Here is a 72,089-nt window from a genome sequence, read left to right on the forward strand (position 1 = left end):
TAGGGAAAGTTGTGAACATGACCAGGAAGGAAGGGTAGTAACCACGGTTTAGGAGTACAGTCAAGAAAGTGCAAGAAGAACCCACTCTTTTCAGCTCAAAAGGTTTCTGTGGAATTTTCAACTCATGACTTCGATGTGTAGCTCATCATCGGTCGGTATGCACGAGGTGTATCCTTTTTGGAATGTATCATGACCCCTCCGAGAGGTAAATCGGAGGTTGCGTTTGGAAATTGGTCTACTTAAGGCTTGTATCCCCTTGTTCGGCATTTTGTGTCAAATATGCGTTGTCACGCACATCTATCTAGCATTGTTATGCTCATTCCTTGCATTGTTATGCACATCTATCTAGTATTGTTATGCTCATTCATTGCATTGTTATGCACATCTATCTAGCATTGTTATGCTCATTCCTTGCATTGTTATGCACATTTATCTAGCATTGTATTCGGGATTATTATGCTCATTACTTGCATTGTTATGTACACTTCACCTGCGTCGTTATGCACCTTTTCACTTACAATTGTCGTCTTTTCTCCTCTCGCATACGATGCGTTAGGGCATCTTTGGTTTCGAACATTCGGATGAGTTCCGGTGTTCATTCATCCCTTTTCTCTCTTCCATGTGATATGCTGAGAGGTTTTCTCTTGCGTGTGATACGCTGAGAAATTTATCTTTCCTCCCTTGCATGTGATATGCTGAGAGGTTTTCTCTTGCGTGTGATACGCTGAGAAATTTATCTTTCCTCCCTTGCATGTGATATGCTGAGAGGTTTTCTCTTGCGTGTGATACGCTGAGAAATTTGTCTTTTCTCTCTTGCATGTGATATGTTGAGAGGTTTTCTCTTGCGTGTGATACGCTGAGAAATTTATCTTTCCTCCCTTGCATGTGATATGCTGAGAGGTTTTCTCTTGCGTGTGATACGCTGAGAAATTTGTCTTTTCTCCCTTGCATGTGATATGCTGAGAGGTTTTCTCTTGCGTGTGATACGCTGAGAAATTTATCTTTCCTCCCTTGCATGTGATATGCTGAGAGGTTTTCTCTTGCGTGTGATACGCTGAGAAATTTATCTTTCCTCCCTTGCATGTGATATGCTGAGAGGTTTTCTCTTGTGTGTGATACGCTGAGAAATTTATCTTTCCTCCCTTGCATGTGATATGCTGAGAGGTTTTCTTTTGCGTGTGATACGCTAAGAAATTTGTCTTTCCTCCCTTGCATGTGATATGCTGAGAGGTTTTCTCTTGCGTGTGATACGTTGAGAAATTTACCTTTTCTCTCTTGCATGTGATATGCTGAGAGGTTTTCTCTTGCATGTGATATGCTGAGAGGTTTTCTCTTGCGTGTGATACGCTGAGAAATTTATCTTTCCTCCCTTGCATGTGATATGCTGAGAGGTTTTCTTTTGCGTGTGATACGCTGAGAAATTTGTCTTTCCTCTCTTGCGTGTGATATGCTGAGAGGTTTTCTCTTGCGTGTGATACGCTGAGAAATTTACCTTTTCTCTCTTGCATGTGATATGCTGAGAGGTTTTCTCTTGCATGTGATATGCTGAGAGGTTTTCTCTTGCGTGTGATACGCTGAGAAATTTACCTTTTCTCTCTTGCATGTGATATGCTGAGAGGTTTTCTCTTGCATGTGATATGCTGAGAGGTTTTCTCTTGCGTGTGATACGCTGAGAAGTTTGCCTTTCCTCTTTTGCGTATGATACGCTGAGAGGTTTACCTTCTTCCTCTCCTATGTGTGATATGCAGAGAGATGTTGTGTGTAAGACTCCGGGTTTTCTCAGTAGTCGCTTTTAGCCTTCTCCGCGTAAGACGCAGTGAAAATTGCATAATTTTCTTATATCCTTTCTGCATGAAATGTAGTTAGATTTATATTCACTTGCTTAAAATTGTCGCATATTTGCTTCATTACAGCTCTCTTTGCATGATCATGAGTTCAAAACCGGCTTCGCGTAGCGTATAAGTCCAACTTTCAAAACCGGCTTCGCGTAGCGTATAAGTCCAATCTTCAAAATCTTCTTGCATATCATTTCGCATTTTGCCCCCCCTTTGCCTGCGGGCATGCTTGCGGGCACATCTCTGTTTATCCTGTATGTTTGTCTAAGTCTTCGGCCTTGTCAAAAATGGGTCGTCTCTGGGCTTTAACATTCACTCCCGTCACTTGTGACTTTCGAGTTCTGTCAAAGAGGGGCAACTGTAGACACCCCATTTTTGACCAACCTTAAGACTTAGACGTCACCAGTTGAGTGCTTGGTGATATTGCATAACGTGCTCGTTCAGAAGTCTCAGAGTCGCGGCCGTGAGCCCTGCCTCCGGATTTCCGAACCCTCTTCTGTGCGTTGTCTCGGTTTGCAAACCAGACTCGGTTTTCTCTGTTTCTTTTCCTGAGGGGAGGGAGAGGTCCCGTAGACCATCTCTCAGTGGCCGTGGGCTACATTCGGTGGCCGTAGGCCATTTTGCCCATTTCGGAGCCCGATTTCCGGTTTTTCAGGACCATTGGTCGTATGCCTCGGTTTGGGACCGCTTAACCATCTCCGTTTGTTCTGATTTTTGGCATGCATCTCATTTACTCCCTTTTGAGGGACACTGGGGTCTGAGAAACCCACTTCGTGGCCTAACGCCACTTTCGGTGCTTAACAGGCAATTTTCGGGACCCCGAACTGCGTGTTTCGGCCCCTGAGCATTCGTTTTGCATCGGTTTTCGTTCATTTTTGGCAGGTGCCTCTGTTTCATCACCAGGAAGGTCACTGGAGGGTGGGAGGCCAGCAATTATCTTGGCAACCAGTTATATTCTATTTTCGCCCTCCGACACCCGTTTTTCTCACTTCCGAGCCAATGTTGACCACCTTGGAGCCATTTTCTTCAACCCCAAACCTCATATTTGTGATGTACACACATGGGAGGACCCTAAAAGTTTATGGCCGGCCATTAATTCTATTTGAACCTTTTGAACCCCTCCTCAAAATGGCTTGTTCTCTCTCCTGTTTTAGAGTTTCCAAATTCAAACCACAGGGTTGTGAAGAGGAGACCTAGGAGGCCACCTTTTTGTGGTGGCCGGCCACTAAAGCAGGTTGACCCTTTTGACCCCTAGCCGGCCGGCTAGGGGAGGTGGCCGGCCGGCCACCTGGAAGTCCAAAAGGTGGCCGGCCATGTTCCTTGCATTGCACACTTTACAGCTGTATAGTTGTATCCCCCAGAAAATATCTCAATCCAGGGGATATTTCTTGGGGGAAAAACTTGTCTCCTTTTCCCCACCTTTGCCCCTCCTTTTCTCCCTCTTTTTTGTCCATATAACCAGCTGCAAGCATTGGTTTAGGGGGTTAGAAAAAAAAACCTTTAAGCTTCTTGCATTATATCCCCTCTCATTCTCTCATTTCTACCCTAAAACACCCAAGTTTCATCCCCTTTTCTTCACTACCACCTAACACCATCACCACCACTCCATTTCCAACAGCAAGGAGGACTTTTCAGAGGCTAAAGGTGCTGCAACTTGGTCCAAGAAGCAACCAAAGATTGGTCTACAAGGGTGAGTTGCCATTTCCCCCTTTTTGAGCTTATTTTTGCAACATTTCTTAACCATATATGCTTTTTGCTTTGAGCTCCGGCCATAACTGAAAGTGGCCTTCTTTTGAGCTCTTTTTCACTTTTTCTTAAGGGCTCAACCCTGTTTGAGCCCCCCATCTTGCACTTGCTTCAATATCTTCCTTAAATGCTATTTTCTTGCATGCTTTGGCAGCCTATCATGCTTCGGTTTTTGGCCTTTTTACAGTACTAAAAATAGTCTTATTTTGGTCCATTTTTCATGTTTTATTAAGGGCCTTTCATGGTTTGGGACCTCCATATGCTACTTCATGTTATATCCCTCCTTGGTCCCCTTTTCTTGCATGCTTTGGCAGCCCATTATGCTTCCATTTTTGGGCATTTTACAAAACTAAAAACAGGCTTATTTTGAGCCCCTCTTCAACATTGAAGAAGGGCTCAACACTGTTTGGGACCTCCATGCTATACTTGCCTTTATATTCTCTTTTGGTCCCCATTTTTGCATGTCTTGGAAGCCTAGTATGCTTTGGTTTTTAGTCATTTTACAGAACTAAAAATAGTCTTATTTTGGCTCATTCTTCATGTTTTATTAAGGGTCTTTGGCTGTTTGATGAATATTTTGTATACTTTGTGTTATAGCCACTTTTGAGCCTCATTTTGCATTGCATTTCTAGCATGTTTGTATACTGTTTCGGGGTTTTTACAGTTCTGTAAATATGCATATTTTTGTTCCCTCTTAAATGTTGTAGAAGGGAATTTTTCAGTTTGGGCTGTGCATATACCACTTGCCTTTGGCCCCTTTTCTTGCATAAGAGCTTAGCCATATCTATGTTTGTTTTTAGGGTTTTTACAGTTCTGTAAATGTGCTTATTTTGGGCCCCTCTTCAGTGTTGTTGAAGGGCCCTAACCTATTTGGAGTTAGCAGCTGTGAGTTGCTTCATAATCTCATGTTTAGGGCCATTTTTGCATGCCATTGTTACCCTATCTTTGCTTGCTGTTTGGCCATGATTTGTACTGTAAAAATGCTTATTTTGAGGATGCTTCGCTTCTGTCTTTTCATCTCGTGTACCAATTATGCATGCTTTGTATAGCTGTAGTTCATTCTATGCGCCTAATTTGCATTTCGGGAGAGATTCCATGCATCGGGTGTCATTTCGCCTCGTTTCGGGGCTGTTTTCCCCCACATTTCAGTTCTGAAATTCCATTAGCATGTTTGCATATTGTTTTCCATACTATTGCATTGCGTATGCCATTGCCTCGGTTTGCGTGCCCGTGTGCACGCATTTCGAGGCACTTCATTTTCATCCACCGGCTTCTTATGTGAGTGTGGCTGAGGCTCTCTCATGTTAGTATAAGTCCATGTTGCATTTTCCATGCCATTTTAGCCATATTGCATTGCGTATGCCATTGCCTCGGTTTGCGTGCCCGCGTGCACGCATTTTGAGGCACTCCATTTTCATCCACCGGCTTCTTATGTGAGTGTGGCTGAGGCTCTCTCATGTTAGTATAAGTCCATGTTGTAATTTCCATGCCATTGCATTGCATATACCATTGCCTCGGTTTGCGTGCCCGTATGCACGCATTTCGAGGCACTTCATTTTCATCTATCAGCCTCTTATGTGAGTGTGGCTAAGGCTCTCTCATGTTAGTGTAAGCCCATATCATATTTCCATGTCATTTGCATTACGTATGTCATTTTCTCGGTTTGCGTGCCCGTGTGCACGCATCTCGAGGCATCTCATTTTCACAGCATAGTGCATACTAGGTTGTATCTTAGATCGCATTCATGCATTTTCTCAGTTTGCGTGCCCGTGTGCACACACTTCGAGACATCTCATTTTCACAACATAGTGCATACTAGGTTGTATCTTAGATCGCATTCATGCATTTTCTCAGTTTGCGTGCCCATGTGCACGCACTTCGAGACATCTCATTTTCATAGCATTGTGCATGCTAGGCTGTATCTTAGTTGCATTCATGCATATCATGCATATTGCATCGTGTTCGGGATAGGAGTTAGCCCGGGCACGGGAAACGAGGTGCGTTTCGTACTCCGAGTGACGGAACGCGTCTCAATTCCCCAGTCACCGACACTCCGGATTATCCATGATGGAGTTAGGTTTTAGCTGTATTTTCATGTGTATTCATCCTATATTGAATTGTGCATTTTGACTCCTCGGCCATCATGCCTCGGTATGCGTGATTGGTGGCACGAGGATCGAGACATGCATATATCTGTGAAAATACATTGCTATGCCCCTTTCCTGCTCTCTGTTGCAGCAAAATGAAGAATCAATAACTTTTCGGAGCTCGGCACGCTTTCCAAGAAAAATCACAAAACAGAGGCTAATTGGGGCATCCCAGTGGATTTCCGCGCAAGACAACCCGGACATGCATCATCCATCAGAAGCAAGGCAGTCCCAGGCTTGCATGCCAGTTTTATTTATCTTCTTAGTTGATTTGTTAATTAATCAGGAATTTGTACATTATTCGGACTGTAATATTTGGACTGTACTATTCTTTTGTTTGGGACTGTATATTTATTCGGACCCTCTGCGCGAGGGCATAATTGTAATAAGTGTGGGTGAGTGTGATGTATCTCTTCCAACCCCACGTCTTTCTTCCCTTTTATTTACCAGCTTATGATGGTTAGATTAGGGCATATTTAAATTAGCATACAGTATGACAGCATGTTTGCATCATTCATCTGTTTTGCATGCACCGGGCTCGGCGCATCATGCTAACTGCATTTGTATTTCAATTCCAAGTTAAATACATGATTAGCTGTAGCATTTCATATACCATGTTTAGAATAGCCGAGCCTGCTATAGTTTGCATTCTTGCATGTGTTGCATTAGGCATTTCTGTATACTTAGGATCATGCATGATTTCTAATGTAGTCTCTTTTTTTGGCTTGGAGTACTTGGTGAGTTTTATGCTTTAGCATCCTTGCATGCGTGTGAGTGCTGCCATGAATAGCATGCTTACCATGAGGCTATATGCTTACGTGATATAACTGCCTGAATGCTTGTGGGTGAAGGTTGGGTTACTTAAATTGGAATAAATCATCAAATGTTTTAAGCCTACTTGCGAGTAGCAAACCACCTTTCAAAAATAAACATGAAATGTTTTGTTCCAATTCAGGCGATCCAGTCTATACTTGTATGCTGTGCGCATCACATAGTAACCTAGGCTAATAACCGGAATAAGAACACACAAAGTTTTCAAAAATAGATATCATGGTTAGTAGAGGCCGATCTTTGATCGGGCGAGCGGGGGTGCTCACGAAGTGACCTTCCCTAATCGTACCCAAGTTCCCGAGCCGAGGAAACTTTGGTGATGACGGACACGTGGCCTTTGGCACCGAGTCAGGGTTTCCTAAATTTCCCAAAATAAAATATTTAGGTGGCGACTCTGTATCTGGCAAAGCAATCCATGTTTGGCACTTCTTTCAAAAATCTGTTTTCTCAAAACGATTTGCCGGATTTGGACTCTTTGGTTCAGACTTAGAACCGTGACACTAATCGAGTCCGAGCTATAGCGAGGTCCCCCGCGGGCGTGTTACACTTACCCATCCAATGGAATGCTTTTATTATTTAAGGGGGATAGATTAGTTTCCATGATTCAACACAGCAACTTGACAAACGCAATGGCATCAGCAAATTACCAAGGGATCAATCCTTAACAAGAGTATAGATCACCAAATCGAGAATTTGGCAATATAAGCCCTCACACTAAAGCCACAACGAACAGTTCAGAATTTTCAAGATAACATGGAAGACTAACGCATCTCATTGGGGAGGAATTTGATTCACAACACTTTTATTAGAATGAGACCAATGGTGGCTTGGACAAAGGATGAAGAACTTGAGAGAAGAAGATGATCTGGCTAATTAATATACATTGGCAACACTATGATGCAATTGCCCACAACATTTGAGACATGAAGAATGTTTGAAATTTCGAGGACAAAATTTATTTTAAGGGGGATAGGTTGTGAGGCCCCTGAAAATTTTAATTTCTTAAAAGTCCCTTATTTTTAAATTATTTCCTTGAAGTCCCTCAGTTATTGCAACCCTAGGATCAAAATACATGCGCCAACAAAAAATGGCAAACCCTAATCGATTTCGAAAACTTAGAAATAATTTCTAATACTCTAATTCACTCCCTAAATATGAAATTACCACTTGGAAACCCTAGGCTTTCCGGTCTTTATCACGTTCCTCGGTTGATCACGTTTTTGTTTGAAACAAGAAATCCAAACCGAATTAGACTCTCTAACCCCAATTTAATTCTACACTAAAATAAATGTTCCAATTCATAAATTAAACCCATATTTTTCTTAAATCACATTTTGACCCCAAACTAGTACCATTACACACATATATACATATATATACTTGTACCTTTCTTAAATAAATAATTTTATACATAAATATCTTCATATCTATATATAAAATCAACAAAAATCTCCCTAAATCTAGTACATGGCCAGCTATCACCCTCTCTAGGCTACAATAATAGGTACTTTGGAGACAAATCCCTTAAATCATGGAAAAAGTATCATTGGTACCCCCTAATCAAGGAAAGTTGTCTTGTACTTGTAACTATCTTGGTTCTACTTAAGCCTAACCCTAACTAGATCATGCCTTAATACATGATTAGGCTCCCTAATGATCCTTCATTCCATTACATTCCAACTAAATATATCTCAATTCCATTCCATTCCAACCAATGGGCATTTTAGACATTTTACACCAATTTTATTATAAAAACACCACCACCCTCCACATGTTACACATCTCATACACTCACACACCTACACATTCAGTTGAGAGAAAGAAAGAAGAGGAAGAGAGTGAACTTTGGTAGTAGAGAAGAGGAAAAGAGGAGACAATTGTACAAACACTTCACTAGGCAATCAAGTAAGCCACAACACAACTCTCTCTTTCATTTTCCTTTTTCAAATACATGTTATTAGAAGTTTAAAATGGTATTTTCGGATGTGTTCTAATGGTATTCTTGTGTTAAAAATGAAAGGAGTTGAGCCATGATTCTACCCTTCTTATATTTCACTTAATCGGTATAAGGCTACCTTTTTTCCATATCAGTCTCCCAAAGGCACACCTTCACCTTAAATTTTTGAGTTTAATACATTTTATTTAGCAAGTTTTCATCACAAGATAAGTGGAAAATTTCCCCTAGTTGACCTCTTTTCTCACGAAATTTCTATTTTCAAGAACTGTGCCAGAAAAATCTGTTTTTCATCCAACTTTTGAAATTTCTAGAAAAATGTATAAAAATATTTTGGGCCTCCATTCCATTTCAAAATCTTCCTTAAGGAGTTAGCTTTCAAATAAAATTGGTTTCATTGAAAACGAGTGAGTGATTTGTGAGAAACTTCAATTTTCATAACGGTCGACAAATCTGGACAGCGCTGGAACATTTCTTAAATAACTAAAAATCTAGAAAATCTATTCCATTTCCAAAACATGTTCTGAAAACTAGATTAAATTCTCTACGAACCATAGGAACGCTAGGTTCGGGAAATATCTGAAATAGCCTTTTTGATTTTAAGCTTTAAATGGTATTGAATCTGGAAATTTAGTTCTGTGTAGGTGTTTTATGCTCTTGTGTACATGAATATGTTTATTAGTTTATGATCATGTCTTGGTATGGTATTTCATGTGTTATGGTTATGTTCCTTATCTTCTTCATTTTAATGATGCTCATGCTTATGTGGATATTACTATCTTGTTGAGTTTGTTCTAACTTGACTTAAAACATTAATCCAAACGGAAAACTTAATTGGGATGGTATTGGGTTTTCGATCACTTGAATAATGAAGAGATGATAATGTCTTATGTATGGATTGATGGGATGTGCTCCCTAATTGAAGGTTAAGTCTTGCGCAAGTGGTTGTCGAGTAAACCCTGGAATGGAATGGACGTATTCGAACTCTTTGCGATGGTTTGATTGGTGAGATAAGATTGTGTTCGGGTGGGACATTTAGGAGGATAAAACTTTTTTGGAAGGATAAGGTCGGATTCTGGGTGATAAAACTTTTTTCTTTTTGCTGTCCCTTTTGAGGGCCTGCAGTTGGAGCTACGCGGTATATAACCGTTGGTAGGCATCCAAGATTAGTTCTGCAACAAAACAACAAAAGGAGGAGTTCTGAATAGTCCGGTGTCCAATTCTTGTAGTTGGGAGGATGAAATCTCTTTGGGAGATTTCTAGAATACTAACCACTAACATTATAACATTTGTTATCTATTTGAATGACATGTTCATTTCCTCTATTATTGAAATTGTTGTTATTGACTTGAATATCATGCTTCACTACTTGCTCGCTATAAATGTGATGGTGTATTGGACTGGGAAAAAGGGACAGGGTGTGTGTGCATTTACTGGGCATACAAAGCTCATGGCGTTTTATGCCAGGTATTGTAGACTGCTAGACCGGTCGAAGGCAAAGCTGATGCATTTAAGGACGTACGGCTACCCTAGGAGGATTAGAAACTAGTTTGTAAACTTGTTTTGAGATTGTAAGTAATAGATCCCGTGTTGTATTTAAGACATGATTTGTAATTTGTATATATATAACATTTGTAAGCTATCCTTATACCCCGTCAACTCCTTGTCAAGATCTGTCAAAAAGGTAGTTTTGTAATCTAAGGTGGTTGGACTTTGAAAAGAGGCTATTTTGACTCCTCTGACCTTCCGGGGATCTTACTTGGTTATTATCCAAATGACTAATTAGTGGCGTTTCCTACTCTTATAACCTTAGATAAACCCTTTATTTAATGGTTAATATATTATCTGATGTTCCCGACTTTTGAGGCATCACAATTCAGGTTAAAAATTGTTTTAAGAAATGCACAACGTGGTCAAAGAAAACAAAACATTCAAGAACATATTGAGTTTTCCTTAAGTTTTTTATTTTTATTTTTATTTTTTGTAATGAGATTTTTATTGTGTAATGATAGTGAAAAAACCTTTTATCCCTTAACTTTCTTTGTAAATATTTTTTCAACATTCGACTAACATTCGACTTTCATTTATGAAATATTTGAGGTTATTAGCTATTCATATGTGGTCAATGTTGTGATTCAAAGGATAGTTAATAATCGGTGTATTATACGTTATTCAAATGTGTACAAATATTATTGATTATATTTTAGATATTACTTGTATTTAGATTTTAATCACGGTTTATGTACTGTGATTGATAGTCACATTTTTGTGGTCTGAGACTTTTTTTACCATACGCATTAACCGTGACGAAAAATGGTTATAACTGTGATCTTATCTCATTACTAATCACGAATTACTTAAATTCAATCTCAGGTGTATTGGTATTAATCACGGTTAAAATCTATGATCTAAATATTCATTATCATAGTCAAAACATGTGATGGAATTATCTCTTAATCATGGTCAAAAAGTATAATTGAAAATGATTCTTAACAATCACACTTGAAAAGATCACGCTTTAATATATATATATATAAAATACTATAATTAACATTCATCATGGTTAATAACCATGATATTTTTATGATTTTGTAGTAATGAATGGAAAAAGGAATATTAAAGGTGCGTGGAAGTGGTGGATTTTTACTTATTTTTATTTATGTATCTATTTATCTTTTAATTGATTTCTTGATTTTTTCGATTATGTGGATTTGTGATGGTGTTGGATGCTAATGGGGTGTGGGGTTGGCTATGGAGGTAAGACAAGGTTGATAACTTGAAAAGTGGTGGTAAGGTGGCTGAGGGCAACTGTGAAGAGACATGGAAGTAGGGGTGGACATAAATAGGAAGGCGAGATTGATGGGGAAAAAATATTTGTCATTTTACCAATTCCGTTAACAAAATTAACTTTTGAGGTGATGGTCAGGGTCATTTCCCAAATTAATGGGATGAACTATAATTTATGCAATTATTAGAAGAGGTCATTATAATTTGCTCAAAACAAAACATGATAATTAATGCCGCCAGATTACATACTACCCTAACATGTAACATCTACAAACGTAAGCATTTTAGCTCTTCACGGGAGCCTCAAAATGCACCCATAATGTTCGATATTGATTTTCTAAATCAGGTGTGATGATTTCAAATGAAGAGGAATCGAACATAAGCATGGTGAGAGAGGGCTCTAGGATAGTTGTGTGGGTTGTGGCAAGGGCAAACGGTTGAGATTAGTGAAATAAGATATTTGGATGAAAGAAATGAGGTAGGGAGGGTCGCCGGTGGGAAGAGGGAAAGAAAGAAGGAGCTAGGGCGGTGGGTCATTGGAAGAGGAAAGTCGCTAATGAGGGAAGGTCACCAGTGGATGAGGGGGCTGGGAGAGGGTTTCCGGTGAGGAAGGGGTTGCCGGAGCAAAAGTGAGGGTTCAAAAAGTATATTTGGAATTATGGTGGTAGTTTAAAAAAAAATGAAGAAGGGAGCAATTTTGATGGTGGAGTTCAAAAAAATATAAGCTCTAGAGTAATTAATGGAGTGCTATTAGTAACAATCTTAATTAATCCGTTTGTCCTTCTCACATAATGAAGGCAATTAAATTACAACTAATAATTGCGTAACAACAAGAACTGAACAATCAGAGCAAGAAAAAAAAAAACTACTTATAATTTTAAAGAAGCAAAAAGTGTACTAATAATCAATCATAGTGGTAACGAAAATCCAACAATTTAAGGGCAGACAAATCTCAAGCACCATAATCAAACATAAAATTTTGTTATTAATTAATTAATTAATCACGCAGAAGAAAGCACAACACATATTGTAATTATATAGTGAATAACAATATGGAAGAAGAAGAAGAAGAAGACAAATTTAACAGGGTATCTGAGAGGTGAACCACTCCATGACATGAATGGGAGCTTTGATGAGATCCAAGGCAAGTTCCACTATGATCGTCACGCAAAAACAACACGGACATATGCATGTCAACACCGACCTGTATTAGACACTCACAATCACATCATCAGCACACAACTAACTATCTATCTATCTATCTAGATATATTTTTACACCAAAATTTATATTTTTCAGAATTAACAACACATTCATGGGTAAGCAGACACTAATAGTCTCTCTACCTGTATATATATAATATCGATTGACATACGTGATACATGTATAATTTAAATAAATAAATAAAAATAAAATAAGATATTTATAATATATTGTATATCATTTAAGTGGTAAAATTCTCATTTGATAAACTCAAGTTCTAAGTTTCAAGTCTCTCAAACCATCTATCTAATTTTATTTATTTTTATTTATTTTAAATTAAAAAAAATGTGGCATAAAGAGAAAATTTAAATAACAAGTGAGTTGTCCATTTTATATAATAATAATTAGATTGTGAGCCCACCCGCTGGGTGTACTTAAAATATAAATTTTAATTTTGAATCGAAAGCATATCTTGTTTGAATGGTGAAAATATTCTTTATTAAGTCAATCAATGATCATAGGTTTAAGTCTTATGTCCCTATTATGTCTCTATTTGGGAAATTGGTTTTGAGGCTTTTTTGATTAAAATAGCCAGAAAAAACAAAATAAGTTTTTTAATTTAATAAGACAAAATATCACATCTAACTCATAATCATTATATTCTTTCTCTCACAAAAAAAATCAAAAGTCCTTCTCAAATCAGGCTTTTTAATCCCAGACTAAAATAGTCAAAAAAATCAAAAAGTCAACCAACTTCCCAAACGAGCCCATAACTATTACCTTGACGGAAAGAGAGAAGGTCACTTGGCAAAAGGAGAAAAACAAGGAATCCGGATCCTCAGTCGCCCTTCTGGGCGGCCCTTTCCTGTAACCCCCAAAACGACGTCGTTTTGGGGGCAAATTTTCAAAAAAAAAAAAACGCAGAGGAAAAGGGAGGAAGGAGCAAAGGAAGAGGGAGGAAGGAGGAGGAGGAGGAGGAGGAGGAGGAGGAGGCGGGGAAGGGCCGGACTGGAGGGGGCCATAATCACTGGAGGAGGAGGAGGCGGAGGTGGGGCCGGACGGTGGTGGGAGCTGCTGCGACAAGCGATGGCCGGCGACGATCGGGAGGCTGCGACGGCGGGCGGCGAGGCGACGAGCTGCGACGGCGAGCTCGCAGCCTCCTTCCTCCTCCTCCTCCTCCTCCTCCTCCTCCTCCTCTTCCTCTTCCTCTCCTTCCTCCCTCTTCCTCTGCGTTTTTTTTTTGTTGGAAAATTTGCCCCCAAAACGACGTCGTTTTGGGGGCTACAAGAAAGGGCCGCCCAGAAGGGCGACCGAAGATCCAAATTCAAAAACAAGTTGATAGAATTGTTCACTTTTAATAATAGTATATATATATATAGATTTAATGTGTGCACATTAAATTATTTTGTTAAAAAAATAAAATTTTAAATTATATGATTAAATTCAAAATCTAAAATAAAAAGTTGATATATTTGAAAAAAAAAATTGAATTTACTGCGTTGCTCACCTAATTGTTGTGGGATATTTTGAAAAAATGAAAAATAAAATAGACATAAACATACGTTAAACCTTGAGTAATTATCTTATCTTTTAGAGATTTCACGTCGAACTAATAGTAAAAGATCAAATGAATACATGACTTATCATTGGTCGAGCACATGAAGAAGCGGACACCGAGTGTGTAGAGAGAAAGATAGAGAGAGAGAGAGAGACGAACCCGACGATCCAGACGAGGATACCGACTAGGGAGATGAGGAGGGAAAGGAAGGCGAAGGGGAGGCCCAATAGGAACCCCAGAGGCCTGCAATCACCGTCTCCGCAGCACATGATCTATCCTCTCTCTCTCTCTGTGTGTTTTTTCTTCTCTCTTTCTCTAACTAAATTAATTGCTTCTTCTTCTTCTTCCAAGAACTAGACTAGTGCTCTCTCTCTCTCTCTTTTGCGTATTGTTTGTTTTGTTTATGGTGAATTGATGATGGAGGAGAGGAATATAAGCACAATTAAAGTGAAAAGGACATGGATGAAGGGACACGTTTTTCTGCTTTTGCCCAAAGAATAACAATTAATTAAGCACTGGACTTCCCTCTCCCCGGTTCTTAATTAGAGTTCGTTAAGTTTATCATCTTTAAAAAAATCAAATCGTTTATATAAATTTGATCCAAACACGTGATTAATATTGTTCAATTGACTTAATTTTTTACAGAAATAATATATTTATTAAATTTTAAAATGTAAATAATTTAAATTATCAAAAAGAAATGTAAAAATAAGTCCAATAAATTTAACAATATCTCTTCAACCGGAGTGGAGAGAAGCCCAGTACATTAATTAACAATGATGTTGGTATTATCAACGAAAAGTCATTATTCAATCAATACGCAAAGTAACTTTTTTACAACCACCAAATTATTCTTTGGAAGAATTTTTCTCTGTGTTCATTTAAATGAAATGAAATGATTTTATTTATGTTTAATTAGTTTAAAAATATAATGATTAATGCTTTACAAATGAAATTATTTTTCATTATGTTAAGGGAAAGGTTATGTCATAGAAAATGTTAAGAAATTATCATTTCATTCTATTCTATCTCAATGTTGAAACTATTTACATTACTTTAACCTTTCATTTATTTCACCAGAAAATTATTTACAAAACAATTTTTATTTTTTAGAGTTTAGTATGATAAAAATAAAAAATACTTTTCGTGATCCATAAAAAGTAAATTTATTTAAATAGAAAATATTTATCTGAACTAAAGTGTTACTAACACCATCATATTATATTTTTATTTGTATAATATTTTTCTAATTTAATTAATTACTTGCCATAAGAAAGAAAGAACCTTATTAGTCCTTTCTTGTTTTAGCATTTCAATTTTTGTCTTCCAAGGGTTTAGCACCAATCAAGTTAACATATTTGACTCACAATTTGTTTTCAAGTTAGAGGACCCTTTGTGATTATTGATGGAGGCACCATTGCAAAAGGTATAAAGTTTGAATTTATTTTTAAATCCGTTTGATTATAGAACTCCAATTGAACTTTGATTTTATAAAGGTTAATTTTATTATTTACTCCTCATTTTAAAGTATATATTGTATACCTCACTTATGACATTTTTTTAATTATGATTTAGTTATAATCTATTGTGATTATTACTTTGGTTATAATCGAAAAAATCTTTAGTTATACTTGCTAATGACTCATTATTAATTTTGAATTATAACTAAAAATGATTTAGTTATGATATTTGTAATAATTAACACTGAAAGATTTAATGTATAACATGTATAGATAAAAGGAAAGAATAAATTGTGTATTGATAGATGTATTGAATGTTATGGGTTAGCTCCTTTATATAGAGGAGTTACAAGCTTACAAGCCAAAAGAGAAAACAGAATGATTAACGCATACTAATTATTATACTAACCTAATTATTAAAGCAGCACTTTACATATTATATTCTAATAGCCCCCTCAAACTCAAGGAGGATAGGAACCAACCAACTTGAGTTTGGAGAGAGGAACAAAACAGGAAAATAAACTGATAAATAAAATAAAACAGGATAGGAGACACGGTATGGTCGTGTCAGACCGTTGTAGGAGACACTTTATGGGGTCATGTCGGACCGTTGTAGCAGGACAGTTTACGAGGTCATGCCGGACCGATGTAGCAGGACAGTTTACGAGGTCATGCCGGACCGATGTAGCAAACACTGTGTGGTCGTGTCAGACCGTTGTTGTAAAAGACAGTTTATGGGGTCATGTCGGACCGTTGTAGCAGGACAGTTTACGAGGTCATGCCGGACCGATGTAGCAGACACTGTGTGGTCGTGTCAGACCGTTGTTGTAGAAGACAGTTTATGGGGTCATGTCGGACCGTTGTAGAAGCTGACCGGAATCAATGTCGGGACAGTTTATGGGGTCATGTCGGACCGTTGTAGAAGCTAGTGGTGGTGCACCAAGGGGGCGACTTAGGGAGTGCGCCATGGGGTGGCTTGGGTGGTTTCCATGGTGTGTAACCATGCTCACCATGATACATGATATATGTATAAAGTTTACGAGGTCATGCCGGACCGATGTAGCAGGACAGTTTACGAGGTCATGCCGGACCGATGTAGCAGACACTGTGTGGTCATGTCAGACCGTTGCTGTAGAAGACAGTTTATGGGGTCATGTCGGACCGTTGTAGCAGGACAGTTTACGAGGTCATGCCGGACCGATGTAGCAGACACTGTGTGGTCGTGTCAGACCGTTGTTGTAGAAGACAGTTTATGGGGTCATGTCGGACCGTTGTAGAAGCTGACCGGAATCAATGTCGGGACAGTTTATGGGGTCATGTCGGACCGTTGTAGAAGCTAGTGGTGGTGCACCAAGGGGGCAACTTAGGGAGTGCACCATGGGGTGGCTTGGGTGGTTCCCATGGTGTGTAACCATGCTCACCATGATACATGATATATGTATAACCCCCCCTCAAACTCAAATAGGTGTGAAGATAGAAACCTATTTGAGGTTGAAACAAAGGGATTGATAAAAGCTGACCGTTGTAGAAGACACTGAATGAGTGTGTATATAGGCTGCCCAAAAGATATACATGGATATATATATCGAGCCCTCAAAAGTCGCGCCGTCAAAAGGCGTGCCCAATCTTTCAAAAGGCGTGCCATCAAAAGGCGTGCCCAATTCATAAAAAGGTGTGCCGGACATTATGGCGAGGCGCGTGACTACCTTGGCTTGCGCGCCCGTTTTGTCGTCTGTCGGCAAGTGGCGCGCGATGCGCGGATCGGCCCTGGCTATTTAAACCAAGGGTGAGGCGGAGGCTATGGAAACCAGTCTGAAACCTCTGAACTCTCGGAGAGCTTGTCTCTAAGAGCTGCAAATCTTGAAACACTCTGTAACCAACCCTGTCTGACAGTACCAATCGGTAATCGCTGCGTCTCTGAAACACTTAGCAACCCAAAAACATGGCCTCGTCTTCCCGTTCAGCTATCCAGAATATGGCCTCGTCGTCCCGTGGTCTGCTCACTCTCTTTCCCGACCTCAACGAGTCAACAAGAGAGATAACGGGTGCGGTGGCCAGTGAACCTCAACCAAGCGCCTCTGGGTTTGCTCCGTTGAACTTTCCGATGCGGTCGGTGGAGAAAAAAATGGCGGTGCAAACTGATATTGAGGCCAATCAGTATACTTTGAAGTCATGTGTGGAGACCATGACGACGGTCACAAACCTGTCGCACCGACTGCAGAGTAGGACAAATGAGATGCAGCAGTTAAACGCCCAACTGGCTCTGCTCCAGCGCATGTATAAGGATGCGCGAGCAGAGATAAGTGTGCTAAAGGCGGAAAATAAGGAGCTGAAGCGGAAGGCCACCGTGATGTTCCGATTTGGAGGGCCGCCATATGCTGCAGGGGAGGAGCAGGGAGTAGTGATCGTGCCCAGTGGAGTGGAAAACACGGAGGCAGCACCGGCAAGGGCCGCCCAGAACGGAGGCAAGAAGAAGAGACCGGCGGCAGAGTAGAGAAGAAAAATTCCGCCTGTGGATGTGGTGGTTGTGGTATTGGTTGTTGTTTTTTTTTTTTTTTTTTTGTTATTTGGTGTAAAATTGTGATCGGGGTTGATCCCCGGCATGAAGAAATGACAAGTGTGTGGAATGAAAACCGAGTTGGGGTGAATGGATTTTTTTTTTTTTTTTTTTTTGGTGTGAAAAGTAAGGGAATCGAATAAAAAAAAAATATGGTGACGGTGATGAAAGGATAAGTATGGTGATGATGAATATATAATGAGGAATAAAAATAATAAAGGAGGGAGTGGGGAACAGTCGAGAGTACCAATTAAGCTTTATAATAAAAAAAAAATAAAGTTTGGGCGGTGGATGGGTGTGATTAAAAAAAAAAAGAAAAGAAAGGAAGATTGGTATCCGTGTTGGTGAGAATAAAAATATATATATATGGGTGGTGGAAACAATTATGGTGGGGGGACAAAAAGCGGCTTAAGTTGGTGGGTTGGATGAAGAGAGAGAGAAGTATATGGATAAGCTTTTACAGGTTGTTCCACCCTCCATGGGTTTAGAAATAGAATATATGTATCAGAGAGAGAGAGAGGGACCACGGTTTGGGGTGTTGGATTGGTTGAAGGTTCGGCCTAAGAAGAACATGAAAGCTGTAATGGTGGCTCGGTTGTGGAGTAGAGAGAGAGCTTCGGAGATGAGGCTGTAGGTGGTGTTGGTCGCCGGTGACAACGACGGCGCCTGGAGTGGCAGCCATGGGCTGTGAGCAAGCTGGGTTTTGCCCCCGAGAGAGAGAGAGAGGTCTGTGTTTTGTGGCTATTCATCTCCGAGAGAGCTCATGCCAGAGAGAGGAAGAAGAGAGAGTTGCCGAGAGGGAGAGAGCTGCCATGCATATGGGTGTGTATGCCGAGAGGGAGAGGTAATGGGTGTGTATGTGAGCTGCTGGGTGTATGGCAGTGATGGGTGTGTGTGTGCCGTGAGTGTGTATCAGTGTGTGTGCTGGGTTTGTGTTAGAGAGAGAGAAGAGAGAGAGAGAGAGCTAGTGCATGTCCGTGTGTAGGTGTGCATGGGTGTCTCTTAATGGTTTCTTCTCCTTCTCCCTAAACCCGTGTGTGCATCTGTGTGTGTGAGTGCTCCGTCTGTCCTCCCCCGATGAGGTGACACCGCTACCGGCTCCACCGTTGGCGATGGTGGTGGCGGCGCTTGTGGGGAAAGACTTGTGGCTGCGCTTGTGGCCGCCGAGGACTTGGCTAGTGAGGAAAGACTTGTGGCAGATGGAGCACTCGTAGGCCGACCACTTGAAAGTAGATAATCTGTTTCGGAAAATGGCATGAGCCATGGAAATGGAGTTTCATGTCCTTGGAGTAGGTGTTGTTTTGGAGAACATGGATGGGGCTCTTGCTAGTGGTTCAGTAATGGCAAAGCCAAATGGGAATCCTGAAACTGGTGACAAGTTGGAAGACGGAGCTACTAACTCAAATACTGAAGCAATTCCCGAGCTTCAGGGAAACAAGATTTGGAAGAATTAATTAGAGAGAGAGTTGAAGATGCAGCGGAGTGAAGGTATGTGTAGAAAACTCCAGCGGGCAGTGAAGGCAAAGTTGCCGGCCGACTGCCCGCCGGTGAGAAAGAAATATAGGCCTAAATCTTATAGCTCTGATACCATGAAAGATTTAATATATAACATGTATAGATAAAAGGAAAGAATAAATTGTGTATTGATAGATGTATTTAATGTTATGGGTTAGCTCCTTTATATAGAGGAGTTACAAGCTTACAAGCCAAAAGAGAAAACAGAATGATTAACGCATACTAATTATTATACTAACCTAATTATTAAAGCAGCACTTTACATATTATATTCTAACAAACACTGTATATATCATAATTTGTACATAATACACCTCCTTTGAAAGATGTTTGTTTTAGAATCACCCTTTTATAAATTAATGATATTCATATCACATCATGGAATACAACCAAGCAATGGGAACTCGAATCAAAATAGCTTTGCAAATGAACTCACATTAGATTCTCTCCAAAACATGGGTTAATTACACTAAGATTCTATTAATTATGAGTGAATATCACTTTATTTTCCTCATCTATGAATCCATATATTTTTACTTTCTCAGCTATAAAAATATATCACTTTTACCCCTTTCAAATCCCCTCCAAATTACCTCCAAAAGAGATGTATTTATACGATTTTCAAGCTTATATAACTACCAAAGCCATTTGGTCTTCTTTTTTTTTTTTACCCAATATGTATATGAGAAATTATATGGGATATGCACTCAGGCCCGGTCCTGACATTTCGGAGGCCCAAAGCCAACAATCAACTAATAAATTTTTGGGATCCTTCACATTTTTTTTTATTGAAAAAAAAATGAAGATAAAATACAAAAGATTTATGTCAAAATCACAAAAAATACTTAGTATTACATTATAACAATTAATAAATGTCGATTGATTCTCGTTCTTCTTACTTTTTTAGAAGCAAATAAATCAATCATACTTGCATAATCTAATTTTTTTGTAAAATCGTTTTCAATAGATAACAATGCTAATTATTTTAAATGGGCCTTTCAATTTTTTAATAGGTCAATTTATTTTAAGTTAGTTTGAGTCTTCTTTAAATTTTTTTTTTTTTGATATAAAACATACCTAATATATTACAATAAACTATAATAGGAGCGGACCCTTTTTTTTTTGGTCTATTTTCAATGATTTTTTTTTTTTTTTTTTTGAATGGGTCTTTCAATTTTTTAATGGGTCAATTTATTTTAAGTTAGTTTGGTCCTTCTTTAATTTTTTTTTTTTTTGAACTTAAAACATACCTAATATATTATACTAAACCATAATAAAAGGAGCCTATTTTTTGAGTCTATTTTGAGGGGCCCTAGGCCGTAGCCTTGTTGGCTCATGCCCAGGGCCGGCACTGTATGTACTATATGCACCCTTAGTTACAACATTTCTGGTATTTAGTTATAACTATTGGAGTTTTAGTTATGATTTATTGTGATATTAATTATAACATTATTTTAGTTATAACTTAAGAGCTATTTAGTTACACGCACCTTATGTGATTTTTAGTTGTAATTTTTTTTTTTTTTTTTACTTTTTGATTATGATTGCCATAGGATTGAATTATGACATTTGTAGTAATCAACTCCACAAATGTCATAACTTACATATGATACATAGCCTTATCCGTATATATATAGCCTAAATCTTTTAAGAGTGTGTGCTATAACATTATCCGTATGCAGGTAGCCCTTGAACATAACCCATAAATTGAATGGATATGTGCATTGAAAACTACACTACAAAAATCCAGAAAGTCTAGGAAAAGATGTCATCAGTGCATAGACCTTCACATAACATATCTGTTTGATTGTGAGTCATTTGGTTACTTAGGTTTAGGTTAGGTGCTTGAAAAATGTTAGGGTATACTAAACTAAAGCAAACAAAATCTTTAGAATTACAAATTCTGTATGAAAACCAAGAAAATACTTGCCACATTTGGTCGAGGACAATGTAGAACTCAACACTCATTTTAGTTGCCAGAAAAACACTGAAATCAAGAACTTTGATTCGGGTGGATAAGTCGGTAAGAATACTTTAGAACACCAAAAAGTAATTGCTGGAATATTTTTATTGTGTACCTGACTTGATACATTTGCCTTCTTTTATAGGGTGTTGCTATACTGTTCCGCTTAAGGTGAGATTGTGTCCCTTGTTTTTCAGGAATGGACTAGTTTGTTCCACTGTAAGACTTCCCATTGACCTGGTCCATCCTCTGCTCAGACCAACTTGTCTGACCAAACTGTACAGCTCAACACTCGGACTGGGCTAACTCGACCAATGGTTTAGTAGCTCGGTTGCTACCCTGTGGAGCTTACCACATGTTTCTCTGTCACATAAGGAGGTGATGTCTAAGGTAACATCTACAATTAATTTATAAAGAATAGTAACATCTAAAATTAATTTATAACATTGTAACCATTTCTCCCATTTTCCCCCCGGGGGGGGGGGGGGGGGGGGGGGGGGGGGGGGGGGGGGGTGTGTTGTGGCCAAAAAAATCCTTTATATTTTTTCATTCACCAAATCCTAAAATCAAATAAAACCTCAAGCTAAGTTTGATTAGAATGAAAATGGAGGAAAGCGAAATAAATGAGAAAAATAAAATAAAATAGGACAAATTACAAAAAATATGTATATAATAAGAAAATAAAACTCAAGGTTTTACTCCAATAACAAATTAAATCTCAATATTTTGATTTTATCAATTTAAACTCTATAATTTTAGTTGAGTTTCAATTTGGGAATGGCTTCCCTCCGATCCGTGACCGAAATCGAAAGTACTATTAGTCCTGTGGGGGCCTACAACGGGAACTGTTTTGATAATCCGAACCGTTCAGCGTGTAGAACTCATCGATTACTATATGACTGTAAAAAATCATGTTGATCAGATATCGATAGTTATGTAACCAATTCAGATTTTTGTAAGCCATTTATTTTTCACCGTCCATTTTTTTTCATACAAAACTAATTTAATCACATAGCTATTAATATCCGATCAACGTGTTTTTTACAGACATATAACACTTGACGAGTTCTACATATTAACGGTTCGAATTATCAAAATGAGACCCGTGATGAACTCTACAAACCCAACAATACCCTCAAGTCCATGATTGGATTGGAGGGAAGCCATTCCCTTTCAATTTAACCTTTTGTTTATCATACTAACAGTGAAAAAACTGTACCATATAGGTGGCACTTTTTCATTGGCACAAGTAATCTGACAGGATGGTCAAGTTGATGGGATATGGCATTTCAAATTTCAATGCTCCACTCTGATAGTGTTGGTAACCATCAGGCATAAGCAATCTGATAGGATGGTCAAGTTGATGCAAATCACAAAAACTGAGAGGTTTTGCTTCTATTTACAATTTAGAATGTCTCTATTTGAGAGGAACTTCTCTCCACAAACACACACAACAAAAAAAAACAATCACTACAATCCTGACCAATCGCGGTTGCTGGACTGATGACAGAAAATTCATACCAAGAAAACATAAAACATCATCTACATAGAACCTACACTAAAATGCAGAAAAACTCCATTCTGAACCTTGGCCAAGTCCGGTGAGATGGTTTTGCAAGCCAGTCTTAATCCAGCTAATTTAGCATGAGTCACACTACAGATCTGACATATCATTGCTTACCACGAAGGAATCAAATACCTAACCATATAAAAATTCTGCTTTGAGCCACGTGCATCACCTACAGCTGAAGAAAAAAAATACTCTTGAATCCACATTGATTCTGTCAAACTATAATCACTCGGTTGCATTCAAACTCGAGTTCTCCTTCTCCATAGAGATTATGCAAGCAAGCCTTTCATAAACCTGTCATAGCATTTCAAATCTTAAATCCAAAATACAGCTTTTCTTGTTTAGCTCTTAACTACGCTAATTGACCGTTCCAATTTTCAATTTGGTAAAGATGACGTATAAATTTTACTCAATTTTCCAGGAAAAATATGTTGATAAACAATTTTGCTACTCTCAAGCTAATACCTCGGAGAGTTGATCTTGCTTGGGCAGGTTATTTGTAGATGATGGATCATACCTAAACAAAAGATTAGGTACAGCAATTTCAGTGCATGCTGAATTTAAACAAATGCTAGTTCACATCTCTTTGTTACCAATGAAACAGGGGGAAGGTAATTTTGATTATTAAAAAAAAAAAATGGTACAACAAATACAACCCAAACCGGCCAAATTCTTGGCAACAAAACAGTTGATCAGAAAACTTAAATTTTCTCACCATTCTCGTGGAATTCCAGCTTCATCTCGAGCTGAATAATTGAAAGGCCCTTTCAACTCCACATTATACTCTTTTAACAAGTCTGCAGAATTACCATAAACGATGCACATCCATAACCCAACCCAAAAATATATATCGAACGAAAAGAAAAATATGTGAAGCTCGTACACACAAAAATGGGATTATTCTTACAAGAATAGACACTAGAATATAGATAGAAGGAAACAGAACCTTTGAAAGTGGCACAAGGGGCACGACCCATTTTTTCACAAAGTGAGATGAACCAATGGACTCCAACTGCTACATGAGCAACTTCTTCATCAGCAATCCTTGCCACAATGTTTGATGTCCTACAATCTCCAAATCCAATTAACTTTTGCACAAGCCGAGGCCCAGCATCTAGTCCCCTAGCCTCCTACAGCATCAAGAAAGAAAAAAATCCAACTTTACCCAACAATATACAAATTTAAAAGAAATCCATATGGCTCTTGTAGGCCTAATAATTATGGAATGATCCGATAATTGCTAGTGAGAATATATACTCACGTAAATTATTACTTATTATCATCATATTACTCTATATGGTTCTATGTTGTTTCAAGTAACTGAATAGGTTTGGAGTGGTTTGATAATAATTCATTGCTTGCATGTAATTTTTGTTGCTTTGTTCTGTATTGGCTTATATACACCGAACAGGTACTAATAGGCATAATGAAAATGAGTGACAAATGCAAGTTCTATTGCTCGCAATTTTCATGTAACTCTACCTGGCTTCAATTGGTTAGATTATCAGATATATAGAGTGACATGATAATAATGAAACAAGCTTCCCTTGTAAGCCAATACATTCGCATATTATTTCTGTCACACCTTATATCTCATTGGCCTTTGACTATTATCACACCTTATGATGCACGGGCACGGACACAGACACAAACACGGAACACGATGATTTAAAAAAAATGGGGACACAAACACAGTGGGGGACACAGCAAATATATATATATATATATATATTTTCTATGTAGATTAATATTATGTTACCAAACGCAGATTGTGTTTGATTAGCAGAAGTTCAACTAGACATATTTCCTAACCATTATAAATTAATTTTATTGAGAGAAATCCAGAAATAAAGAGAGAGCATACCTATAAATATAAAAAGGCATAATTAGGGCAAATTACATTAATGGTCCTCCTAGTTTTCTCAAAGTTTAAGTTTGGTACTTGTACTTTGAATTTTGTCAATTTGGTCCTTGAACTTTCAATTTTGTTCTATTTTGGTCCTTACTGCCTTAAAATCGTGACCCTAAGGTTTTAGTTATTATATTATTGCCTCTTAAGTTTTGTTACATTATAAAAACACCAATTTTAATTTTTTTTTTTTTATATTTTCTATCAAAACAAAAGGCTCTGGTACCAATTTCAAACACACAGATTTACTAATTAAAAGAGATTTTATAGTTATAATAATGATAAAATAGGGTCTTATAGTAATAAGTAGAACCCTTGGGCTTATATTTATTTTCATATTACCTTTAGGGACTAAATTGGGCTGAAATTAAAACTTGACAGACTTAATTGACACAAGTGGAACTATGGGGACTACAACGAAACAAGTGTCAAACTTTAGGGACTATGGCTGTAATTCATCCATATATTTATAAAGGCAAAAAAATTAAATAGAAAATTTAAAAAATTTAAAAAAAAAAATAGAATGATGATAAATATAGAAAAAGATATAAATTTATAAATAAAAGTATACAATATATAAATATAAATACATAAATAGAGAAAGAAACATGTATAATCAGAAAATAATAAATAAATAAAAAGGAGAAAATTTCATTTTTATCCCTCTACGTTGCCTCGATTATCAATTACACCGCCAGACTTTGAGTATTTTCAATTTTACCCCCATACTATTTAAATTCCTATCAATTTCACCCCTATATATGGTATGTATTATTTTTATTTTTATTTTTATTTTTATGTTTTTTTAAGTTTTTTTTATTCTTGTTGGAAATCGCATGTGTTAATGTTAATATTATTTTGTTAGGGTGAAATCTATGTTTGTTTCTATGTGACATGGATTTTTTTAATGAAATTTGTTTATGTTTGTTTTGGTTTCAAATGTTTACTTTAAGAAAATCTTTGTTCCTTTGTTTTGGTTTGAAATTGATGAACATATATTAAATCTTTGTTTTTTTGGTTGCTTCTATTTCACATGGATGAATGGTTGTTTGTTATTATTTTTATCTCTAGTGTAATTTAATAGTATTTTAGCACTGTGAGTTCCATTGAATAGTTGAATATCTTTGTAGGTTCAATGTTGTTTAATAGTAGTTTTAATAGTAATTTCCATTGGAAAATGCAGAGGAAGGATCTGGGTATTTTAAAATCAAAATGCATCATGGGAGTGTAGTTAGGTATATTCAGTGGTGGTATGGTAAATTATTGACTTTTGTCATTCATATCAAATTTCCATTACAGAGTTGTGTTGCATGGCTAAGGAATTATGACATAGGCCAAGTTATAACTATTATAGTAAGGTTAGTGGTTATGGTGGGGTGGAGTTCCTAAAATCTGATGTTGATGTATTGATGTTGGACACATATGTGGATGAAAACAGAGTGATAGATGTTTACATAGGACAAAATTTGGATGATAATGTAAGTACACAAATGAGTCAAGTAGGGTGAAGTGTAGAAAGAAGGGTAAGGGGGTAGCTGTTCATGTTCAAGTGGAAGAAGAGGAAAATAGTGATGCCTATGATCCTAATCAGTTAGACTCATCCTCTGATGAATCTGAAAAATATAATGACAATGAGGAAGGTGATGATGATGCTTTATATGATAAACATGTTGACAAAGATGTGGAAATTGGTGGTTTAGGAAGTGGTAAGGATGCTGTGGGTGATGTAGATGACAATGATGACCTACAAAGCATGGGCAGCTCATCCGATGAGCTAAGAAGCCTTGATAGCTCCTCTAATGAAGACAGTCATTGCAAGAGGATTAAATACCCTATTTTTAGTGAGACTGACATACACAATCCTACATTCCAACTTGGTATGGAGTTCAAAACAAATGTTCTGTTTAGGGATGCTCTAAAGGAATATGCTATAAAGTGGGGCAAACAAATTACATTTACTCAGAGTGACAAATAGAGGGTTAGGGCATAGTACAAAAGTGGTTGTCCTTGGGTTTGCTATGCTTCTTTTGCGAAGAGTGAATGTGTCACGACCCGAATCCGCCCCCGTGGGTTAAGGACGTAACCGGCCAGTAATCATGAGATTACCTACGGCCTCAGACTGTTCTAAACGTATTTTAACAGAGTTAATGGGGGCCAAACGGAAGCAAAATTAAAAACTTTGTCCATAGAGCCGTGCTTATATGCACATCAAACAAACCATACTCAGATACGTTAATAACTCACATCAAAAGTACAGTTTCACAAAATTCATTACAGACAGGATCGTCCAAAACGAGTCAACCTATAACAGACTATGTACAGACATGCACTAGGTCCTTGCCAACAAGACAAAACATAGGTACATAGTAAAAGGGCAAGGATGGTCTCATGCGCGAGGCACAAGGCTGACTCTCCCAAAACTCCTGTTGTTCCTAGCAGACTTCACTGGGGCTGGGTTTGGACTTCCCTTGGCTCACCTACAAATACATGAATGAGCGTGAGCGATAGCCCAGTGAATAATATCAAATATAGCAGTTACATAACAATATGTAGAATAACATGCTCCAAACGGCCTTGGGCCCAATTCATACTTCTGTTTAACAACCAAATATATATATAACTATACGAAATGCAAGTCAAGTAACTGTAGTTCCAAACATTCTGGCCTTTGGCCCATTCGGGTTTCCATTCATGGCAAAACGGCCTTCGGCCCATTCATTCATGTCAAAACGGCCTTTGGCCCACTCTTTCATGGCAAAACGGCCTTTGGCCCACTCTTTCATGTCAAAACGGCCTTTGGCCCACTCATTTAATGTCAAAACGGCCTTCGGCCCATTCATTTACATCAAAACGACCTTCGGTCCATTCATTCTTATCAAAACGACCTTCGGTCCATTCATTCTTATCAAAACGACCTTTGGTCCATTCGTTCTTATCAAAACGACCTTCGGTCCATTCATTTATTCCTGTTAGACTTTTGTCCACAATCCCAATTAGCAACTCATAAAGTTTATAAGGGAATAACAATTGGACATTGACAAGCTTTCAATATTGATATTACTCACAGTGATCGGCTTGTGGATGCGCCCTGGAGCTTGACCCTACACATTTCATGAATACAAAAGGGTCACTAACAGTTCAATCCGTTCTTTAATTCACATATTCCTCTTTAGGCTTTGTTCTTATCTCATTAACTCATTTACAATGCTTAACACATGCCTAAGAGTGCTTACAGGTGAAAGAGAACGGAAAACGAATCACAGAATGCATGAACAAAATTCCAGGAAACAGGGTCCCCGCTCGAGCGTAAACTTCTCCGCTCGAGCGGACCCTTAAGGCCTGCAAAGTACTGGTTGCACGAAAGATGCGCTCGAGCTGAAGGTCCGTCTACAAAAATCCACGCTCGAGCGTGAAGTGTCCCGCTCGAGCGGGCATCCAACTCTGCAAAAATGCTGGGAGCACGATTTTCCCGCTCGAGCGGCCATTACCCCGCTCGAGCGGACCTCAAAAATCTGGGTTTCCCAGATCGTGTTCTTGAGCTCCAAATCAGTTTTCCATCTACATTTCTTGCATGCAATGGTTCAAATTACACATTTACACATGCTAACATGCTACTAATGCAAGATTACAACATTAGGAAGCTCAATTACATGAATTATCTACATGCATGTCCCAAATTGTCTCAAACCCATCATCAACATGCTCAAATTCAAACATTCAAGACTTATACTCCCATGATTTGTACATCCATGTGGGAGATGCTCATCATTCTCAACTTAGATGGTACAAATGGTGACTACAACATGAGCTTTACCCAAAACTCCACATGAATCATGTGTTTCAAGCTCAAACATGCAAATTCAAAGTAATTTCTTACATGCATGAGTTCTAAGACTTCAATCTCAACAAAAATCAACTCATTACATGTTCTTGATCACAAACAACCCTTGAACTTACAAATTACAAGTAAGAGTTCAAGAAATCACTTACCTAAGAGCTTCAACACTCAAGCTCTAGCCAAATCTTGAGCTAGATCTTCAAATTCCCAAGTCTTGAGCCCAAATTACACAAATCTCTCCCTTTTTCTCTCCATGGCCGGCCTCTCTCTCACTCTCAATTGTCTAACTCAGATTTTGAGTTTTAAGAGAGCTAAAGGAGAGTGCAATGCAAATATACAACAAGCCCCACTAACAAATATTTTAATATAAAATAATGGGGTACTTAATTTATCAATTTAATCAGTTTAAATTGACCAGAATCAAATTTCAATTAAATTTCACCGTAGGTCCTAAAAATTATGCCAACCACAATGGCGTAATCAATTTCGGGTTCCGTGGCCGATAAGGCCCTCAATTAAATTTCCAAAACAGACTACTCAAACAGATATTCCTACGATGAACAGATAAAATTTCAAACCACATATTTTCACATAGTGGAACACAAAATCATATCAAAATACATAATCACATCATGTTAAGGACCAATTAACATACTACGGAACAGGGGTGTCACAGAATGGGTGTATAGGATCAAAACTTTTGTAGATGAACACACATGCAACAGAATATTTGATGTGCCACATATGAGTAGTAGATGGATTGTGAAGAGGTATTGGGAACGGATTAGGCTAACCCCTACCTGGCCAATTAAGTCATTGACAAACACCATTGCAATAGAGCACAATGTACAAATTGACATGTAGAAAATGAGGAGGGCAAAAAAAAAGGCTTTGACAATGATTGAGGGTACTGCAGCTAAACAATTTGCAATGCTTTGGGGTTATGTAGAAGAGATTAGGAGTACTAATCCTAGAACAACAATATGCATGAAGGTGAAAGAAGTTCCAAAAGTTCATGAAGGGGATGAGCAAATGTCCAAGTTTAAGAGATTGCATTTGTGTTGGGGTCCATTGAAGAAGAGTTTCTAGAACGCTTGTAGGCCAATCATTGGAGTGGATGGTTGTCATTTGAAGGGGCCACATGGTGGAGTGTTGTTGACTGTAATGGGGATAGATGCAAATAATTGTATATTTCCATTTGCTTATGCCATTGTTAAGGGGAAGAAGAAGAAAACATTGTTGTGGTTTCTGAATTTGTTAGGGCAAGACTTGAACATTGTGAATTCCCATTGTTACACTTTCATGAGTGACAAGCAAAAGGGCCTAATTGATGCAGTGACTGAGCTCTTTCCAAATGCCTCGCACAGGTTTTGTGTAAGGCATTTGTAAAACAATTTCAAGGGTGAGCAGGGTATTAAAGGATTTGTTATGGAAGGTTGCTAGGGCAAGCACTATTGCTACATTCACCAAAGTCATGGAAGAAATCAAAGGAGTTGATGGAAAAGCATACAATTGGTTCGCTGAAAGACCACCAATCCATTGGAGTAGGAGTCACTTCCATGTTTTGCCCAAGTGTGACATTTTGTTAAATAATCTATGTGAATGTTTCAATTCAAGCATGTTGCAAGCTAGGGATAAACCTGTGATCACCATGTTGGAGAAGACAAGAGTTTTGTTGAAGGAAACAGTTCAAAAAAGAAATGAAGCAATGAAAAGGTACAACAAAGGCCCTATATGCTCTAACTAAGATTCATAATATTTTGGAGAAGGTAAAGGGGAGTGCAGCTGGCTAGATTCCTAGATGGAATGGGGGTTTCCAATTTGAAGTTGTTGGCCCATATGGCGAGCAATATAAGGGGGACTTCAAAGAGTGGACTTGTGGATGTAGGAAATGGGATCTATCAGGCATTCCTTGTGCCCATGTTGTGGCTGCTGCAAACTATATGGGTGATGACCCAAAAAAGTATGTGCATCATTACTATAAAGTTGAAACCTACCTGAGGATTTACGAGAACATGTTGAATCCAATCAATGGAAGACAAATGTGGCCAACAACTGAATATGCTAAAGTGCTTACCTGATGTGAAGAAAAGAGCTGGGATGCCAAGACTGAATAAGAGGAAGAACACTAATGTACCAATTGATGCATGTTAAAATCCACCTACTACACACCTACCACTACCACCTACTACACACTCACCTACTTCACCTACTCCTCACCTACTCCTCACCTACTACACACTCACCCTCTTCTATATATAGGAATCATGAATCATTGTAATAGACATCAATACAACAATCAATAATACATCAATTTTAACATGGTATCAGAGCGGGTTTAGAACCTAATATTCTCGCTTCACCGGCGGGCGGCAACCTCACCTTAGCTGCCCGCCGGACCTCCACCTAGTCCCCTAGAATTTTCTACACGTACCTTCCCTTTCCTGCATCTTCCAACTCATCAACAAAATCAACACAGATTTGTGCAACTGTAAGCAAACGATCCAAAGCCTCTTCAATCAACAAACGATGGCCTTCCTCGCCTGAATCTGAAACTCCGATGATCGCAGAATCAAAGGCGTTTACTAAGCAAAGAGAGAGCTCGTCGAGTTCGTCTTCATCGGAAAGTTCTCAGGCGGAGGTGGCTCGTGGATGCACGCACTGCGCGTCGGAGAAGCCTCCACAGTGGCGAACTGGACCAACTTGTCTCCACTCCTGTTTACAATACCTCTTGTCTTCTTTCAAGCTTTCTAACACCCATGTCCTGCACTTCCTCTTGCTGCGTTTTCTTTACACCATGATTTTCGTATTCACTGAATATGACTCCACCAGAACATTATCCTTCCTCAATTTTGATGAGGTGAAGAGTCAACCTAGGTCCAATCTCTTGAAGCTTGACAGCACTTTTTGTAGAAGCTCGGTTAACCCTACCAAGATCACTTGCTAGACTTACAGTTGCCGCTTCCTCATCTGCTTCGCTTTCTGATCCATAACCAGCCTTGGTGACAAAGTCGCTCACGTCTTGAAGACTTCTTAAATCAGGAACTTGATGGTTCTGCACAAACTTTTCTCTTTTTTTTATTATTTTACTCCATCTTTTGAAAACCCACTTAACTTTCTTTTTCTTTTTTTATTATTTTACTCCATCTTCTTTGAAAAGAAACCGACACACAACTTGCTTTGCACATGTCTCTCCTCTCTCTCTCTCACTTTACACCCACTCTCTCTGGTCCCTTTCAATCTCACATTTCTTTTTTTTTAATATATATATATATATATTAAAATAATGCATCATAAAACCAAAACCATGTGCACCCACATTCTTTCACACTTTTGCACCCACGTTCTTTCCTTCTTTTCTTTTATTTAAATATATATATATATATATATATATTTATTATAATATATTTTCACTACTCCTACTTTTATTTTATTTATTTATTTTTTTTTTTTTTATCTTTCTTGTTCCATCAATTTTCCTTATTATACAACTCGTGAGCATCACCCTATCTTCCGTCAAAAAAAAAAAAAAAAAAAAAAAAAGCAGGAAGATCTGCACACCAAACTCATTTTATTCATGTCGGGGCTCACCCCGATCACCATGTTTCCACATACAAAAAAAAAAAAAAAAAAAAAAAAAAAAAAAAAAAAAAAAAAAAAAAGAAGAAGAAGAAAACAACATACACACCAACACCCACATTCACAGGTGGGATTTTTCTTCTCTACTCTGCCGCCGGTCTTTTCTTCTTGCCTCCGTCCTGAGCGGCCCTTGCCGGTGTTGCCTCCGTGCTTCCTAGATCACCCAGCAAGTTGCCTCCTCCCTGCTCCTTCACTACAGCATATGGCAGCCCTCCAAATCGGAACATCACGGTGGCCTTCCGCTTCAGCTCCTTGTTTTCCGCCTTTAGTATACTTATCTCTGCTCGCGCATCCTTATACATGCGTTGGAGCAGAGCCAGTTGGGCGTTTAACTGCTGCACCTCATTTGTCCTACTCTGCAGCCGGTTCGACAAATTTGTAACCGCAGTCATTGTTTCCACACATGACTTCAATATATACTGATTTGCCTCCACATCCGACTGCACTGCCATTCTTTGCTCCACAGACCGCATAGGAAAGTTCAACGGAGCAAACTCCGGGGCGCTTGGTTGAGGTTCCAGTGCCACCGCACCAGTTATCTCTCTTGTTGACTCGTTGAGGTCGGGAAAGAGGGTGAGCAGACCGCGGGAAGACGAAGCCATTTTTCTGGACAACAGAGTGTTACAGAGTATCTTTCTCAGCAAAACGAAGAATTTTTCAGAGGTTTCTCTCAGTTTTTCTATCTCAGCTTCTGCCTCAGCCTCAGCCTCAGCCTCCGTCTTGGTTAAATAGCCGAGGCAGCCACGCGTATCGCGCGCCACTTGACGCCAGACGACAAACGGGCGCGCCAGCCAAGGCACTCACGTGCCTCGCCATCATATCTGGCACGCCTTTTTATGGATTGGGCACGCCTTTTGAAAGATTGGGCACACCTTTTGAGGGTGCGACTTTTTAGGGGTCCGACAAGACTCTGTAAACTGTCCCGACATTGATTCCGGTTAGCTCCTTTATGGGTCCGACAAGACTCTGTAAACTGTCCCGACATTAATTCCGGTTAGCTCCTTCATGGGTCCGACAAGACTCTGTAAACTGTCCCGACATTGATTCCGGTTAGTTTCTACAAGGGTCCAGCAAGACTCTGTAAACTGTCACAACAACTGTCACAACACCTTTTGAGGGTGCGACTTTTTAGGGGTCCCACAAGACTCTGTAAACTGTCCCGACATTGATTCCGGTTAGTTTCTACAAGGGTCCAGCAAGACTCCGTAAACTGTCACAACAACTGTCACAACATTGTCTGCTACAACGGTCCGACATGACCCCATAAACTGTCTTCTACATCGGTCTGACACCGCCATCCAGTGTCCTCTACACCGTTATGACACCACCATACAGTGTCCTCTACAACGTTATGACACCACCATCCAGTGTCTTCACCAATGGTTTGACACGACCATACAGTGTCTCCTATCCTCTTTTATTTTTATGTATTTTCTTGTTTTGTTACTCTCTCCAAACTCAAGTTGGTTAGTTCCTATCCCCCTTGAGTTTGCGGGGGGCTGTTAAAATCCACCTACTACACACCTACCACTACCACCTACTACACACTCACCTACTTCACCTACTCTCCACCTACTCCTCACCTACTCCTTACCTACTACACACTCACCCTCTTCTATATATAGGAATCATGAATCATTGTAATAGACATCAATACAACAATCAATAATACATCAATTTTAACAACTATCAAATAAGCTAGGAAGGAGGGGAAATCAGATTACATGCAAGAATTGTGGCAAGTTGGGACACAACAAGAGGACATGCAAAGTCAAAGGCCAATTCACCTACTTGAAAGGTCCTGTGAGCTCCACTCAACTAATTCATTTTTTTAATGCATTTTGTTAACTTCACCATTGCTACCTTTTGTCTTTTAGTTTTTGCAAACCCAGTCTGAAGGAAGCCAAGGTCAAACCCAGCCTCAAGGAAGCCAAGGTCAGACCCAACCTCTAGGAAGCCAAGCTTAGAGTCAGCCTCTAGAAAGACAAGGTCAGAGTTAGCCTGAAGGAAGTCAAGTTGAGAGTCAGGTTACACAAGCAACTCAAGTTAGGAAGAAGAATTTGGCTATAAGTTTTCAAGGTTTATTTGTTAATTTAAATAATGTCTTCCTTGCATATGTCCTAACAATGATGATGGTTATTGCAGGTAAAAAGGAGAATGGTACAAACAAGTGACTCAACTCTATTGCATGCAAGCCAGGATGTGACACCATCTCTAGTAAGTTCCAATAGCAACACTCCTCTGCAAGGTCAAATGAGATTGAGAGGAAGAGTGGTGTACAATGCTAATGCTGTCAAATCTCCGCTGGGTGAAAGCAAGAATGCAGCTGAAATAGAGTAGGGGCAAATGAATGACAAATGTTGTTTTTGTTTTTGTTTAACATGGAATACAATGTAATGGATGTGAAGGTTTTTATTATTTTTGTTTGTGGAATATAACCAAATACAATTTCATATTACATGACCTTTATAGTGGTAGGGGCTTTTTGTACATGTAAAGCCTGGTTTTTGTATTGGTTGCTCCTTTGTTAGTTTATGTTTTGCACAGTACGAATGAATGATAATTGTATCATTGGTGATGCCAAATGAATGACAAGTGTGTGAACTGATGTATGTGAATGATAATTTAGTGCCTTTACTACTGTTGTGATAGTTTATGTCTTGATTGGTGATGGACTGCTATGTGTGTGTGTTTTGGTGCTTGTTTTTTTTTCAATTTTTAGTTTAGGGATGGACACAAAGTGAAAGCAAGAATGTCAATTTGGTGCCTTTACTGTATTGTTTTGACCAATTTGAATTTGGAGCAACAATTGTTGGGTTTTTTTTTTTTTTTTCCAGCTTTTTGCTCTGTGTGAATTTCAAATTGTGTGCGAGAGTCACAAGTGCGTTTTGTGAGTCACAATCCTTTCCCAACTTCTGTGTGCTTCCTGTGTGTGGGTCACAATTGCATCATCACCCCCTAAATTTTTTTCTGTGTTTTATTCACCAAACACAATAATAGATACAAAAATAATAGGCCACCAAACACAAATGATAGACACAAAAATAATAGGTCACCAAACGCAATTTTCATCTCGAAATCATAATTTTTCATTAACAATAGTTCACCCATTACATATGATTCATAACAAGATATAGACTCCATTCATTCTTACACTACCATACAACTTGCAATTAGTAACTTTACATTACAAACCATATTCCTACAACCAACCATGACAGAGCCAAGCAAATCCATAATTTCCTCTCTTTTCCAGTCCTCCTTTTCAACTGTGCTTCTATCTTATTCAACTTCTTCAACAGACTATGAATGATCTGCACTGCCCGATCGTAGATGGGTGGGCCTACGCATGTAAAGTGATTGCAACCATTATTAGGGCAACTCATAAATCTCCTCCAAGGATTTGCATGGGTCCATGATGTGTGTATCAGCCTTCTTCCACAAACATTGAAAAACACCTCCTCTACACCACTTGCGTTCTATCTCCCTTGATTTCTTGAGCTTCAATTATTCCTCATTTCTTCTCTCCCACTGATATCGTTCACACTCTGTTTTTTTTTTTTCTTCTTTGGTCCGTGTTTTTGTAGGTTCAAGGGAAGAGAAGGGAATCATTCAAAAAAAAAAAAAAGAGAAGAGAAGAGAAGGGAAGGTTAGGGTTTTGGCAGGAAACCGTTAATTTTCCCTCCATCTAAAAGTATAGGGGGCCACGTCATCCATTCCATCCACTTCCTTAATGGAAATAGACGACATGAAATTGATAGGAATTTAAAAGTATGGGGGTAAAATTGAAAATATTCAATAGTCTGGAGGTATAATTGATAATCAAGGCAAAATATAGGGGTAAAAATAAAATCTTCTCAAATAAAAGAAAAAAGAAAGAAAGAAAGAAAGAAACGCGAGAGGCGAGAGAAAAAAGAAAAGAGTTTCGGAAGAGAGAGAAACGAGAGGTATGCACCCGTGCGCGCGCGCGTGCACGAGAGAGAGAGAGAGAGTTTCGGAAGAGAGGGAGAGACGAGAGGCAAGACAGAGACGAAAGAGAAGAGAGACTTACCAGGTCGAAATAGAGATGGAGATCAACTGGACCTGTGAATGACTGGAGATGGAAATCGAATTCTGGTTCGAAGTCCTTTCGAATTCTTCTCCTCTTTCTTTTTTTTTCTTTTGATTTCGGGATTTAGATCTCTTTCTTTGGTTGTTCTAATTTAGGGATTTAGAGTTTATTTTGTATTTGTTTTTTTACTTCATTAAATTTACACTTTGACCCCAAAAGTTTTTTAAAAAAAAAAAAATTAAAAAGAACCCTACTGTGTCCCAGCGTGTCCCATTCAAAAAAAATGATAATAAAATTAAAGGAGCACACCAAGTGGCATGTACCGTATGTGTCCCCGGCGTGTCCCCTTGTCTGACACTGATATAACTCCTATTTCGAATTGTTCGTGCTTCATAGATCACACCCTAACATGCAATTATAAACATAGATGTTACAAATTCTTGCATCACATTACACGTGACTCTTTGAGACAACCTCTTGCATCCCATTACACGTGACTCTTTGTCATAATCTCTTACATCAAATTACACACTCCTTCGTGACAACCTTGCATTCCATTGCACATGACTCATTGTCATGCAACTTCTTGACGCTCCCTTGCATCACTATTACAAAAACTGGCCTACACTAATATGAATTGGTTAAACAATAACTGAATACTTGAATTTTTAGTTTATTTAAAATTAGTAATTTCATTAGAGTTTTAGTTTCTTTGACCATGGTCATATATCAAGGCTGAGTCTAACTTCTAATTTCTTGGAAAGACAGATGTGCTTTTTGATGCACTGGACTAAGGTGACTAAATCACACGACCATAGATAAGATAGACACTAAAACAACCATTTGGCGAAGATAGTGTATACCTAAATCAAGGATATGTGAATGCCAATGGGACTATTAAATGAAATACATTGAAGAATGAGTTGAAGAATTATCTTTGAAGTGTCTAATATTATAAATATACATTTATAATTAAGACATGTTGAAGAAGTGTTGAACAATTTAGGAGTGTCCGCAGAGAGTCGTGTCCGACACGACACACTTCCTCCATAGAAGTGTATGTGCTACGTAGTTCATCATTATTCAAAAAGTCAAAGACAATGCACCATTATCTCAAATCATATCAACATCAATTTTTTATACATACATTGGTGTACACATAATCATCCGCAATAGCACTTACGCATGATGAAGAATTATTGTTAAAATCCACCCACTACACCACTACCACCTCACCTACTCCACTAAACCTAACACATTACACCACTATCACCTCCACTTCCACCTACTCCACTAAACCTAACCCACTACACCACTACCAGCTCCACTTCACCTACTCCACCTACCACCTACTACCACCTACTCTTCTATATATAGGAATCATTGTAACATATCTATACATCAATCAATAATACATCATTCATTCTCTATACAATTCTCTTTATACATTGAATTTTAACATGGTATCAGAGCAAGGTTAAGAACTTAGTGATTCCGCTTCACCGGCGGGCGGCAGCCTCGCCTTGGCCGTCCGCCGGACCTCTACACATACCTTCACTCCGCTGTCAAATTTCTTGCTGCTCTCTCTTGAATCCCTTTCCACATATCATACAGAAATGGCACTGCCGTTTAAATTTGGCCCAGAAGGAAATATGTCTCCTCAAGCAGCCCTTGGAAACCCAGATGATCGAAGTTTTAATAACAACTCTATGCGCAGCTCCTCAAGCTATGATGATATTCCGGGTTTGCAACATCTGAAGGATGAAAGGGATACAGCTATGCGACAAACACGGCAACTGCAGCAAGAACTGTCACCCTTCAAGCTCAAACAGAATACCCTCCAGATATGCAATGCAAAGATAAATTTCTCCTACAAAACACAATTGTGGCTTCAGATGCTGATGTCGATGAGCTTCCACAAGATACCTTTAATAAAGACAGTGGAAGGACAATACAAGAATGCAAGCTTAGGGTTGTCTATCTCTCTTTCCCATGTGCACTTTTCTTTTTATTCTACTTTTTGACATACCAACCCATGCATTTACTCTCTCCCTCTCGGCAGACCTATGCACATGGGCACACACTCAACACACTACCACAAACAAATAAAATAAAATTCCTCATAGCCCCTGCTTGACACACCACCCCACTTTCTTGTTATTATAATAAATAAACTGATGTGATCCACTCTTTTTCCCCAAACAAATAAAATAACTAAATAAATAAGCAAATGAATTGAACCCTCCTCGGGCCACCCAATTCACTTTTCTTATTATTATATATATACATTTTTTTCATTCTAAAATATTCTCCACCCAAAATCATTATCACATTTTCCACCGCCCAAATTTTATTTTTTTATTATAAAACTTAATTGGTGGTCTATTTTTATTCCTTATTATATATTCATCATCACCATACTTATCATTTCATCACTATCTCCATATTTTTTTATTATTCGATTCCCTTACTTTTTCAAAAAAAAAACATTCATCATTCCACAAACTCATTTTATTCATGTCGGGGCTCACCCCGATCATCATTTTACACCAAAAAAAAAAAAAAAACAACGGCTTTGTTTTCTTTTCTGCAAACAACCACATCCACAGGCGGGATTTTTCTTCTCTTCGCCTATTCCACCGGTCTTTTCTTCTTGCCTCCGTCCTGGGCGGCCCTTGACGGTGTTGCCTCCGTGTTTCCCACTCCACTGGGCACGATCACTATTCCCTGCTCCTCCACTGCAGCATATGGCGGACCTCCGAATCGGAACATCACGGTGGCCTTCCGCTTCAGCTCCTTGTTTTCTGCCTTTAGCACACTTATCTCTGCTCGCGCATCCTTATACATGCGTTGGAGCAGAGCCAGCTGGGAGTTTAACTGTTGCACCTCATTTGTCCTGCTCTGCAGCCGGTGCGACAAGTTTGTGACCGCAGTCATGGTTTCCACACATGACTTCAGAGTATATTGATTGGCCTCAATATCAGTTTGCACCGCCATTTTTTGCTCTACCGACCGCATCGGAAAGTTCAACGGAGCAAACACAGAGGTGTTTGGTTGAGGTTCACTGGCCACCGCACCAGTTCTCTCTCTTGTTGACTCATTGAGGTCGGGAAAGAGAGTGAGTAGACCACGGGATGAAGAGGCCATATTCTGGGTAGCTGAACGGGAAGAAGAGGCCATGTTTTTTGGGTTGCTGAGTGTTTCCGAGAAGGGTTGGATACAAAGTATTTACAGATTGTTTCAGAATAACAAGTTCAAAGGTTTCAGTCTGGTTTGGTTTCCTCCGCCTCCGCATTGGTTTATATTGACACAGGCGACGCGGCCGACACGCCGCTCTGTCGCTCACGTGCCTTGCCGCGTCTCCGGCTCACCTTTTGATGGCTCGACGCTTTCTGTCGGGCACGACTTTTGATGAAGTGGGCGCGCCTTTTGAGGGCGCAACTTTTGATGGCACGCCTTTTTATGGATTGGGCACGCATTTTGATGGCACGTCTTTTTATGGATTTGGCACGCCTTTTGATGGCACGCCTTTTGAAAGATTGGGCACACCTTTTGAGGGTGCGACTTTTTGGGGGTCCAACAAGACTCTGTAAACTGTCCCGACATTGATTCCGGTTAGCTCCTTCAAGGGTCCGACAAGACTCTGTAAACTGTCCCGACATTGATTCCGGTTAGCTCCTTCAAGGGTCCGACAAGACTCTGTAAACTGTCCCGACATTGATTCCGGTTAGCTCCTTCATGGGTCCGACAAGACTCTGTAAACTGTCCCGACATTGATTCCGGTTAGCTCCTTCATGGGTCCGACAAGACTCTGTAAACTGTCCCGACATTGATTCCGGTTAGTTTCTACAAGGGTCCAGCAAGACTCCGTAAACTGTCACAACATTGTCTGCTACAACGGTCCGACATGACCCCATAAACTGTCTTCTACATCGGTCTGACACCGCCATCCAGTGTCCTCTACACCGTTATGACACCACCATACAGTGTCCTCTACAACGTTATGGCACCCCCATACAGTGTCCTCTACAACGTTATGACACCACCATCCAGTGTCTTCACCAATGGTCTGACACGACCATACAGTGTCTCCTATCCTCTTTTATTTTTATATATTTTCTTGTTTTGTTACTCTCTCCAAACTCAAGTTGGTTAGTTCCTATCCCCCTTGAGTTTGCGGGGGGCTGTTAAAATCCACCCACTACACCACTACCACCTCACCTACTCCACTAAACCTAACCCACTACACCACTATCACCTCCACTTCACCTACTCCACTAAACCTAACCCACTACACCACTACCACCTCCACTTCACCTACTCCACCTACCACCTACTACCACCTACTCTTCTATATATAGGAATCATTGTAACATATCTATACATCAATCAATAATACATCATTCATTCTCTATACAATTCTCTTTATACATTGAATTTTAACAATTATATATGTGTGTGTGTATCGCATAGACTTCCTATTGAGCCTCCATGCAAGTTAAAATTAGTGTTACGGAAAAATACCAAGTTTGTGCACTTCCAAATGTGTCTTTTCTACAGTAGCCCTTTTCAAAACTTCAATAATCAAGGCCTTTCAATCTATTATACATCATCCTAAGCAGGTTTTCCAATTCTGTACTTGTAATCATAAACTGACCTTCAAGCAAACATATCCATAAGACCTAGCAATTTGGTGTTCTGTGTTTATTCCAGTTTTTTATGTCTTTCGTAGGTGAACTTCACATATAAATTCCATGCAATCATTCATCAAGCCATTAACTGCTATAATAACATACAAAATATGCACAACACATGCAACCCTTAATCTCGTTGATAATCAGTGACCAACCTTTCAACTTTCACCAAGGCATAGAACACGAATGGATTGTTGATGGGGAATAAAAAGGCATTGTATGAACTTAAATTGAGGATTACGTATTTATTTTAGTATTTTCTTTAGATTTTTTTTATTAGGATTTAATTATTGTAATTTTTAGTTTTGGTAATTATGGTTTCTTAGGATGCCTACAAATAGGCCTTTTATGTAATGATTTATGAAACTTGGCTTGAATATTGAAGCACTAATATATTGTTTGGAATTGGTTGCCTGTCACCCTCTTTTCTCTATATGCTCGTCTCATTGGTGCTACATCAATTTTGGAATGACTGGAAAGGAAAAGGCATTGGGTGAAGTTAAATTGAGAAATAGGAATTTACTTTAGTTTAATTCAATATTTATTATTTATTGCGTTTTATTGTTATATTAGGATTTAATTATTGTAGTTTTTATTTTGCTAACTTTAATTACGATTTCCTAAGTTGCTGTTAAGTGTTGGAGTTATTTGTGTCTAAGGGTAGTTAAGTAATTTGTGCCTTTCAGTCTTGTTATAAATACATGTGTAAGGGGAGAACCCTAGTCATTAGAGTGTTAATACAAAATCATCCGTTCTCTTTCTCTCTTTTCTTTCATTCTTCTTCTTCTTCATATGTAAATCTAACATGATATCAGAGTCACATCTTCCTCCTTGAGATATTGTTTTGCAATGGCTAAGACAATGGGCAAAATCTGATTCTGGGAAAAACCAGAAAACAACTCTTTTATCAAACTTTTTAAGTTTTGATAAGATGTTGAGTGGTTTTGTCACCATAATTAAAGAATATATGTGTGGCTATTCAGGAGAAATTAATTTGCAAGAAGATGCAAATTATGGTCTATCCAAACTAGAACTACGTAACATCCGTCAATTTGAAGATATGCGACATTATTTCAAAAATATTACTATGTTCTAGATCCTCCACAAAATACCTATTGGTTAGACTAATTTTTTCATAAACTCCCAAACCCATGGGATGAATTAAGTTTTAAAAATATCCTAAATTTTTAGAAAAATTAGAAAATAGTGGTAATCTTGAATTTAGGATAAACTTTGTCTTGAGACTAATAGCAAATCAGTGATTAACGGTACAAGCGAAGAAACAAGAGAAAAATCAAATCACCAATTCCACAAAAGGAAAAAATTGTTGTGACCAAATTTTACGAGAAAATTGAAATATTGGTTGCACACCTTATAAAAGAAAGGGTAAAATCAAGAAAAAGAAATTTAAGTGAAAACCTTGGAAAAAGAAAAAAAAAACTTCCTAAACATAAAAAATATGTTAAGAAAAGAAAAACTTCTTCAAAAACATCTAACAAGAAAAAATCTTGTAGATGTTATATTTGTCATGAAGGACACTATGCACCTCAGTGTTCTAAAAAAGGAACAAGTGCTAAAAAGATGATAAAAGTTCCTGAAGAACAAGACTTCGAAATTTGTTTTGGTGAAGAAATTTCGATACAGAAGAAATACTATATGAAATTTCAAGTGAAGAATATTCATCAGATGAAGATGAAGAATGCATCTTTATGATGACTAGGATTACAAAAAATTATGAGGAGGAATCAAAAACATTCCGATTAGGAGATTATATCGGTGAAGAAATTGTCTTTTCCGAAGAACAACTAGCCAAGTATGAAAAACTTCAAGGAATTCGAAAAGAAGAAATTTATAAAATTTCAAAATTCAAACCCTGGTCAATAAGAATATTTGAGCAACATGTTGGAAACACCAAGGCTCAATTTATGGATGAAGGAAATGTCGATATAACCTTACTCGACAAAAAGAAAATTGCTAGATGTAAAAAGAATAATCCTGAATTAAGACATATTCATATAGGACTAATTCAAGTAAAAATCACTGCTTTGTTTAGACAAGGTACTGATACACCCATCTTAGCAGTCTTATTAGATAAAAGATTTCATGATCCAATAAGAGCAATTATTGGAGGAGTACAATCTAATTTAGTAAATGGGATAGTATGGTTTAACATAAAACCAAATTTCTTTGTGTCAATAGATGATCCTAATATAGAGGATGTTATTAGGATTAGTCTAAAAACACAAAATAGAAGAATGAAAAAAGATTCCTATGATCTCGCAATTCAATGGAAAACTATCCATGAATTAACAAGGCTACCTGAAACATCAATTAAACCAATTGATACAAAAATAGTTGACATGTGGGAACCAAAACCATATGAGACAACAATTCAACCAAAGCTTATAAATTGGCCAGATTTAGAAATTCCAAGAAATTGGTTAATTTCTGAACTAACAGAAGAAAAGCAAGAAAATCTGTTAGCAATGTTGAAATACAAGCATCTGGTAGTAATCTGTATATAACAAATAACATATTAAAACAACCAGCACAAAATTTATCAGCTGATTGGAAAAAATTCAATAAACTAAAAATTACACACGATATTAGTCGCAGCAGTTCTCAAACAGAACCTATTGATATTAAGACAGTACAAGTACCTATCATGCCACAAACACATCATAGATTTGAAGAACAAAAAATGTTTCAAATCTATCATTATCAAACAAAACAAAATGAAGTAATTTTTGCCTCTAGCCAAGGAAAGCAAAAATATACCTATGTTTTGGGAACTTTTAATTTTAAAGGCTATAAACTATAGTCTTAGTTTGACTAACAAAATGGCCTTTGATAGGGTCGCGTGGACAAGAAGGATTCATGTAGCCAACCCCATTTGATGGGACTCAAGGCTTGGTTTGGTTTGGTTATAAACTATATAGTCTTAGTGTTCTACTTGACACTAGTGCCACAATAGGCACATGTAGAATGAATGCTACACCTAAGGATAAATGAATTTTAATGAAACATCCCATCTCAGTTAAAGGAGTTAGTGGAGCAGACACCTCCATAATTCTAAAAGCAAAAAATATAACTGCTTGGTTTAATAATAACAAATTTGTTATTCCAAAAGTTTAATGCTTCCCAAATATGCATGGAGATTATATTCTTGGAAATAATTTTTTATTTGGATATTTACCAATAATGCTTGCTGATAAAACAATTAGTTTAACTCTCAACCAACAATTGGTAACAATTCCTTTGTTGGAACAACATTATATATGTGATCGAGATTTCTTGCCAACTAGGTGTGGTGACTTAACACCATATACAAATACTCTTTGATGAATCTCATTGGATTTATAAAATTTTAACTGAAAATTTTAGTGACAATCCTTTGAAACTATGGCATCATAGTCCCCGATATTGTAGTTTAAAATTAAAATATCCTAATATAATAATTAGGGTAAAACCAATGATCTATACCCGCTAGGATATAGATGAATTCAAAATTCAAATTAATAAACTTCTTGAGAAAAACCTCATTGAAGTAACCACTAGTCCTCATTCATGCCCTGCATTTATGGTTAGAAATCATGCAGAAATTAAAAAAGAAAAAGCCAGAATGGTAATTAACTATAAAAGGCTTAATGAACATATAGAATTTGATGGGTATTATATCCCAAGAAAAGATATTTTGATAAATCTAACCCAATGATCAAAAGTCTTTAGTAAATTTGATTGTAAGTCAGGATACTAGCAATTACAATTAACAGAAGAGTTAAAACCATTGACTGCCTTCAGCATTCCGAGAGGACATTACCATTGGAATGTAATGCCATTTGGATAAAATACTGCACCACAAATCTTTCAAAGATGGATGGATTCTATTTTTAACAAACGTAAAGATTTTTGTGTAGTATATATAGATGACATTCTTATTTTTTCCAAATCAATGGAAAAACACAAGAATCATCTTAGGCAATTATCTAATAAATTCCAAAAACATGAAATTATTCTCTCCCCTAAAAAGATAGAGGTAGAGAAAGAAGAAATAGATTTCTCAGGGTTAATCCTTACATCAACAGGATTAAAATTACAAGAACATATTATTTCAAAAGTAAAAGAATTTCTTGATGAATTAAGTGAACTAAAACAACTTCAAAGTTTTTTAGGAATTCTTAATTATGGAAGAAATTACGTCAAAGATCTAGCAAAATTGGAACTTCTTTTATTAGCAAAATTAAAGAATGATGTACAATTTTGTCGATCAAAATAAGATACTAATTTAGTTAAACAAATTAAAGAAAGTATTACAGTCATGCCTACAATTTATTTACCTAAAAAAGGAGATAAGCTTATTCTTGAAATGGATGCCTCAGATTTATGTTGTGGATGTGTATTAAAAGCGGTACATTCTCAATTCTGGACCGAGTCCGAAGAAACAAATAGCTATGGAATTAAAAATAGGGAAAAACCTAAGGTTTTAAAAAGCAGCCGCAACCATAACATAATGGTTGTGGTGGTTACCACCACCCGTTACAGCCGCTATAGCGGTGTGAAGAAATTCACATGTGTAACAGCCATTTCGATGTTACGTAACGGCCGTAGTGGTACCTTACACACCGTTACACCTTTTTATAATATTCTGAATAACTTTCTTTCCCAAAAAAAATAAAAAATAAATAAAAACTTACAAAAAAAGAACAAATACTCAAGTGATTCAAGTCCAAAGAAAAAATCTTGCATGAATTTATTTTCTTTATAATTGTTTTTAAATTTTATTTTATTACATTAGTATGTAAAATAAAAAATATATAAACGGTGCTTGTATTTATTTTTATAATCATTTTATTTAATATTTAATTATAAATATTTTTTATTTTGCTACTGTAATGTGTTGTCTAAAAAATGTCTTTAAAAAACTCAAAAATATTTTTTGTTTATGGCACAACTTTTATTTTTATAATCATTTCATCTAATACTTAATTGTAAATATTTTTTATTCAATTGGTTCAGGTATTGATCAAAAATAATTTGTAGACATTTAAAATTAATTATTCTTAAAGTCATTAACTATTGAAATAAAATGTAAAAAACTCATTTTATAGTGATTTGAAAATATGAAATATATTGGATCATACTTAAAAATTAACAAAAATTGATCAAAACTTATTTTAAACCCTAATAAATGTGATTCTAGAAAATATATATATATATATATATATGCGTATCAATAAGTTTTCTTTAACTTGTGGGAAAAATAAACAAATTCACGGTTCTGGTTACCGCAACCGTTACGCTACGGCCTTTATACCCGGCCACCGCAACCGCTTTTCGAAACCTTGGAAAAACCTATTTCCATAAAAACTCAGAAACAAGAATTAATTTGTGGATATAATCCTAGCAAATTTAAACCTATTATTTTTTAAAAAGAAACTTTAGCAATAAAACTGGCTTTAAAAAAGATTCCATATATATCTTGCTCCTTAATGTTTTATTGTTAGAATAGACAATCAAGTAGTAAAAGATTTTTTTAGTTAACAAGGAAAATATTGAAGAAGGCCGCCAACTTCGATAGTATAATGAAATTGCTATATACTTTTGGAGTTGAACATTTGAAAGGACTAATAATTTTCTTATAGATTTTTAATCAGAAATCACTAAACCAGTGTTCTCTCTTTTCAACTATGAACAAGGGTAAACAGCCCGTTGAGTCCAATAAAGAATGGGTGACAATTGCCAAAAAAGCAATCCCCAAAACAGAAGAAAGTTTGTTGTTTTTTCAGGCAGACAACCTAGAATTTACACAAATAGAAACAATTGCAACGCGCAAGTTGTGGGATTCCCTAGAGCTTGTTGTCAAGCATATGACAGTTTGTCAAAAGCTAAAAAGGTTGTCTATAGTGCTCCATCAATGCCTATTTTTCAACAGCAACAAACCAATCCAGTCCCTTTTGAATTTCAGAAATCTAAACCAAATGAATCTGAAATTAAAGATTTTTTTAGTCCTGGTATTCCCAAAAAAATTTATGATGAATTAATTGGTGTAGAAAACCCACATTTCCGAATACAAAAAAGGTTTAGATTACATATGTCTAATTTATCATTTCAATTAGAGGAACAAACCACCATAATAAATGAGTTACAGAAACTTTGTTTCCAACTCATTAAACAAATAAATTGGGATCAAGATTTTAAATTTGAAAAAATAAATACTTTTCTTCAAATTTCTGAATTCATAAATCATGAATATTCAGATCCTTCTTTTGAAACAATTAGAAGAGTGTCTTTTTGAAAAAGCAAGAACAATTCTTCCTTGTGAAATCTTTAGAATAGAAGACCATTGTGAAAGAATTAAAAACGTTTGACTGGCTACATTACTAGTGCGCTCTCACAACCTGATGATGATGACCCTTTGCGTAGTCAATAGATTTCTGAAAATGCTTTGGTTATGACTTGGCTGATTAACTCCATGCAGCCTACCATTAGTCAGACTTTTCTTTTATTAGATACCGCTCATAAGATTTGGACTGTTGCAGCACAGATGTGCTCACAACAAGGTAATGATGCACAGGTGTATGAGTTGAGGAAGAAGATTCGAGGCCTGGATCAAAAGAACAGATTGCTCGCGATGAACTATGCTAAGTTTAGTAACTTGTGGCAGGAACTAGATTATTACCAGAGTTTCCAGGCTATTTGTCCCAAGGATGCCACTTTGTTTCAGCAAACCGTGAAGAATGAACATGTGTGTGACTTCCTTGCTGGTCTTAATTTGGAGTATGATCAGATTCATGTTCAAGTGTTGGGGTCATTCTCCTTTTCCCACCTTACGCGAGGCTTATGTTGTTGGTTAGCAAAAGGAGAGTCCGCATAGTGCTATGGTCCATTCCTCTATTCAGGACCATTCTGCTTTGGTTATTGTTCCTACCACCCAAGACACTAATCCTAGTCCAGCTCAATTTGGTACTAAGGGTACACTGGTTGATAAAAATCGATTGAACTGTGATTATTGTGAGAAAGACAAACATGATCGTGAGCATTGTTGGAAATTGAATGGTCATCCTACTAGGGGTCGTGGCCGTTCAACTCGTCCCTAAGCTCATGTGTCTGAGATTGCTGGTAGTACTTCTGACACCAGTACTCTTTCCCAAGATGAGTTACATACTCTCAAGCATTTGAAGGCTCAGCTTGATTCTTCATCTACCACAATTCCTTCTACTTCAACTCATTCCAATTTTGCTCACACAGGTATTCTTGCTAGTGCTCTTAGGACATCCCCGTCGCCTTGTTGGATTATTGATTTCGGTGCTACCAACCACATGACAGATGCCTCTAGTCTTTTCTATTCTTATTCTCCTTGTTTTGGGCATGATAAGGTTAGAGTGACTGATGTACTTTATCCTCCGTCTCCGACAAGGGTTCAGTTCATTGCTCCTCACTTTCTCTTTCTTCTGTACTTCATGTTCCTAATTTTTCTGCCAACTTACTCATGTTAGTAACCTTACTACTTCTTTGAATTGCTTTGTGACCTTTTTCTTTATTCATTGTGTCTTTCAGGAACAAGCTATAGGGAAAACAATTGGCAACGATAGAGCACATGGTGAACTGTACTTTCTGAATGTTGGCCCTTCTAGATTACCTTTCCTCCACCCAAGCTCTTCCGTGCACTATCTGCTCCTCACTTCATCTCCTTAATCAGTGCTATCGTCGTTTGGGTCATCATTCCTTTAGTATTTAGAGAAGCTTTTTCCTTCATTAGTACGAGATTGTCCTAAGAATAATTTTGTTTGTGAAGCTTGTGAACTTGCTAAGCATAAACGTACTTCTTATCCATCAGTTAATAAAAGAAGTGTTTTTCCTTTTTTACTTATTCATACTGATATGTGAGGGCCTTCCCCTATGATTTCTACTTCTGGGTATCAATGGTTTATTACTTTTATTGATTGTTTTGGGTTTATATACTTCGAAGTTCGAACTAAAAGTGAGGTTTTCTCTTGTTTTCGCCTTTTTCATAAAATGGTGACCAATCTTTTTAATTCTATAATCAAAATTCTTCAGAGTGATAATGGAACTGAGTATGTTGATGGTGATTGAAGAGCATGGCATTCTTTATGAAATTAGTTGTGTTGGCACTCCTCAGCAAAATGGAGTTGCCGAACACAAGAATAGCCATTTCCTTGAACTTGCTCATTCTCTCTTGTTTACCATAAATGTTCCTAAGTCTTTTGGGAGTGATGCCGTTCTTACAACTGCTTACCTTATCAACCATATGTCCTCTAGCATCCTCCAGTTCCAAATTCCTCTTGAATTTCTTCCTGTGACTTATCCTACTTCTCTTCCTCCTCAGGTTTTTGGGTGTCTGTTTTGTTCATCTACACCCTCATATTCGTGGAAAGCTTGATCCTAAGGTTGTGCGTTGTGCCTTTATTAACTATTCTGCTATTTAAAAGGGTTACAAATGCTATAATCCTCACAATCATAAAATGTATGTTAGCATGGATGTCACATTTCATGAATCTGAGTCCTTTTTCACTTCTCCTCCATCATCTCTTCAGGGAAAGGGTATTACAAACGAGATTGCAGATGAGATGATGTCATATAAACATGAGTTATCCTTCTTCCTTCCCAGTCAGCGGGCTGTTATTTGTAGTGAGAGGGAGCCTAAGAGTGCTATTGATGATGAGCCTGATATTGGTGGCCATTTGGACAAGATGATCTTAAGACTTATTCACGGCGTCAGAAAAAGCAAACTTCCCTTGTACCGCCAAGTCAATCATCGTCCCTAGTGCCAATTCCAGATCCTCTTTCGACTGACTCTATAGGTAATGCACCTCAACCTATCTCTCCACCTATATTTGACGGTCCTGTTATTGATTATTTGAGTCTGCCTATTGTTCAAACAAAGGGGGTTAGGGCTTGTACTCAACACCCTATTTCTAAATTTGTGACATATGATTCATTGTCTCTTGTATATCATGCTTTTGTTTCATCTTTGTCTTTTGTGTGCATCCCACAGGGTTGGAAAGAAGTGGTTAATAATCATAGGTAGAAAGGAGCTACGGTAGAAGAAATGCAAACTCTAAGCAAAAATAATACTTGGGAGTTGGTTCCTCTTCCTAATGGAAAAAAAACTAGTGGGGTGTAAGTGGAGGTGTTCACTATTAAGCAAAAAGCAGATGGGAAAATTGAACGGTACAAAGCAAGACTAGTGGCCAAGGGATTTACCCAGATATATGGAATTGATTATCAAGAAACATTTGCCCTCTGTAGCAAAAATGATTTCCATTCAAGCTCTTCTTTCATGTGTGGCCAACTTGGGGTGGTATTTACAGCAAGTAGATGTGAAGAATGCATTTCTCCATGGTGATTTGGAGGAGGTATATATGAATGTGCCATCAGGATTCTCATCTTAGTCTACAGTTGAAAAAGTCAGTAGGTTGTAGAAGGGTTTATATGATTTGAAACAGTCTACTCGGGCTTAGTTGGACAGATTCCTATAAGCTATGTTGAGATTTGGGTATAAGCAAATCAATGCAAATCACACTATGTTCGTTAAACGCAATGCAAATAAGGTAATTGTACTTACTGTGTGTAGATGATATAGTTGTGATAGAAAATGATGAGGAGGACGTGACATATCTGAAAATGCAGTTGGCCAAGGAATTTGAGAACAAAGACGTTGGCCCGTTGAGGTACTTTATTGGGATTAAAGTTGCCAACTCCAACAAAGACATCTTTATTTCTCAAAAGAAGTGCATTCTAGATTTTTTTGAGGAAACTAGCATGTTAGGCTGTAAACCAGTAGATTCACTAATTGAGATAATCATCATCTTTGCAGTGGAGTTGGTAACTCTATGGAGAAGGATAGGTATCTGAGACTTGTGGAACGACTTATATATCTATTCCACACTCGGCCAAATATTGCCTATGCAATTGGAATAAGTCAATTTATGCATGATCCTCATGCAACACATTTAGACGCGGTGTATCATATTTTGAGGTACCTTAAATCAGCCTTGGAAAAAAGAATTTTATTTTCTAATCATGGTCACTTGAGGTTGGAGGCATTTACCGTACATCAAGTTACTGCATAGTAAGAAGCTGACAGTGGTATCCAAGTCTAGTATAGAAGCAGAATGCTGAGCTATGACGCATGGTACATGTGAACTCATGTGGCTTCAGTCCTTATTAGGTGATATAGGAATTGTTTGTGGTAATCCTATGACTCTATACTGTGACAACACAGCTGTCATCAGTATTGCTCACAATCATGTTCAACATGATAGGATTCAGAATAATGAGATTGACAGACATTTTATTAACGAGAAATTGAATAAGGGTTTGACATGTATGCCCTTCGTGAAGTCTAAAAATCAATTGACTGATGTGTTTACTAAAGGTCTTGGTAGTAAGGTTTTTCATCCAATTTGTTGCAAGTTGGACATGAGAGATATATTTGCACCAACTTGAGGGGTAGTGTTAAATGTTAGTTATTTGTGTCTAAGGGTAGTTATGTAATTTGCATTTTTCAGTCTTTTATTATAAACACATGCGTAAGGGGAGAACTCTAATCATTAGACTGATAACACAAAATCAGCCGTTCTCTCTCTTTCTCTCTTTTCTTTCATTCCTCTTCTTCATATATAAATCTGACAGTTGCCTATAAATATGCCTTTTATGTAATGTTTTTTCAGACTAGCCTTGAATATTGAAGAATTGATATATTATTTGGGATTGGCTTCTCTATATCTCTTTTTACTTTTCTTCTACTTCCCCTATTGTGCTACATCAAGTGTTTTCCAAAAGAAGGGATCTTAGAGCCAAATAAACTTTGAATCCATATATATTTCAGGTAAGTATGGCAGAATAACATGGTTGGTGGAAATCCAATGAAACAAAATGTAGATACAATTCTGTAGGACACAAAACGAAAAAAAAAAAAAAAAAATACAGAGAGAGACAGAGATATTAAAATTTAATAGCAAGAGACAAAATCTTATTTAATTTCTACAGAAATGGCCACGACATTTCATTTGCAGCAAACTAACACAAAACAAGAAGTGGAAAACTGAGATTCTAGCATTTCCACCCAAACATATTGAAACTCACTTAATAAATGATAGATTTTGTACTTGTTTCTATTAAAAAAAAAAAAAGTTTTTCTTATATCATTTTTTCTTAAAAGAATAAAAAATAAAAGAACAAAGATTTCTAAGATTTCACCCAAAGTTTTTCTTTTATCATTTTTGCTTCCTAAGATTTCACAAACGCATGATTTATTGCTATATAAGTAATAACCAATTAGATAAAATATAAACAGATTAAAAACTATAGTAACTTTGAAATTTATCTTTCATCTAGATATGCACTAATGAAGGATTCTTCCATGACTAAAGAAGTCTGAACCATTTTTTATATTACAGAGTTCCTTTTGGATAGTAAACCTTGAAAAGGATGAAAAAAGAAAGGAATAAGCTTGAGCTTTCTAAAAGCATAAGAAATCAAGTCAGAAGTTGAAAAGACTGCTCCGGATTAAAGTATACCTGAACAAGTGGAATTGCAGCCAAACGTGCAGCAACATTGTGTGATGACTTCTCACATTCCCTCCAAAGAAGATTATGAGCTGGCATGTCTCCATAACTATACATAAGGGTATTGCAACAGTTGTTAGCCAATTTAGAAAACAAATCAACATACACAAACTAAAAGCTCCTCTCACCTGAAACCAAGCTCAGCCAATCTCTGTGAACACCAAGCAAAATGGCGACTCTCATCATCAGCGACATGAGCAAAATCAGCAAAAAAGCCCTCTCCAAGAAGCTCAGAGTGTGGCGAAAATCGCACAACAGTATCCCATGCCAAATCAATAGCATTCAGCTCCACATGAGCAAGATTATGGAGCATATAAGCATTGAGAGGCAAACCCGAGTTTTTGGGAGCTGGAATTTCCTTTGGGGAAACCTGAATTTCACAAAGAACAGGCCATAAATGAGGAGAACTAATTAGGAAAAAAAACCCAAACCCACTGTAAATAACTATCAACAATCAATGGATACCCACAATTCTCTATCATCAAAATTTTCAACCGACAACCTAAAGGAATTAAGTAGACAAAAGCCCTGCTATAAAGCTTACACGGGAAGTACAAAACCCAGAAAGCAAGATGTAACTGTGATTACAACAGAAACCCATAAATGCAATGTGACTATTACATGGGATTAGACCCAAAATACCCTAGTACAATATTTGAATACCCAAAATGCAATTAGATGTGATAGGACCCATATTGCTGTGAAAACATGTTCAACTTGGACAAGTAAAGAAAATTGTCAATCGCTTTGAGAAATAGAAAATCGAACCAGCTGAGGTTTAGGAGAGCGAGCAGGACGATGGGGAGGTTGAGAAACCCCGATTGGCAAATTTTGTCGGCGCCAGAGAGAGTAAGCCATGTGAGAGAGCTTCGATTTGGTTAGAGGGTCAGCAGTGTTGAGAACCAAAGCACCCATCTCTGTTAGAGAAGAACTCAATGCCATTGGGCCATCATCTAATTCATCAATTCCTGAAAGTGCCAGTGATTGGGGACCGGAGGGTCCCCAGAAACGGTTGTGGTTGGCTGGGTTCTCTCTCCAGTTTTGTAGACCAGACCATTGTGGATGCTTCAAACAAGAAGAAGAAGAAGAAGAAGAAGAAGAGAAGAGCTTCTTTTTTAGCCCAAGAGTCGACGCAGGTGAGCAGTAGGCACACCTTAGTGTGGTGGACAACATGGCTTTGAGGAGTTGCATTTCATGGAATGTGGAGTCATGGAACCCCAATTTCTCTCTACCTTGGACCCTTTGACTGAGTGCTAGGCTGGGAATTTCTCCTCCTAAATTTAAAGAAAAATAATTTATTTATACAATTTCTTCTCCTAAATTTTTTCAAATGACGTAGCTTACAAAATTAGTGATGCTCCAACGTATAGGGGCAATTTGGGAACATAGTAAAAAGTTAATTCTTTGATTTTTAATTTTTTTACACAAAAAAAGTCGAAAAAAATTACAAAAAAATTAATTTTTTTAGTTAAAAAAAAAAGTTAAAAAGTCAATTTTTTATCAACTTCTCACAATATCACTATATCATGTTACTTTATTGGGGAGGATTTCGAGAGAGAAATTATGTGAATATAATATTGTTATTTTTTAAATGTATAAAAAAATAAATAGAAGATTTTTTTTTTTTATAGTATCTTTTTAAATTTTTGGTTATTTTAGCTGTTTGCCAAAATAAGCCTAAGTTTTTTGTGTTTAGGATTTCTTTTTAAATTATGTCATAATTTTTTATTTTTTTATACGTTTTGTGTAAATAATTTTTTAAAAAAAATATCCTATTTTTTTAAAAGTCAAAATAAGCCCAAAAAAAATTTAATTTCTTAAAAATTTTAATTTTTTGGTTCGGCTAAGTAAAATATAGACATTTAAAAAAATTTAAAAGAAAAAACAAATTACTAAAGACGAACATAAAATCAACCAAAAAAATCATTTAAAAAATAAACCTCAAACACCCTTAAGATCAGTGTTGGTTTAGGAAGTAACTTTTTTAGTATTTTTTTAGCTAAAATATAAGATGAAAAAAATTGAAACGTTTAAAAATGACATTTTGATTTTTTATAAAATTTTGCAACAAAAATGCTAGACACCAAAATATTTTGTCAAAAAGTTTACAAAACACTCACATCCCACACCCATATGAGTATTTGGTAGAATATTTTTTGTATCCCTACCATTGCACCTTTTTTTAATAATTTGACTATTTTAGTCACTTGTTAACCATTCAAAATATTACTTTTTAATTTTAATTAATATTTTTTCAATACACATTCCAATAGGGCTACTTCCAAGCCGGTTTTGTGAGGGTGCAAATCGTTTTCACCTGACTCACATTGGTGCGGGTCATGAAAAATAAACCCGCAGCTACTCGAATTGTGAGTTGCGGTTTATGCAAATGGGTTAATCGGTTATGCAGGTGAGTGCAGATCAGTTAAGCAGGTTGAGCTTGTACTTTTTTCATGTTTTTTGGGCTTCTTATTTTGGATTTTTTTTTTTTTTTTTTTGACTTGTGTACTATCATATTATCTATTTTAATAGGCCAAAGCATATATGTATATATATAATATTATAATATTATTTAATGGGTTGAATCTTTACTTTCAAAAAAAATATAGTCAACATCAACATGAACATACTTTGTGGCTGCGTTAAACTACTACTACTACTTTGTTGAGAGAGAGTAAGAGATGAGAAAATAATGAAAAGTGACTCTTGGAATACTTTGTTTTTGTGTTGTAAAAAAAAAAAAAGTGACTCAACCTGCAAGGGTAAGAACAAAAAAAGTAAAAGATTTTTTTTTTTAATCAGTTGTGCAGCATAAACCGCAACCTGCAAAATTAGCCAAAATTACACTGGCATCAATCCATACGTAGCCCTTAAAACCTCCTAAAAACGTGTAAGTAGGATAAGGTCGGGCTGTTTGTGCGAGTCAATTAACCCTATGCCAACCCCTACATTCCAATAAAATGTTCTACCACAGCAATCTTTGTTAAAATGTTCATTTTGTTTAGTTAAATTTTTAAAATTTCATTTTTAAACACATTTTTATTTGTCTTTCATAATCTTTTTTCTAATATTTTAATCCATGTAAAAAAAAAAATTAGATGCATATAATATAAATATTTCTATAGAATTTTTAAAAAATGACTAAAATGTGAAAAAAAAAAAAATTTGTTACAAATACACCCCTGAAGTTTGCTTAAAGTGCAGATTGCTCCCTGTGATTTGAAAAATTACGAATATCTCCTCGTCAGAATTTTTTATTTAACAAAATTAACTGAAAAAAATAAAATTCATAATTGATCTCCTATACAATAATAAAATTACTTAAATTATCAATTGAAACATATTTCTAACATCATTAAAAACTGTTAATTGACTTAATAATTTATTAATAAAAGGAACAATTTGCTAACCTCATGCGGTGGAATGTAATTTCCAAAATCACAGGCGATAATTTATATTTTAATCAAATCTCAATGAGTTTATTTATAATTTACCCATTGTTAAAAACATAAGAAAACAGTTTACCATTAATCTTTTCAAATACTACCACATTTTTGAACTGGAAATTTCTCAACAAATCTCATATGCTTGACTTATGACGCATTTGGTCTTATATGCAGATGTTCTATTTGTTGTAAAATGGTGCCTTTGTCACAATTTGAATTAGCATAATATTCATACTATACATGAGTTCAAATAAATAATCAAAAAATTATTTTTAAAATTTAATAATAACTTAAAATTTGTTTAAAATATATAAGAAAATAATTTAGAATCAATTAAATATTAACCATTTTTATTAGAGTTAGACTTAAGAGTTTATTATTATTATTATTATTCATTCTTATGTAATTATTGTGAGTTTTAAGTTTTTAGTAAGAAATACATGTCATTGTATAATTGGAAGAAATTAAGGAATAAATTACAAAAATTACATATATGATAAAATATAAATACATTATGCTCTATGGATTTTGTAATTTAAACTTATTTTATCACAGAGTTCATCCAATAATATTGTGATGTCTGAGTACGTAAACCGTCTTATTCTCCTCTAATCATGTTTTTTTTCTTGTGTGGGATGTCGGAAAACTAATTCGAGGCATCGACGGCCATTTAAGTTCATCACTCTTGAAGTCTTCATCGAAATTGTCTTCATTTTTTTAAAAAAAAAAATTGCTTTCAGAGTCAAGTTTCTTATTTCGGTGGCGTAATCGAAGTCGGGGTAGGTAGCACCTTCTTGATCTTACAAAAATTGATGCTGAAGCAAAACTACACGTGCGGAGGCCAGAGCCGCACATGTGGGAGGGTGAACTGCACGTGCAAGAGGGCACGCTTCACACGTGTGCACCTTTCACACATTTGCGGGAAAGACTAAATCCGAATTATTTTTTTTTCTTTTTCTTCTCCTTCCGTTAAGTGTATATCATTCTTCTCATCTCCCTCTCTCTCTACAAATATATTTCATCTCCCTTCTCTCTACAAACACCCATCCACTACCATAAATCCTTGATTTCTCAAAATCTATTGGAGTTTTGACCCATGTTCCTTCATCAAAGTTAGAGAGCTCACCATAGGCTACATGTTGTGCGATGGAGATCGGGTTTCATTACCGTTATTTTAGAGTTTTTCCCATCTTCCATATCCAAATCTTGAGGTAGGAATTTTCTTAGAGTTATATATACCTTTTTGCAAGTCTATAGTTATTTTGATGTTATTTGGAGGATATTGATATAGGGTTTCATTTTATGAGATCGCGTTTTGTTTGAAGAGGGGCTTTTCACAAATTTCTCACCTAATCCTTTAAATCATGAACTATAAGTATATATTGGGAGTTTCATGAGTAAAAATCTTTCAAGTATAAGGAAACCCCTAATTTTTGTGAAAACCTTAGACTTAATGAAAGTGGGGAAAATGTTGTATTGCAAAACAAATATGATTTGTGTGATAGTTGGGATTTCTAAAAGTGTTAAACCCTTTTAAAGAGAAACTATATTTTTCTTTTATGAAAAACCTAGATTTTGGAAATTTGGATAATTGTTGGGATTTTGTGAAATCATGAAATGTTGAGGTCCATTTTGAGAAATGACAAAGAAATTGTTATATTATCCCTATTGTTGAAATCCCTTGTAAGAGAGGAATTGATATTGAGAAAATAGTTAATTGAATATTGTCATACTTATCTTAAAAAGATGAATATTGGAAAATAATGAACTTTCACATGTTGTTGTGTTGATTGAGATATCCATGGGATTGATGAATTTTGTTGTTGAGAAATTATATGGATAGTATGATTTTATATATACTTGGGCTATGAAAGGAAAATGAATAATGATTGTGAATATGGAATTGTATCATATGTCACATGGATATGAATATTAGATATGATTTTGAGAAATTGAGAAATATGGATTATCACATTTCACATTGAGTAAATGTTGAGAATTGTGGAAATTGTACAATGAAGTTGTATATAATTGCATCGTATTTCATTCATTTGCATAGATTTGAATATTGCTTACGATGGCTATGTTTTGAAAATTGGTTTATTGTTTGAGAAAACAATTGTTGACCTTGGAAATGTTTGAGGTAAATAGGGTAGGAAATCCTATTAGGGGGTATAGTTTGAGAACTAAGTTGGCCTAAGTGTCCCTGGTATAAGACCAGAAACATGCGTATGCGGGTGCCTAAGCCCTCCGGTTTTGAAGCTGGTAAGGTCGGATTTGGTAGTGCTTGATAAGCCTACTTGCAGACAATAGCCCTAGGGATTTGCCTAAGTCGTATTTACCACCCCTTGTTGATATATGGAAATCATTACATTGATTATATTTTCGAACGAGCATTGTGCATGAGATTTTCAAAAGAGAAAAACTATTTTGAGCATAGCATGTGCATCCGTCTCATGAGACTATATAAAATCTATATACTTTGTTAAAAATTCTCTACTGGTCTTTGTGCTCACCCTTAGTGGATTTGTTGTAGAAGAAGCTGTTGTGATCCCATCAAAGTAGAGGTGTGGAGAATTGTTTTGGGAGCAAGATGCTCTTATCTCTTGTTTTTTTATTTTATTAAGCCAAGGGCTATTTTTTTTTTTTTTTTTTTTTTTTGTATGGGTTAGAAAACCATTTACCTATAATGAGGCTTAAACCTAGGAACGTATAGCCCGTAGGGGCATTATTTTGTGTTTTAATTTCTATTGAATCTTCGTTACATGTTGTAAATTATTCTCTTAGAAGCTTTGAAAGTATAAAGGCATGTGAAACCTTTATGTGATAACCCTGTCCCTCATTATGCTAATTGGTCCTTAATATAAACGTGATTATATGTTTAATATGATTTTGTGTACCATTTAGGTGAAAATATATGATTTTGAATTTCTATCTGTTCACCGTAGGAATATCTGTTTGGTTATCTGCTTTGGAAATTAAATTGATGGCCTTATCGGCCACAGAACCCGAAATTGATTACGCCATTGTGATTGACATAATTTTTAGAGCCTACGGTGAAATTTAATTGGAAATTGATTCGGACCAGATTAAGTTGATTAAATTGGTGAATTAGAGCCCAATTATTTATTATTATTAAATTGTGACTAGTGGGAACTTATGTAGAAAGACACTATACACTTATTCCTACACTTGAGCTCAAAATCTGATTTTGTGCCTTGAGAGAGAGAAAGAGCCGGCTATCGAGAGAGAAAGGGAGAGACTTGTGCAATTTTTGGTTCAAGCTTGGGAATTTGAAGATTGAACTCAAGAATTTATTAGAACTTAGGTGTTTGAAGCTCCTAGGTGTATTCAAAGTTTATGAATATTAGTTGTAACTTTGTGAATTCAAAGTTGTATGATGTTAATGAACATGAAATGAATTGATCATGATGAAATGGGTTGGTTTTGGTTGTATTTGAAGGCAATAGAGGCATGCATGTATGTAATTACTTTGAATTTGCATGTTTGAGCACCAAATGTTTGATCCATGTAAGTTTTTAGTTGAAGATCATGCTCTTGACCATCTCTTCATCACATGAGTTGAGAATGAGGGTTATATGTCAGATGCATGTGCCATTCACAAAGGTGTAAGTGTTGAAGGCATGAAATTGTAATGTTGGTAATGAATTTGGTGGAAAATGAGCCATGCATGTGTTTGATTTATGGAATTGACCTTCAAAATGTTGTAATTTGGTGTTGGCATCATGTTAACATAAATATATTTGAAGTTTGAGCCATAAAATGTAAGTTGGATTGGTTTGAATGCCGGATTTGAGCTCAAGAACTTAGCTAGAAAACCCAGAAAATTTGATGTCCGCTCAAGCAGGGAAACCACCGCTCGATCGTGAAGCTATGTAGGATGGACTTCCGCTCGAGCGTCCAAGTTCCACGCTCGAGCGTAAAAATGGCATAACCAGTACTTTTGCAGATCTCATGGGTCCGCTAGGGCGGGGACCCTGTTTTCTGAAATTTTGAAAATGCATTCTGTGTTCTATTTTCCGTTCTGTTTCACTTCTAAGCACTCTTAGGCATACATTGAGCATCATAATTGAATTAAAGAGATAAAGATGAAGCCTAAAGTGGAATATGTGAATTAAAGAACGGATTGAATTATTTGTAACCCATACGTGTTATGTGATATGTAGGGTCAAGCTCTAGGGCAAATCCGCAAGCCGATCACTGTGAGTAATATCCGAAATATGTTGTTGTCCAATTGCTTACTTTTATGTAAGTTTTGTAAAGTTCATTAATTTGAATGGTGGACAAAGTTTGATATGAAAGTTTGAAAGGCCTGAAAGGCCAATTTGATATGAAAGTTTGAAAGGCCTGAAAGGCCAGTTTTGTGAAAGTTTGAAAGGCCTGAAAGGCCAATTTGATATGAAAGTTTGAAAGGCCTGAAAGGCCAGTTTTGTGATAGCCCTGTTCCGTAATATGTTAATCGGTCCTTAATATGAGCATGATTATGTGATTAATATGATTTTGTGTGCCATTATGTGAAAACATGTGGTTTTGAATTTCTATCTGTTCACCGTAGGAATATCTGTTTGATTTCTCCGCTTTGGAGATTAAATTGAGGGCCTTATCGGCCACAGAACCCGAAATTGATTATGCCATTGTGATTAGTGTAATTTTTAGAACCTACGGTGGAATTCAATTGAAAATTGATTCGGGTCAGATTAAATTGATTAAATTAGCGAGTTAGTGCTCTATTATTTGATATTAAATAATATTATAAGAAGAGGGGCCTTTAACATGAGCACTACACACCCAATTTCTCTCCCTTGGCTTTATTTGGCTGATCATAAACACTAAAAAGAGGGGAGAGTCGGCTAGAGGGAGAGAGGGTGAAGAAAAATTGAAGGTTGGCCTCAAAGCTTGGTGATCTTGAAGGCACACTCAAGAATCAACCATAGATTGTGGAGATTAAAGCTCCTTGGTGAGTAATCTTGTAAATTTAGAGTTGATTGATGATCAAGAACATGAATTTAATTGAGTATGATGAAATTGAATTGGTTTTGTTGAATTGAAGGCTAAATTGTGCATGCATGTAAGAAATTGTCTTAAATTTGCATGTTTGAGCTTGAAATACATGATTTATGTAGGGTTTGGTTAAAGCTCATGATGTAATCACCAATTGTATTATCTAAGTTGAGAATCATCACATGCATGTACAAATTATAAGGTTGAATGCATGACATTGTTATGTTGGTAATGAGTTTGGGGGAAAATGAGCCATGCATGTGTTTGATTCCTGAAATTAAACTCCATGCTGATGTATTCTAGTGTTAGTACTATGTTAGTACAAATATATGTGAGATTTGAGCCATAGTATGCAAGAAAAATTGGTTGAAAGTTGATTGGTGCTCAAAAACTCATTCTGGAAAACCCAGAATTTTGATGTTCGCTCGAGCGTGGAAACTAACGCTCGAGCGGGAAATACGTGCTCCCAGCACTTTTTGCAGACATGGTGTCCGCTCGAGCGGGGAAAGTGGGGAGCTATATAGACAGGCCTTACGCTCGAGCGTCCGAGTTCACGCTCGAGCGTCCGAGTTCACGCTCGAGCAGGGACACTATTTTCTGAAACTTTAAAAATGTATTATGTGTTCTGTTTTTCCGTTCCTTTTCACTTATAAGCACTCTTAGGCATACATTGAGCATTGTAATTGAAGTAAAGAGATAAGAATGAAGCCTAAAGAGGAATATGTGAATTAAAGAATGGATTGAATTATTTGTGACCCATATGTGCTATGTGATGTGTAGAATCAAGCTCCAGGGCAAATTCACAAGCCGATCACTGTGAGTAATATCTGAAATATGTTGTTATCCAATTGCTCACTTCTATGTAAGTTTTGTAAAGTTCATTAATTTTGAATGGTGGACACAGTTTGATACGATAAGTTTGAAAGGCTTAAATGCCAGTTTGATATGACAAGTTTGAAAAGCTTAAATGCCAGTTTGATACGAAAGGCCTATGAGCCAGTTTGATATGAAAGGCCTATGAGCCAGTTTGATATAAATATGGGCCAAAGGCCGTTTGACATAAATGTGGGCCGAAGGCCGATTGACATAAACGATTGGGCCGAAGGCCGATGGACATGAATGAATGGGCCGAAGGCCGTTTTGACATGAATGAATGGACCGAAGGCCGTTTTGACATGAATAGATGGGCCAAAGGCCGTTTGACATAAATGAGTGGGCCAGAGGCCGTTTTAAAAGGAATGAAAGATAAATGGGCCAAAGGCCAGTTTGTTTTGGAACCGCCGTCACTCGACTTAAATTGTGTATATAGATGCTAATCTAAAATGTGAATTGGGCCCAAGGCCGTTCGATGTATATTGTTCCAATGTATATTCGTTATTTGATATTATTCACTGGGCTATCGCTCACGCTCATTCATGTGTTTGTAGGTGAGCTAAGAGAGGTCCAGACCCCGCCCCAGTGAAGCCAGTGTGGAACAACTAAGGTTTGGAGAGTCAGCCTTTGCGTCTCACGTACGAGACACATCTTCGCCCTTTTCCCATTCTATGTAATTTTGTCATGTTGGCGAAGCCTGTCTGTATATAGTTCCCATGGGTTTACTTAGTTTTGAATGATCTTGTTGTATGGAACTTTTTGGTACTGTAATTTTGTTGTGAGTTATTAATATATTTATGTCTAGGATGTTATGACGTGCATGTAAGCACAGCTCTATGGACAAAGTTTTAAATTGCTTCCGTTCGGCCCCTTTTACTCTGATGAGTTTTGTCTCATTTGTTTTGAGGCCGTAGGTAATCTCATGATTACTGGCCGGTTATGGCCATAACCCATAGGGGCAGGTTCGAGTCGTGACAAGTTTGATATGAAAGTTTGAAAGGCTGAAATGAAAGTTTGAAAGGCCTGAAAGGCTAGTTTGATATGAAAGTTTGAAAAAGCCAAAGGCCAGTGTGACATGAATGAATTGGGCCCAAGGCCGTCTGATGTATAATGTTCCAATGTATTTTCTTTATTTGATATTATTCACTGGGCTTTCGCTCACGCTCATTCATGTCTTTGTAGGTGAGCCAAGGGAGGTCCAGACCTAGCCCCAGTGAAGTCTGTATGGAACAATCGAGTTTTGGAGAGTCAGTCCAGGTGTCCCACGCACGAGACTTGCCTTCGCCTTTTAGCCATTTTGTTCCATGTTGTCAAGTTGGCGAAGTCTTTGTATATGGTTTTCATGGGTTGACTTAGTTTTAGATGATCCTGTCTGTACAAAACTTTATGGTACTGTATTTCTGTTGTGAGTTATTAATGTATGTCTGTATAGTTTGTTTTGGCGTGCCATGTAAGCACGGCTCTATGGACAAAGTTTTAAAATTTTGCTTCCGTTTAGCCCCTTTACTCTGATAAGTTATGTTGGTTTGATTTGAGGTCGTAGGTAATCTCAGGATTACTGGCCGGTTATGGCCTTAACCCACGGGGGCGGGTTCGGGTCATGACACTTTACATCTCTAAAATAAGGATTGTTTATGCATATATGACTATTAAATTGTAAAGGATTCATAATTAATGAGGATTAAGGATTATTGAGGAGTTCATTAGAGTTTTCAGATGTCTAATTATTTTTGGAGCATTGGAACTTGGTATCAGAGCTACCAAGTTTGAATACTTGGAGCGCGTGGAAAGTGATTTTTATCACAATGGCTGCATTTCACTAATTAAGGAATGTTTCAAGTTATACGTGTTATATGATAACATGCTTATGTGAGTAGATGGGTATGAGTTTGAACTTTTAGGATGTTATTGGCATCTATTAAATCCCTTGATGTCTTATTAGAATGGCACCTGATCAATGCTCATTCTAATAGGAATTCTTGGAGTTTTATGGAAACAATTCTATCTTGAGATTGTAATTCATGTGCAATTATATGACTAAGTGCTTGTGTGCAATATTTTGTTTTTTGTGTGTGCGTTTTTTTTTTGTTTTTTTTGTTTTTTTAATGTTATCTGTGTCGTGAGGCGAATAAGATTTTGTTGGAGGCACCACCACTAGATGTGTGCTAAACTTATTGTGTTTATTCTTGATTAGGATGTTAAGGTGAGGAAGGATGATTTTTTTGTGGAGTTGCGCCAAGGCACCTTTGGCACAGTTTGAGGCATGGTTTACTAACTTGTCGAGGTTTTCTCCGGAGTTTGTGGAAACTGAGGAGCTTCGCTGTTTAGAGTTTGAGAGAAGATTATGTGATGATATCCGGGGGAGGATTGTCGGGGCTTGGCAAAGAAATTATCATGCACTTGTTAAAGCAGTGGCTTATGTGGAGATCGCGGTCTTAGTCATGGGACAGAGTGGGGAGGAAGCTATTTCAGCGACTCTTGCAGCTCGGGGTCATGGTAGACCTTTTAAGAACCATAGGAGGGCAAGGTTGATGGCTCAACCAATAATTGTACCACGGGGACCATCTAGTCAACTGAGATCTAGGGTGTTTTGGGGCTCACAAGGGAAGTAGTCGTCCGGACCTTTACCTGCTTAGGGGACTACCTACTTGTTCCATGTGTGGCCAGACGGGCCATATTAGATGAGTATGGAGGCTTCTTAAGCTCTCGAATTGTGTAAGTCAATCATGTTAACTTCATCATATGATCGGTCTGTATAATTGCCTATCCAAGACATTTAAAAGTTGTTTATGAATTTTTAAAGAACTTGTTAATGTGTACAGCTAGGGATTAGTTGTCCTTTTTAGTTATTCATAGTAGCTATTAATTAGATTAGTTGTATTTTAGTTAATTGTAAATCTTTTTCTTTTTTGTATTGCCTTGTCTAGCTATATATACCTCTATATTGGAGAAGAATAAAATAATCTGCTATATTCCAGCATGATATCAGAGCATTGATCCTAAAACTTTTCCTCTTTTTTTTTCTCCAGCGATTTTTAGGCTAACATATTATCCGACCAATTCCGATTTGGTCTGAAAAGTTTGTCGCTACCACTATCACTGGAAACTGCTTTACAGCCGCTACTATGCAATCTTTCTACCGATTACTGCTATTGTTGCTACCCGTTCTCCGGCTACTGTGACTATGCAGTAGGACAACATGTCTCTACAAATCACCCCAGACAATTTGGATGGCTCAAATTACTCCACATGGTCTCAAAGCGTGAAGAAAAGTGCAGTATTTTAACTAGGAAAAAAAACCTAAACCCGATGAAACAGATGGTGCTCTTCAACTTATTTGGTCTAATGAGACACGCCAGAATAGTAAGTCTATGGCTGATTACTATGGTGCTCTTCAACTTATTTGACAAGAATTGGACTACCTTCGTTCGAGTGCAATGAAGTGTGCCACAGATGCTGCCACCCAAAAAAAGAAGATTGAGAAGGATCGTTTATATGATTTTTTGGCTGGTCTTAATCCTAGTTTGGACCAGGTTTGGAGTCAAGTCTTGGCTCAAGATCCTCTTCCCAGTGTCCGTAATGCTTTTGCTTTTGTACGTTGTGAAGAGCTTCGGTAGACTACTAAAAAATCTGACTCTCTCTAAAAAAATCTCATGTTAAGAGCATTTTGTTGTTCGCCAAACCGACACAATTATGTGAAGAAAAAGAGAAAAAATAAGGATAAGTAATAAATAAATTAAGTTGGCCTGGATAATCAAAACCTTTTAATTTTTTTGTCATTGTATGCGTTATTGAGAAGATTTAATTGCCTTCATATCCTTACTGTACTTATAGTTTACTAGCTTTGGCATTGGCCTGGATTTAGGAGATCAAGTTGTAGCACTAGCAGTATGTTAACTCTTTATTGTGGTTTGTTATTCTAATCTGTTAGAGAGGGTGACCCCATTTTAGAGTTGCTGATTTTGATTCAAAATGGTTGTTGATCCAAATACCATACTATGTTTCATCCTATACCTCCATTTTGTAGAATATTTTATCTATAGTTAACTTTTTATCCATATATTTTGTTTTAATTATATGACTTTAGCCTGCTGGAGCATTTGAAATACAATTTTCAGAAGGAAAACAAATCGAGGATTCAAATATGTATACTGGTTAAATTGGAAGTACACAAAGTAGTATAAAAGTGGTGTACCACCTTGAGTCACAATCAAAAGATTTACAATGGTGGTACGAGTTTGTGACGAGTCACTATAGCCTATATTTACTGAGAGTAATTGGAAAGTGTCGAAGTAGTTTTGTTGGCAAAGAGTTGCTTTTCATAGAGGTGGTAGAAGGAACTCTACACGATTGGATGAAGAAAAACCTTCTCGTTGATTCTGAGTATCCTGAAAGGCTGAGTATGCCTTTTATTAGCATCTTGGGGTAAGTGCATGTCTATGTCATCTTTGCTTTTTATTTAAGTAATTCATTCATTTGTTTTTTTGTCTTTTCATTCAATTTTTTTTTTTTTAGAGTTTACTCTATAGGGATATACTCAATGGCATCATATATACTTCAGATGTACATTGAGACAACCACATAGAGAAATTTGTGCAAACAATATCTACTTGGTTAATGAAAATGCCAAGTTGGGCAAAACTCTAAATCCGGAGTGGTACGAGAAGACATTTGGGGATGACATTGACAAGTTCTACGGCATGGTCAAGTCTCTCTTCAAGTCCAAAGGGTCTGAACTTCCCTTTGGTTTGGATCATTTGTGCGGATACTTGCAAAAATACAACAAATTTGATAAGTATAGTATTTCTTTAATTATGATTTTTTAAGTATTGTATAGTGTTTTTATTAATATTGATTCTCACAGTTTTTGTTATACAGGCATTTGATGAATACAATTAATTATCTGATTATGTTGACAGTAGATGCAAGATGCGAGTATATGCTAGTTGCCTATTCTCTTGTTAAACACCATTCTACTTGGCATTTCATGTTGACAGTAGATGAAATGTCTACAGGCATTTCATGTTGACAGTAGATGAAATGTCTACTTGGCATTTCCATTAACCAAGAAGACATTGTTTACACAAATTTCTCCATGTGGTTGTCTCAATGTACATCTGAAGTATATATGATGCCATTGAGTATATCCCTATAGAGTAAATGACAAAAAAAAAATTGAATGAAAAGACAAAAAACAAATGAATGAATTACTTAAATAAATAGCAAAGATGACATAGACATGCACTTACCCCAAGATGCCAATAAAAGGCTTACTCAGCCTTTCAGGATACTCAGAATCAACGAGAAGGTTTTTTTTCACCCAATCGTGTAGAGTTCCTTCTACCACCTCTGTGAAAAGCAACTCTTTGCCAACAAAACTACTTTGACACTTTCCAATTACTCTCAGTAAATACAGGCTACAGTGACTCGTCACAAACTCGTACCACCATTTTAAATCTTTTGATTGTGACTCAATGTGGCACACCACTTTTATACTACTTTGTGTACTTCCAATGTAACCAGTATACATGTTTGAATCCTCGATTTGTTTTCCTTCTGAAAATTGTATTTCAAATGCTCCAGCAAGCTAGAGTTATATAATTAAAACAAAATATATGGATAAAAAGTTAGCCATACGATAATATGGATAAAATATTCTACAAAATGGAGGTATAGGATGAAACATAGTATGGTATCTGGATCAACAACCATCTTAAATCAAAATCAGCAACTCTAAAATGGGGTCACCCTCTCTAACAGATTAGAATAACAAACCACAATAAAGAGTTAACATACTACTAGTGCTACCACTTAATCTCCTAAATCCAGGCCATTGAAACAGTTAAAAGTAAAATATAAATCTCTCTTTCTTAGGTCCACATAGACACAAGTACATACCATATGTATTGATCGCATAGGGGGAAACTATTAGATCACTACTAGTCCCAAAAACTTAAGATGTTAGGAAATGAGCTCAATAATATACATCAAGCTCAAAAGCTTAAATTGTCTGGAAATGAGCTCAACAATGTATATCAACCTCTCCAATAGGGACAAGTGACTTTTAGAATGCTGTCATATCAGCATCTAGAGAGGAACAAAGCCCATTATATGGTTCTCATTCATCTTAGCACCCTTATCTTCATCATAAATGTTGGAACCCTCTATTTCCAAGCCCCTTAGATTGGGTAAGCTGGGATGCTACCCAGCAAAAGTAAAGGGTTCCAATCCTATTAAACAAAAAGATGTCAAACCTAAGGTAGAAAACAACAACATTATTCAAAAGGGATGTAAATCAGAAGATCAAAACCAGTTCATTTATGTAAAACTCTTTGCCAAAGTAAACCTCAATGGAACACATACACACACAACAAATACATGTATTTCAAATTGAAAATCAACCCATAAAAGAAGAGGAATGCAAAGGGCAAGTCATCTAATATCTATTAAAAAAGGAATATCTCCATAAAATAAGAGAAAAGCAAGGGCAAGTCACATAACATCTGACTACATACATTCTATTCCCTCTCCTCTTACTATTACAAAGAACCAATTGCAACATGATGCCAAGCTCGGTTGATGAAAAACCATAAGAAAACAAAAGAAATAAAATTCAAACCAATGGCTCAAATTTTCCATTGGCTTTCTTCCCCTAAACTTTCTCAACAACCCTTTTGTCTCAATATTCAAATTTTATAGTAGATTTAATATTATATATCATCTGAGATTATATTGTATCCCATTGTACTAAATCAAAAAAAATATGCATGTATAGATTTTTTTTTCTATTATTTAAATACGTTTATAGACTAAATTTTCTCAAACATTTATGTTTATAAAATATTGATAAAAAATATCATTGTTAATAATATTTGCCCTTAATTACAAAATAACAAAATAAAAAGATGCATTTTATAATCCAAATTTTAAAAATAAAATAGTATATATCATCCATCTATTATTTGAAAATTGGTTAATGTTATATAAGATTTGGAGTAATTAGAGTTTGACGGAATAAATTTTTTTTTTTTGTCCAACTTAACTTGAAATAATACTCAGATGGATAAATATTAGAGATTATATATCATCTGAGATTATATTGTATCCCATTGTACTAAATCAAAAAAAATATGCATGTATAGATTTTTTTTCTATTATTTAAATACGTTTATAGACTAAATTTTCTCAAACATTTATGTTTATAAAATATTGATAAAAAATATGATTGTTAATAATATTTGCCCTTAATTAAAAAATAACAAAATAAAAGATGCATTTTATAATCCAAATTTTAAAAATAAAATAGTATATATCATCCATCTATTATTTGAAAATTGGTTAATGTTATATATTTGGAGTAATTAGAGTTTGACGGAATAAAATTTTTTTTTGTCCAACTTAACTTGAAATAATACTCAGATGGATAAATATTTTCAAAATTTTCAATAATTAATTCTTTATTATAATTTTATCCCTAATATTGATTGGACCTAACTAATAATCCAAGTTGTTTTGTTAATTATTGTAACAATCATATTTAAATAATCATATGTATATATTTTTTCTCATTAAGAGAAAAGTGTAGGAACGGTGAACAATGCATGGAAACCCTCCTTAGATGTGATCATAGATGCCCCCACCAGCAAGAAGCCAAAGAAGAGGGTCGAGCCCACAAGCATAGGAGATCCGCATGCCCTCTTTCAAGTACTCAACAACGTATTACAACAATATTTTTGTGGCAATAAACAGTTACCTATTGTTACAAATTAATTTGTCACAATATGTCCTAATTTAATTTTTATTGCAACAAATTTATTGTGATGAAACTAATTTGTAGCAATGTTTAACTCTCGCTGGCTTTAAAACTTCCTACCATGGAATTTGTGACGAACTATAAGGAAAAAATAATTGTCATCACAATAAATTTACTTATTGCGAAAAATTAGTTTCGAAACAATAACCAAATTTTGTTTAGTGCACAAACAAAGGTTATAAAAGCTTTAGACTAATCAACTAAGTGATAATCAAAATTACTACATCGAATTCTATCTGCCTATACAATTTCTTAGCTGCTAAGTTCAATCAAGTAGAAGATCAAATGGCATTTACATGAAGTATCTCAACAAATGGCTACAATGTCGGTGGTAGTATTTGTGATTGTATTTGTGTTAAGTGGGTGAGTGAAAGTTTTCTTCTTTCTCCCTTAATCCTATTCAATGAATTTAATTAAAATTTGATTACTAACTTTGTACACACATTAGATAAGTTAGTATTTAAAACGGCAGATTTGCTGATTACTTCAAGCTTTAATTACTTTTTTTGCTAATGCATCAAATGTTGATAAAGCAAACAGGTTCATTAATACCTAGGCCGGCAAGTTTGGCAGGCTTTTCACTCCACCACGAAGGCGAAAACCTAAATGACCACAATTAGCATAATAATCAACGTTAGCCACATCAAAGAAACTATAATTTAATCCGTGAAACCAATAAATTACCTCTTAACAATGAATCGAGCAATTAACTTCAAGACAAATGCCTAATTAATTAAAAAATCCAATTGAAATAGCTAGGACCATAACAGTCATGAAGTTGAATGATGAAAGAAAATTCAAAACATTAATAGGTAGCCTTGGGATACCGGCTTACAGAATGAACGCCAAGCATAAGTGTGTCAGTTTATTAACAAAAAAATAGTGAAGAACAATAATACTTTATCACGTATCCGGTGATATGAAAACAGTTTCTTATCGGATTCTTATAATTTTTAATTTCAAAACATAAGTGTGTCAGCTTCTTAAAACAATTATTGTTGTTATACTCTCTCTTTCATATTACTGTGAAGTAGGTGTCCTGCTTCTTTTGTATTTGTACAGATTTTTAGTATTTACTATTTACAAAACCAATAATATAACAAAGAAGCATATGGAACATTCTTTATTGGAAGTCACTGGAACTAATTTTCAACTAGGATTTTTGTTAAGTGGGAAAAAAATTTAGCTAGAACCATAAGCGTAATTTTTTTTCTTTATGTATGTTTACTTTGTTGGGCATATTTGTTGGGTTGAGAAGGCTTCAAATGCCCGTGGCAGTAAGCAAAGGAGTGCGAAGCCCTAATGCAATCAAATGGGAAGTATGTCAAGATAGGCACCACGAAACCACAATGTAGACTTTTGTATGACACATTATTAAATTAGCTCAGATAACTTCAAAGGAAAAAAGTGATAGCTTTTGACATTTGATGTCTAAATGGAAGAACCAAGAAACAATGACATGAAAGACAGAAATGGTGGTTTTTAATGCTCCATTGTTGTCTTCTTAGTTCTCTGGGTTGTTTTTTTTTTTTTTTAATGTTGTAGAGGCGAGGCGAGGCGAGGCGAGGCGAACATAACCACTCTGTTGCTACTTGCTAGTTACATGTTTCATTGTTGTGCAATTGCAATTCTATAACTACACATAATGAGGAATTGCATGTGAACCGGAGAGAGAAATGAAGATATATACAGTCAAGGAGAACGACTTCTTTCCTGGACCAATCTTTTTCTCTTTTGATACCCAGACTTCCTCTTTGATATTCTCTCTTCAGTTGGCCATGTAGACAGGGATTCGCAATAAAAGATGAAAAAACAAAAAAACACACACCCACAAAAGGTGGGGTAGGGTTTCCTTCCGCTAAATTCTCGCCCAAAGAGAGGGGTAGGGTTTTCCTTCAAATTACAACGGAAAAAGGCTTCCACTCGTCAAGTTCACCTTTGGGGGGGCCTTTCACATGACCCATTTTGATAATATGATCATTCGTTCTTTTGGCCCATTTTGATAATCTGATTTATTTATTCTTTTGATATTTATATGTAAATTATTCACAGACAAAATTCATTTTGTTTGATAATTTTAATCATAT

General features: G+C 36.6%; 1 protein-coding gene and 1 long non-coding RNA gene across 2 annotated transcripts in view; both read right to left on the reverse strand.

The window, feature by feature from the left end:
* Positions 1-22,827: 22,827 nt before the first annotated feature.
* LOC114256492 (diiron containing four-helix bundle family ferritin protein, putative (Protein of unknown function DUF455)) lies at positions 22,828-54,119 on the reverse strand. The gene is made up of 7 exons (XM_082878830.1): positions 53,617-54,119; positions 52,977-53,218; positions 52,801-52,897; positions 24,073-24,256; positions 23,842-23,923; positions 23,592-23,643; positions 22,828-23,420 (listed from the first exon to the last, which is right to left on the reverse strand). Exons 1-7 carry the CDS (start codon positions 54,037-54,039, stop codon positions 23,352-23,354), a joined length of 1,149 nt encoding a protein of 382 aa, XP_082734956.1. The 5' UTR covers positions 54,040-54,119; the 3' UTR covers positions 22,828-23,351.
* A 12,114-nt stretch (positions 54,120-66,233) lies between these two features.
* LOC145795218 (uncharacterized) overlaps positions 66,234-72,089 on the reverse strand; it is a 6,925-nt gene continuing 1,069 nt past the window's right edge. Inside the window, exons 2-3 of the long non-coding RNA XR_014335755.1 lie at positions 70,555-70,604; positions 66,234-68,419 (exon numbers count right to left, since the gene is read on the reverse strand). This is a non-coding gene — a long non-coding RNA (uncharacterized LOC145795218). The remainder of the gene's footprint in view (positions 68,420-70,554; positions 70,605-72,089) is intronic.

The sequence above is a fragment of the Camellia sinensis genome, chromosome 7 (genome assembly GCF_055761805.1).
Source record: "Camellia sinensis isolate YWXY chromosome 7, ASM5576180v1, whole genome shotgun sequence".
NCBI classification, from domain to species: domain Eukaryota; kingdom Viridiplantae; phylum Streptophyta; class Magnoliopsida; order Ericales; family Theaceae; genus Camellia; species Camellia sinensis.

What these genes read in the sequence shown, in the direction of transcription:
- LOC114256492 (XM_082878830.1), bottom strand. Translation starts at nt 54,039, where the DNA reads ATGCAACTCCTCAAAGCCATGTTGTCCACCACACTAAGGTGTGCCTAC. An exon ending in CCCTTGTGCCACTTTCAAAG is followed by an intron (nt 23,924 to 24,072) that starts GTTCTGTTTCCT and finishes GTAATTCTGCAG; the next exon opens with ACTTGTTAAAAGAGTATAAT. An exon ending in GCTGGAATTCCACGAGAATG is followed by an intron (nt 23,644 to 23,841) that starts GTGAGAAAATTT and finishes TCTTTTGTTTAG; the next exon opens with GTATGATCCATCATCTACAA.